The 72,089-nt window shown below is 43.7% G+C and overlaps 3 protein-coding genes across 6 annotated transcripts; 1 reads left to right on the forward strand and 2 right to left on the reverse strand.

The window, feature by feature from the left end:
- Nucleotides 1-755: 755 nt before the first annotated feature.
- Nucleotides 756-28,124, reverse strand: LOC105389705 (transcription factor GATA-4). 4 transcript variants are annotated; one of them, XM_038107970.2, is made up of 8 exons: nucleotides 28,042-28,124; nucleotides 17,105-17,687; nucleotides 7,762-8,053; nucleotides 7,206-7,251; nucleotides 4,538-4,743; nucleotides 3,031-3,195; nucleotides 2,696-2,828; nucleotides 756-2,451 (listed from the first exon to the last, which is right to left on the reverse strand). In XM_038107970.2, exons 1-8 carry the CDS (start codon nucleotides 28,082-28,084, stop codon nucleotides 2,264-2,266), a joined length of 1,656 nt encoding a protein of 551 aa, XP_037963898.2. In that variant the 5' UTR covers nucleotides 28,085-28,124; the 3' UTR covers nucleotides 756-2,263. The 4 variants fall into 4 exon arrangements, with proteins under 4 accessions (XP_037963898.2, XP_037963896.2, XP_037963895.2 ...); XM_038107968.2 differs by lacking the exon at nucleotides 28,042-28,124 and adding an exon at nucleotides 18,590-18,869 and having other exon boundaries at nucleotides 4,577-4,743; XM_038107967.2 differs by lacking the exon at nucleotides 28,042-28,124 and adding an exon at nucleotides 18,590-18,869.
- Nucleotides 28,125-33,969: 5,845 nt separating this feature from the next.
- LOC119691238 (thialysine N-epsilon-acetyltransferase) lies at nucleotides 33,970-38,034 on the forward strand. Its single transcript, XM_038108227.2, has 4 exons — nucleotides 33,970-34,140; nucleotides 35,270-35,321; nucleotides 35,398-35,627; nucleotides 37,280-38,034. The coding sequence occupies exons 1-4, from the start codon at nucleotides 33,970-33,972 to the stop codon at nucleotides 37,448-37,450; spliced, it is 624 nt and encodes a 207-aa protein (XP_037964155.2). The 3' UTR covers nucleotides 37,451-38,034.
- A 1,357-nt stretch (nucleotides 38,035-39,391) lies between these two features.
- LOC119691237 (retinal guanylyl cyclase 2) lies at nucleotides 39,392-51,795 on the reverse strand. The gene is made up of 10 exons (XM_048625944.1): nucleotides 51,591-51,795; nucleotides 44,122-45,221; nucleotides 43,873-44,029; nucleotides 43,101-43,541; nucleotides 42,842-43,013; nucleotides 42,580-42,720; nucleotides 41,724-42,181; nucleotides 41,408-41,585; nucleotides 41,186-41,325; nucleotides 39,392-39,606 (listed from the first exon to the last, which is right to left on the reverse strand). The coding sequence occupies exons 2-10, from the start codon at nucleotides 45,211-45,213 to the stop codon at nucleotides 39,431-39,433; spliced, it is 2,955 nt and encodes a 984-aa protein (XP_048481901.1). The 5' UTR covers nucleotides 45,214-45,221; nucleotides 51,591-51,795; the 3' UTR covers nucleotides 39,392-39,430.
- Between the last annotated feature and the right edge of the window lie 20,294 nt (nucleotides 51,796-72,089).

The raw sequence follows: 72,089 nt of genomic DNA on the forward strand, positions 1-72,089 counted from the left end.
AACCTTTCTACTCCAGCGGTCGTCGGCTCTGCGGGCTACGTGGCCAGCCCATTGCCACTTCAGCTTGCTAATCCTTTTGGCTATGTCGGTAACTTTAGTTCTCCTGCGGATTTCTTCATTACGAATCCTATCTCGCAGGGACACGCCTAACATAGCCCTTTCCATAGCACGCTGAGCAACTCTGAGCTTGTGGATAAGCCCTTTGGTGAAGCAGCACCGGCAAACGGCGTGTCGGTCGCCCCCCAACCCGTTGGTCTGATGATCTGCGGAAGGTAGCGGGAAGCCGCTGGATGCAGATGGCGGGTGACCGTTTGGGGTGGCGATCGTTAGGAGAGGCCTATGTCCAGCAGTGGACTACGGAAGGCTGAGAGAGAGAGAGAGAGAGAGAGAGTATTAGGCCTATATAATTATAATTTTAAATTGCTAATAAAGAAAGCATAAACTATAAGTACTAGGTAATTCAACCTAAATATATTATGTAAAAATAAATATACAATAATAATAATATTAATAACTGAATATCGACAATGTCAGTTGTCAGAGTGTCAGTTATTCTGAAGAGCCATCGCGCATCGTAGGCATAATCGTAGGTAAAAAATAATGTTTCGTTACTAGTTACTACATTGGTTTCGTACCTTTGTTGTTATTAATAAGGATGACGGTCTACTATGAATTTCGGACCAAGTCTAACTTAATGAATGAAAAAATTAAACACACATATTTATAATGAATGAAAAAATATAAAAACAACAACATTAGACTTACTTATCATTTATTAAAAGTGTACTCTGATTGCTAATATGTACAGAACATGGAGGTGGTGGACACACAGTAAACTCTATAACATAAATAGTAACATCACATAGGTATAAATATTTGGCGTAATTTAATTTAGATAGCTTTCCCTAGTGGGGGCCCTGAGCAACACCAGTCCTACAACTAAATCAGATAAGATATAAAATATAACATTTCATGAATAAAAAATACGAAAAAACATTATTATATACCTACAGTTTAAATAACCACACTGTATCTTTGATGCAAAAAAACTTTAGCCACCTAGTTTAGGCATTGATTTAATGAAAATAATTATGAATAGGTCCTAGGAGCTTGCATCTTACTTTAGGATATTGCCTTTATATTGATAAGCGAAAATTCCAGAATATGCGATTCCGCAAGGAAGCAGTTTTTTTTTGTTTTAGCATAGTTTTAAACATCTATATAAACCTGTACTACCTAATTCAAGGATACTGCAGCTAAACAATCATAATATGTACTTCTTTGTCATAAAAAATAGGCATACAATAAATTTATCAGTCATAAAATAATAAACTCAAGCGTTAAACCTGTGTTACAAATAATGACTAAGTACATAACTAGTAAAGACATACAAAGGAATTAAAATGAATGTGTGGAATGTACTGAAGTCATGGAGTAAGTACGAGTAGGTACTTCGATTGTACTCGCTTTAGATCTAATTATTATTTATTCGAGTTGGTAGTGGACGATTGTGCGTCCCAACAATATAAGTAGGTACTTAATATACAGTCTTTAATCATAATTCCTTATATTTTAGGTATAATGTCAGCTTAGATCTTCTTTTTCTACATAATAAAAACTACAATTATTAATAGGAATTTAGCTCTACATTTTCTTTTAATGGAATGCTTTGGATATTAGTCTTTAGTTGATTTTTATGGTAACAATTAAATATATCTAGGTATACTTGTACAATTATACATTTTATATTATGTATCCATAGTTATAGCCTCTCAGGACCATATACATAGGTATATGTATTATTATATCAAATAATTGTACTACACATTTCTAAAGGATGGGCCACTGTTTACTAAGGCACTTATAAGAAAAATAACTTTCCGGTCTAGGGTAAATGCAGTGACATAGTATATTTATGGCAAGATCATTATCACGTTACCCACATTAGTTTTATAAATTATGATAAGGCCCTCTGATTTTGAAGTCGATTTATGTAGTAGGTTCCGCTGGGCGCGGACTGTACTCGTGTATATTTGGTGACCTAGCCTCGACCTCGCCGGGCTCTCTCCGGCTCACTAAGCTCTAACTACTAACACTAACTGAGATTCTATGTATTATGGGCCGGCGCCGCGACTCGCCCTCTTTGTTCCGGCGGCGGCTCGGCTGCACCTCGCATACGTATCGTACTCAAGTATAAGAAGACTGGACAGCGGAGTGCGTGCGGGGCGGGCGGGGCGGCGGGGGCGGGGGGGGCGGGGGGGGCTCAGCTGCCCAGCGACACGACGGTGGGGCGCTCCAGCTCGTGCTCGTAGCGCCGCGCCTCCTCCAGCTTAATTCCCGGCACCACGTAGTAGCTCAGCAGCGGCGCGGCGCGGGCCCCCCCGCCCCCCGCGGCCGTCGCGGCCGTCGCACACCCTGCGCCCGGCGCGCCGCTCAGCCCGCTTGCCTCCACTGCAACAAGCAACACACACTTACTGCTCTGCCTCTTCAATTGTATCATAATGACACTCATTGTATAGGATATACTCGGGACGACATATTGCTTCACACTGTAGGCCAAGCGAAGGCATGTCATGCAGATAGAAAGTAGTTTCAGTAATGTGCTAAGTGTAAGATGGGGCGTCTAGCGGCCAGGGCCAGCGCGCGGGGGCGGCGTGGTGCGCGGGGGGCGCGGGGGGCGCGGGGAGGTACTCACGCAGGCTCTCCATCTTGCCGTGGGGGGGCAGCGCGGGGTGCGCGGGGTGCGCGGGGAGGGGGTGCGCGTGCGAGGAGCTCTTGCCGCCGCCGCGCTCAGACTTCATGCTGTTCTTCGGTTTCCGCTTCCGCGTCTGAAATACACACAGATTCACCATCATTGCCAGGTCTCATATAGGAGAAGGTATGACGAAGTACAACAGTTATCACAGTTATGATTCAGTTCTTACGTGGTTGTTACTTAGAAAAGTATTCCATACATTATGCTGAATCCCTCATAGACCTAAAGTTTTCAAACTCATGTGATAGATAATCCAGTGCGTAGATGGTCCGTACCTGTATGGACTCCTTCTTCATGGTGATGGGTCGCGGGATGTTGTGCAGCTTGAAGTAGAGCCCGCAGGCGTTGCACACGGTCTCGCCGGCGGCGTTGCGGCGCCACAGCGACGTGGTGGACGTCTGGCAGTTGCTGCACGCCATGCCCGGCCGCTTGGCGCCCATCTGCACACACACACACGCACGTCACACACGGCGCTCGCAGACACTCTACCACTATCTCTACATATGCATGAATAGCTTGCTGAGTACAGTTGTTAATGGGACTGTGCAATGCAATAGAGATGGTGGTAGGGCAGGGCAGCACCAGTAGTTTCCACTGGCTAAAAGCTAATCATGCATCACGGGTAACTAAGAAATTGGGGCTTATTAAAAATGATTTTAAGTGCTCTCTCTATTCTATTTGTGGGGGTGTAAGTACCTGCACCTGGCTCTCTCGAATGTAATCTTTGTGCATATCCCCAAGGTCTAAACTGCTTTCCTAAGCTTGGACAATTACAACAACCTACCACGCTGGTCCACTGCGGGTTGGTGGGTTCACTACATACTAAATCTAGATATGCAGGTTTCCTCACGATGTTTTCCTTCACCGTAAGAGCGATGGTATACATTATACTTAAATTCAAAGAACTCATTGGTTCATGTTAGTGCCGGGATTCGAACCCGCATCTCTGGCGTGAGAGGAGGGCGCTTACTCGACAGAGCTACCACCGCTCTCTGGACTAGCAGTGCTCTCCCCCTCTCATCAATAACTCGAAGCAACGGTATCGAGTCTGATCATTAGAGAAGTAGTCGAATCTTCTGTGGTTGCTATGCGTGTAAGCAGCTTTATGTAGGTACTTATTATAATTACTTTATGTGACCTTCAGTCTAATCAAGAAATCTGTTAATTACTCCGTCATTAAGGATTGAACTTCTTTAAGAAAACTTATTGTGACTGTGTAACTGTGTTACTTGAATAAAGGACAAGAAGAGAACCAGAAAATGGGTTCTGCTTTCTTCTCTATTGGTCGGTAAATGTCTATCCGTCGTCGTCCTCTTTAGGGATTATAATTCTAGACTGTAGGTCACACTACTTTCATACAATCTTATCTTAAAAGCCAATTTTAAGCAGCATGCAAATATAAATATTGTTAACATAACTTAATTAGTAGGTGGTAGGTAATATTAGTAGGGTGGTAGTGGGCGCGACGTCGCGTGAGCCGCGTCGGTGGCTGCGAGGAGTGCTCGCGGCCACGCGGCGCCGCGCCAGGTTAGTGGGAGGGGGTGGGGGTGCGGGGCGCGGGGTGGACATACCCCTTTCTTCTGTTTGTAGTCGGGGGGGTGCGGGGGCGGGAGCAGCGCGGGCGGCCGAGGCGGGTTAATCAGGAAGCCCTTGTAGAAATCCGCGCCCGACGGCTGCGCCGCGCCCTCGGCGGCCACTGCAACAACACACGGGGGGGGTGAGGAGGGCTCGGGCGCGGATCTCTGCGGGGAGGGGCGCGGGGGCGGGTACCGAGATGCGTACGTCGGGGGCGGGGGCGGGCGGCGGCGCGCGCACACGTACATTGCGGCGCGTCTGCTTGTGCGGGCGGTTCATGCCGTTCATGCGGTGGTAGAGGCCGCACGCGTTGCACAGGTAGTGCCCGGTGCCGTCGCGGCGCCACAGCGGCGTCTGGATGGCGCCGCAGTTCACGCACTCGCGCCCCTCCGTGAACAGTTCCGCCACCTCCACTGCGACAACACACCGTCAGCCCACAGAGATACGCGGGAGCGCTGGAGACGCGTGTGATGGGGACGTGACGTCACCGCCCGTACTCCACAACAATGGACACACCTTTGATACGGCGTGTCGTCATGGTCATCGGGTTTCATAATGAGTCAACGTGCTGAATTAGGTATCGCTGAGACAAAGACAGTGTGTGTCCTTGACAGTGACAGTGTCCGCGCGCGGCGGCGGCGACTCACGTGCTGAGTCCGCACATTCGCGATAATGTATTCCTAACTACTAGAAGTATCTTATTGTACCCATTTAAATGTAAGTAGTACATACGTCAGCCTATTATTTTGCATAGTACAAAAGTCCCGTCTCAGAGCCGCAGGTCCCGGCGGCGGCGGCGGAAGTGGGTCGTGGAGCAAACAAGGCGCATTACTGAGAACCAGGCGCGATACAGCGCCATTGTTTCTCTACCTTTATTATGATTAAGTTTTGCAAATGCAGCGGGCAGCGAGCGCGCCGCCTGTGACTATTCATATTTTCACCTCATTCTTAGTTCCTGTTTGGAAAATCGATTTTATTTTATTTTCAATAGGAATTAAGAATTTTGTTTTGCTTGCCATCACTCTCAGCATGTTCCCAACGTTGATCTCTATGCGATTAGATATGATATGACATCGACACTAACCAGAGTCACAAAATGTTGCTTGTTGGCTAACGTATCGTATGTAGGATGAATCTGTTTCAGAGAATATCAACATACGATCGCAATAACGATGAATGAATATTAATAATAATGAGCGTGGTCCGAGGCTGGCCGGTGTCGGGTGTCGCCGGGCGGCCGCCATGTGTCCCGTACACATACATTTATTTTTTAATCTGTTTGATATAAACTCTAATTTAGAATTAAAGATGACAATAGCACGAAATTCTTTCCACACTTCAGCTGTTACGCTACATTTAGGAATCAAATCGATGATGACTACATTAAATACCTGCCATGAAATATATCCTGTTTATGAGAATGCCAGATAAAAGTGGGAGCTCAGATGTCTATAGTGGGACTAGTGGGAGACAATAGGTCGGTGACGAGGTGGGTCGCGTGACGTCACCCGCCAGCTATGCACCGCTAATCGCACCAAATACTTTTTGCGATAATATTATACTTAGGTACCCATTATTTTGTCCTAACTCGGTAAAGTACCTTCATAGAAAAATAATAGATAACTTTTTTTGGAATTGTACAAAAATATATAGAGAAAGTGTATTGCATAGAGCTAGTGTGTCCGGCGCCGGATGGCCGTGTGTTTGCGCGGCACGTGCCTTATCCGATACCATTTACGGAATGCGATTTTAATGCGCTTAAAAGGGAACTCCATTTTAAAAGGCGACACGGTTTTTTGTTGTACGTTCCTGAGCAAACAGTCCCGTCGGCCGACACACTCTGTCATTCTAGATATTTATGACACACACTTGAGCTCAAACATTGAAACAAATTCGACATTAAAAATACATAAAAGTTTTGGGTTTTTTCACTGAAGTCGGCTCGAGTGCCACTCCAATATGAGGAGCAATAATTATTTATTGTGTAATTAATAATAACGGAGAGCGCTTCAACTGTTCAGGTTTTTTTCTGGTAACCATTAATCTGTTATCGGCCTAGACATGAGATTCTCACAAAATATTAATATCTATCTATCTATCGGGTTCGTTTGAAGATGCGATGTATAGTGGTGACAGGGGGCACCCCTCCGCGACCTGACTGCTGGCTCCTGGCCCTCCCGCCAACACGCGGCACTGTCGCAGGACTCACACTGACTCACATCAGACACGTTTCTCATCCCCATCACACAACTCCATCAGTAATATAACTTATATCTAAGTAAATATTATAAAATTATTGTTTAGCACTGAGGGAAAATCATAAGTTTATGCGTATAATTCATTCTTTATTCTATAATTCATTCTTTGTAGATGCTCACGACAATTGACAGAGGGTGACACATCATTCGCAGTTCCTTAGTTTCCCCCTGCCCGGACTGCCCCCGCGGCCGCTGCCTCGCTACATCCAGCGGGCAGCGGCTGCGGGGGCGGCCTCTCCTGTACTGGTGTCCGGGCAGAGGCCTGCTAGTACCACCATCCACTCATTGGAAATCAACTATTTTTACGTTGCTTTGCGGATGTATACTTCTATGACATTCATATAAGTTATGTCTGTCAGATTAGCTAAGGGCTAATTAATGTGCGATGGTGGTACGTTCGATAGTTTACGGCTGGGCTGGTATAGAGTAGATTCAAGAATATTTAGGTAAATGTACAGTGAAACCTGGATAAGTAGGACCTGGTTAAGTGGAATACCTCTAAGTATAAGTGTGAGTGGGACAAATTAGTGGATTTCCAGGGTTCTCATTTCTTATCCAGTTTTCAGTGTAATGTAGATGTAGGCTTTGAATACATAAGTACAATTCAGGGGACTCACTTGCAGACAGGCTGGCGGACGCAGACAGCGGCGCGCGCCACGGCTCCTGCAACAACACCACACTGTGAGCCTCACCTCCTATAGCTATACCTCCCAACTCAAACACGCTAGACAATAGGCGAAAATACTCATTAACTTGTTATCTGTAACACGCCTCGCTTGAAAAAGGTTAACTAAGTTATATGTTTGTACTTAAATGTACCAACATACAAGTGTATTTTATATGTAAAGTGAGAATGTATTATGTATAAGTCGTGTTGCGTGGCGAACAGTTCTTTTCGATCACCACATTTACAAGTTATCTGCGTGCCTACTGAATAATTGATCGCAGCTTTTATAGCTGAATCGTGAAAGCGGCAGCTCTGTTTAAATTTTAATTGGGGACGGATTCAAAGTTCGGATTAATTTGGTGTACCAACTCATGCTTGGACGGTACTGCTGCAAAAATAAGGTTATACTGAATGTGAACTACTCCCGATAAATTCGTTACATAAGCACTTAGATGAACATTTTGGAGTGAATTCCTAACTGAACGTGGTATGTGGGGAGTACTGACCTGGTGCGTGTAGTGATGCTGCGGCGGCAGCGCGGAGTAGGCGGCGGGCGCGCGCGAGGCGAAGGGCCCGCTGAAGCGCGTGTTGAAGGCCGGCAGCGCGCCGCCCGCCCCGGCGTCCGCGTAGTCGTCCGCCAGCCCGCCGGCGTAGGGCGAGGCGGCGCGCTCCCCGCCCGCCCCCGCGCCCGCGCCCGCCCCCGCGCCCGCCCACAGCTGCGAGGCCAGCTCCGCGCCGCTGCTGAAGTACGGCGACGCGCCGCCGAACGCGCAGCGCTGCCCGTACGACCCGCCCGACCTGCAACCCACCGGCCCACACTTTATGCACATTCCTCATTAACAGTAGCATACCATGGAATAGGTATTAGAATATCTGGTTTACTTGATGAAGCAAGTGACAGCGATAGGCAGGCTGGGTGAGTAGTAATAATGCACATGACAATGAGGCTTGTAGGCGGCGGCTAATGGCTCGGAACGTCTCGGAAGTGCGCTTATCGCGACCCGCTTCCATTCATTACGCACCGTGCGCTACCGAACCGACTAATGCTCCCTCTGACATCACTACTTTCTACTTAACGTCCTTGTTCCTATCTTTTAAATGTATGTGTCCTGCAAACCTAAACAGTGAGAGTCACAAGTTCAACGCAATAAAGCGCGACACTCATCGGTCCGAGGTAACCCGAGCACCCGGAAGCTGTAACGGGCACTCCAGTGTAACCTGAGGAGTCACCTCGCCCGAGCGATGATGTCCAATATGGAGCCGAACCATATAGTTCACAAACATTCTTGCTCCGTAACTATAAATAGCGATTTGATATCAATTGGTATGCCTAATGAAGATTGCGTAAAAAAATATGTCAGAGTGTAGAGTGGATAGGGAAAAAAGCGTGACATGACGCACCTAGCCGAGGATAAGGAACAGAAGAAGAAGAATGAAGATCTGATAATAAAAATAAGTTAGTCATTATTTTTGTTTCAAGAGCAACTACTTACATATTATGTAGTTGTGTACAAAATATTTTTAAAGTTGAAATGGTCTGTAGAAAGAAACGATACTTCCATGAGGAAGGAAGTTGACATCCGAATGGGCATGAAGTAACGGTAGTGTGAGCGCGGGGCACGGGCCGGCTGCCCGCATGCCACGGGGCGCGGGCTACAAGGAACCGCACTCAGCGCCGCCACGCGCCGTGGCCGGGCTGCGGGCGCACACGGCATCTCCAGACCACCTGAATCTGCATTTGCACCGAAACAGCACAAAGGGGCGCTGAGCGTGGAAATGATCTATCATAACGTCATCGTCATAAGCAACGATCGACGTATAATTGGCCTAACAAAGGGTGCAAATATTATTTGTATGCGGAGCTATAATCCCGTTTGGGGACGTTAAGAGGATTCACAAATAACTCATTCGGGACACTTAAGTCGTCACTCAACATTGGACAAAAAATACTTGAACAAATTTAGGAATGATCCCGAGAGCCCTTAAAATGTGTAAAATGGCGCTTTGGGATCGAGGTTCGAAAAAAAGGCTGAATGTAGCGAGTCGAGGCAGAGCTCGCAGCCAGCGCCGAGCAAACAGCGGGGCCCGGACAAACAGCGGCCCGGGCAAACAGCGCTAGCGCCCCACCTGCCGCGTGGGGGGGGACTGAACCTCACTCCGCTGTTACAGCACAATTACCTTCTCGATTTTTTATGGGGTATAACCCCATAAAAAATATCTAAATCGATTCAATCCCCCCCCCCCCGCTACCTAAGTCTATGCCTTGACCAGCTAGTTTCAAAATATAACTGAGATTTGAATTACATGAGAGAGAGAGAGCACCCTGTAGGTACTCGGAGTGTCGCCCGGAGTGTGTTCCTCAAACACGCGGGATGTTTGGTCGCTCGTTATCACGCACTCGCGATGTTTGTATCGTCTCCTCTCCTCACGAACCCTTGTTATAATAACCTCTTATTGACATAGGATACGAAACGTATTAAACAGGCCTACCTATTATTCTTTATAAATTAATTGAAATGATTAGGGTAAAAGTACTAGTAACTGGCAGTTTAAGCGACTAGCAACACAAAAAAATATATTAAAAATAAAGTATTGGCCTGATTTAAGCACTGGTAGGTATGCTTTACTGGCAATAAGATGACGAACAATTATAGGCATAAATGGTAAAGATATATGATTAATATTCGATTTTAATCAAGTTTATATCCACTACCCCCAAAAAACCTAGTAACTGGCAGTAAAAATTAGTAACTGTCACATGATGTTTCAGTAACTGGCACCTTTTGAAAAATCATGCAATGAGGTCAATAAGTACTCTAAAATCAATAATATATTTGATATTAGGTAATGTATAATTACCTGTCTAGGTTCTGCACCGGTAAGACTCAAAATCACCGTTGTAATGGTCGACTTCTACGACAAAATGACAGTACAAGTATGCGACGAATCGTGGGTCCATATGAATGCAACAAATCGAGAAACCCTTGGATTTGGAAACGGAAATGGAGAAAGCAAATTGTGGACCTTGATGTATTCATTCAGCAGCTTGAGAGAAGTGACCTGGCTAAGTTGAAGACTGCTGACGGTAGTATAGTTGCCTCTAAGCTGAAATTTCTTTCGGAAATTGAAGGTTTCTACGGCTTTCAGCTTCACATGCTCTCGGTAAAGACAGAATTAGTACAGCTCTTCTGAAAGCTATAACTATCCTCGAACAGCTTCAGAAGCTCTTTAACCAATTTCAAAACAAGTCATGTTTTCAAGCTGTTTTATAAGGTCATCACGAACCGTGTTTCTATCAAGTTCTTCAAGGACTATAAGAAAGCCTTTGATTCTATTTAGACCTGGACAGTTCTGGAATTCCCTCGTTGTAACATGCATAGCGGCCTTAATGCAGCAACAGTAGGTATATTATGTCTACCTTGGACAGTCTATTCGACTAGGCAGAAGGAACTTCGAAAACGAAGCTGTAAAGTGCATAAAACAAAATATTACTGGATCGGACTGCATAGGGGAAGATTTGTCAAATTTTCACATAAATGCCTGAAGGCAAAGGTCTTCAGTCAATGCGTCTTACTGGTGATGACGTATGGATCATAGACGTGGACACTGACGGTTAGACTGGTCCACCGATTCAAAATCGATCAGCGGGCATTGGAAAGATTGGTGGTTCTTTGAAGGACCATATCAGAAATAAGGTAATCCGTAAGAGAACTTGAGTAACCGATATAGCTCTTAAATTCTGTATGCTCAAGTGGCATTAGGCCGGCCATAGCTGCCGAAGAACCGATGACCAGTGGGGCAAACGCGCTCTAGAGTGGAGACCACGAACATGCAAGGGTAGCGGCAGATACCTTCGGGCCAGCTGGACCAACGACCTTATAAAGCTGACCGGTAGTGGCTGGATGAGGAAGGTCGAGAACAGAGTGCAGTGTCACTGCTGGTGAGAAGTCCAGCAGTGGACAATTACTGTAGATTGCCTTGATTTTAGTCATTTTTCTGAAAAGAAACATGAAAGAAATGTTTACCGCACCAGTAAGTGCCAGTTATTGGTGCGTAAAAAAATGTATGCAGATTAGTAACTGGCAGCCCCGTGCCAGTTATTGAAACAAAGCTGCCTAGACACTGGGGGTTTTTACAGTGCACTTTAAATCGTATTTTCTGTCGATAGAAGGTATAAAATAGCTTAAAATAAAAAAACCCAAAATATTAGTAACTGGCAGGGGGGTGCCAGTTACTAAGTGAAGATATAAATTACATTTCAGTAACTAGCACCCTCAAATATAACTCAAAAGCAACTAAAATCACAGTGAATCGGGCCATTACGATATTGTTTAGACCTTCCCCTTCTTCCTTGTTATTGTCACACAATCAAAAATTTATTTATTTTCGCGAAAACAGGCCATACAAATTTTGGTGTCTCCTTAACAAAAATTTAACGCACGTGCATTTTTTTGGCGATCTTCGCCGCTTTGACTGAGATAATTTCCAGCGCCGGAAAATACCCACCTAGCGACGTAAAATTAAACTATAATATCAATGAATAATTGGAGATTGCTGTAAACACATCAAAGATGGTCTTACTATATCCAAAAGCTTAATATATTTAGTTTTATAGTCAACGTGCCAGTTACTGACACATGCCAGTTATACCACGATTTACCCTACTTATGTATTTTTTCAATCACACTTTGATTTGATTAATGGCTGGACGAACCACAAATATATGAATCTTGGCAGTGGTAAGTAATGAACATTGCAACGGATATAGCAGGGTATTACAAAGAAGTGCCTACATCATAAAAAATATTCAATATAAGAGAGTTGGCGACTAAACAAGACTGTTCTAAGCAGAACAAAGTGTTTTTGCTGATGAGAGTGTTCCTAGCGACTGGGCGGAGGTTCCCACGCGACCTCCACTACTTCTGTATCGACAACTTTTATGACTAGATCTATTGCAAAACGTAACGAATGGCAGTTTAAATTCATAAACAAACTTATTTTTCTCTATGTCATATTTAAACGATGATATTAACGTTACATAGGTCTAAAAGTTTTGAATTTGATTGCACTTTGCACATCCTTCATCATTTCCTTATTTAGGAAAAAACCTTTGTAATGTGCCTACGTCGGGCTTATTTGCACATCCAATAGAGTCGGTTGCCTCGGCTGGATCCACGGTTGTTTGCGTCGTCGGGTCGCTCTTGACTGCGTGTCATAAATATTATAAACTCCAAAGCCATTTCGTTTCCCTGTTTCAGTTTAGTGTCGCGTTTGCCACATTACTGTGGCCGGAGCCGACAGTTTCTAGGTTAACGCAGTCGTTGTACCCTGCGCGGGCGCAGGAAGTAGGCGCGCACACACGCGCACACGCACACGCGCACACACGCACACACACGCACACGCGCTCACTCCCCGCTGTGCTACACGCGAGCGGCCGAACAACACAATAATATCACGCACGATCAACCATTACAATTTTCCATGCGGTTTTATAGGACTTAGAACAGACTGTTTTCATTATTATGATGAAACTAAAAGTTTCATAATGCCATTCGCTAAGGGCCTCGACGATGCGCCAAACAAAACATTTAATCATTGAACATGATAGAAAAATTTCTTTTTCTGTGATTGTCACATAATAATAAAGCCAAACAACTAAAATTTTATTGAATCATTGCATTAGACATGACAAAAGCGATAACAAAGGCACACATCATGGAAAAGTGTGTTTCGTGCACTTTCACGTAGGTATTGCTGCTGTGGAATGCCCTTCATAAACATATTACACGACTTCTGCTTTCTCTCTGAAACGTGAACTGTTGGCGTGAGACAATCGACGAAAGGGCACGTACAAGAGTCGTTGGCATCAACAAGCGAGTGCTGAGCCAGCGCCCATTGACGACGTGCGCGCCTGACGCAGCACTCAGCCATTCACCCACTGCTGCCCACCATTATATAACACTATCAATTAGATCACTACAAAACTTGATACGTCTCATTAGCGAACAAACCGTTATCGAATCCGTTATATTGGTGATTGATAACCGATTACTGACTAGCTACGACATAACTGACATGTTGTTAAACTATTAAAAACAAATACAAATGAAATTAATCTAGACATACATCATGTACGTAAAGAAATCATAGGTACTTATCACCTATGCGTTGCACAGGTCAGAGCCGAACGCCAAGTTTATATGAATAACAATATGTCGACCGAGATAATTCTCAATGTCAGAAAAAATACAGAGTTGTGATAAACAAGCACATTGTTATTATTAGCCGGGCTCATAAAGAGCAGCAGCGGCGGATACATTATACCTACACGAGGCAATTACAAGTAGAGTTATAACGAGCAAGCGAACAACATGGCCGCACATACACGACCACGTACCGCCTGGTGCCCAGAGTGCCTACTGCGGCCGCGAGCACAGCGCGGAGTGGCACTAATTGCTAGCCGAGCCGCCGCGATAACGCCGCGCGACGCCATACACTGCATTATTGCCAAATTTACCAAAATGTATACCGATATCTTGTACCCGTAGCCAGCCAGGCTACTGTCGCCACTCTATGTAACGGTTTGTTCAACCCATCCTCACTTCGAGCCTCGTCAGACTGGTTAACGAATTAAATAGCAATTACTTTATCACCGAATCGATCAAGTCAGCCGCAGTTCCGTTGTGATCAGATACCTTCGGTGTATTATGTACAATCTCTCTTGGGAGTTATCAATTAATGCTCTTACAGTATAGGCCCTTCTTTAACCAATAGTGCCAATAGCAGTCCACAGCTTGATGTAGGCATCTTCCAAATCACACTACTGGATGCTGTCTATAGCTTTCCGCATCCAATCTTTACCAGTCACCTTTTGCAATTTAATGCAGGGGCCAAAAAAACTAAATTCAGAGTATGTAGTAACTTGCTACAATACAATGGCAAAAAAAGAGTAGAGGTTTATAAACTAGAAGAAGGCAGGAAACGGCATTCTAAGAATAAGACGACAAGACTTGGACTAGATCACGACACGATGAAGTGCTCCTGACTAGTCCTGACGAAGGGCTGAGAATACTATGTTACGAAATTTCTGAAGAAAATCCGTTGCAATAATAGATAGGTATGCTCGATAGATTGCTTCATCATAACGCCGGAAAATATTAATTAAATTCCATTAGTGATGAATGCAATAGTGTCCAGAGATAAGAGGCATGATGCAAAAGGGCTGGATGTCACGTGTGTGATGTGCCTGTCGTGATGGTTGCGCGGTGCGGTGTCGCAAGCGGCGGCGCGGCGGCGGCGGCGGGCACGTCGGCCGCGTGACCGCTGCACCCACCACCAGTACAACCCTTCATGCTACTACTGATACCGACACCTAGAGCTTACATAGCCAATGTGGAATCTGCTTGTGGTACCTATGTATCAGTTTCGATAGAAACGAAAAAGCTCTGCCATGTCTAATGCAGTAATATCAATGCTTCTGTTGCATGCTTCCCATTCCAAATAAGGGATACGAAAAGCGTACATAAACATGGAACCACACAATGCATTTCGTGTAGGTAATTAGTGTGTTTGTCAGTCATTAGCAGACTATCAATAAGTCCGGGCGATCGTTAGTTGATGTTGTTTTGACAAGAACCAATAGTGGCAGTAATGATTTGTTTGATGAAGCCCGGAGGACCTTTTCCTTCAATAATTAGGCGTTTAGTACCTACATAAATAACAGTAAACAAAGCGATGGTCATTTAACTTTTATATAAATAAACGCTTTTGTGAATATAACAAGGAAAATTGACGTTATTATTTATAAGGTAAGTATGTTAACAGTACCTATATTAATTCTTACTATAGATGAATTTTATAGCAGTATATTCACAACTGGCCACAAGGCATTCCCATCGGTAATTATTTCGGCTGCAGATTTTGAGACGATAGGATAGGATTATCAAACAATGATTCTTCAAACTCCGAGTTTATCTCTTTCCATAGCGATTTTAATTTGGTGGACCAGCACGACTTCAGCGTCCACATCTCTGCAAATTATATCCTCCCCGGCGCCGGCTTCGGCGGGACCAACTGATACAAATATTATATCATGAATATTGAAGGGCCAAAGTTAATTGATTATTATTTTCCTCTTGGCCTTCTCTAAATTATTGTATAAATTTGCCTCATTGCTGTAACTTAGTAAGTGTCACGTAAAGTGTAATGCATGTAGCAAGGTGGACGAGGAGCTGGCGGCATGACGCAGCCAGCGGCTAATGCGCCAGCTCGTTAGGCGCTCTGCGGCCGATCGACGCCACATGCATCGTACAGGATTCATACATGACTTGTACCTGGGTAATTATTGCGTTTAGAACTAAAGATAGCCTTTGTTTTGCTTTGCATAGCTAAAGAATCTAAAGATGGTTGTTTTGTAGTAAAGTTTTTCCCATTTAAGTCTGATTCTAGGTTCCCGTTTGGTTTCGGAAATACATACTGATCGGTAGTGGCAGATTGGAATGGGTTGCGGAATAAAATTTGCAAATTTTGCAGAAAAACTTTTAGACGAATTACAAGTTGTGTGACGCCTTCAAAAAAGCTTACGGAGAAACTCTTATGAATCTACCAGCAGAGAGCCCGAATCGGGTTCCGCTCATCTGGCATAATCTTTATTGACCAAAACTCATTTCGCATAACTCGTATGGTCTAAACTTTTTTGGCCGAACCATCACTTTGCCAAGACTTATGTGGCATAAGGCTCGTTTCGTCTAAAACTCTTTAGGCACAATCTTTAAACACCTAAGTTTCGTTTGCTCAAATTTATGTTCGTCTATACCTATGTATAATCTTGTTTCTCCTAATGTTATCTTAATAAAAAATATATTAAGTATGTAGTAAATGTACAAATTGTGGTATTTTTCTCCTACATCCCGAAAATCACGATATTGTATGATCAATAAATCGAAAGTTAACGACCAATATAATTATTACAAACCCCATGTGATCGAAACCTAAAAATAGGTGCGACGACGAGCAAAGCGAGGAGGAGCGTGTTAGGTGCACATGTTCATCAAAACCAAAGCGGAGCGCAGCGAAGCGGAGCGGAGCGTTTTCCAAACAGCGGAAACAATACAAGGCACCAGTTTGCGCTATGTAGGGAGACGCTCCGTCAAAGTTAAAGCCAAACGAATATTATTACTTTGTATAAACCTATGCCATAGCATTATTAGGCTATTCAAGATTTGGCCATACCATTATTAGGCTAAACAATGTTATGCGAAATAACTTTTTACTAAACGAGATTTATGCCATACGATTTTCGGCGTAACGAGACTTTGACCAAACGTTACTATGCAATACGAGATTAGGCAAAAAAATCTTATGCCAAAAAAGGTAGAACCGCCCGAATCACTAGCGCTTGACGGATCGAGCCGAACTTTGGTACGCCCTAGGTACCAAATATTGTATGACAAAGTATTCCATTCTTCTTCTTCTTGCGCGTCAGTGTCTCGAAAGCTGGCTAAACTTTTCCAGACCAAAAAGTTGCAACTTTGATGGCATTCTGGTAGGCCGGGAGTAATATCCAAATTTTGAAAACTTTACGGGTCACGGGGTCAAGCAAGAGGTCCAACAAACTATGTATGAATGGCATGACCTCTCCTCTTTATGAATTTGCACGTAGGAATCAAGATTTGATAGCACGGGAACAGCTTGGGTATCTATCTATGTAAGTTGGTACTCCGTTTTTTACAAATGTACTTAATCTAGTGAATATGTAGAATGAGATTTCAGAAAGTATGTAGATCATGCACAGGTAGTTACCATAAACAAGTAGGAAAAAAAGATAAGAAAATGTAGAGCAGTACTCACGAGTCTACGTGGTGGTCGTCGTGGCGGTAGGGCGGCGGGTAGGGCTCGTACAGCGCGCGGTAGTCATCGCGGCGCTCCGGCGACGCCTGCTGGTGCTCCGAGTGGTGCTCCGAGTGGTGCTCGGAGTGGGGGTCGCCGCGCGCCTCCAGCTGCTCCAGGTGCTCGCCATGTGCCTCCATGTGGTCGCTGTGGTGCTCCAGGTGCTCAGCGTGGTGGTCGAGGTGTTCAGAGTGATGGTCGAGATGTTCAGAGTGGTGATCGAGATGTTCAGAGTGGTGGTCGAGATGTTCAGTGTGATGGTCGAGGTGGTCGGAGTGATGGTCGAGCCGGTCGGCGTGGTGGTCGAGGTGGTCGGCGTGGTGGTCGAGGTGCGGGTGGCGCGCGCGGGGCTCGGGGCTGCGCCGGTAGTCGGGCGGCGGCGGCTTGAGCACGTCCTCGAAGTGCACGTAGGTCTGCATGTCGCGCGCGAGTGCGGGCCGCAGCTCCTCGTAGCAGCGCGCGGGCGAGAGCGGGGCGGGCGCGGGGGGCGCCGGGGGCGGGGCGTACAGCGACAGGGGGCGCTCGCTGCCGCTCTCCGCGCCCTCTGTGAACACACACACACACGTGAGACGGCGCACACAGACAAGGGCCGCGCCGCTATTGGTCGCCCGCGCAGATAGCGCTGCGGCTCCCATCCACCGATACATCGCCGCGATTTACATAACGACATAAAATATATGATGCGGTGGGAATGTTCAATAGTGAGAGTACGATAGATAGCGATATGCGTAGTGACAGTAACTAGTGAGTGAACCAAAATACATATTATTGGTTTACAAGAGATAGGTAGCTTATAAAAAACCCAACTAACCTGAACTACAGTACTAAAATAACTTACATAGGTAGACAGACAGACGGGTAGACAAGACATGACAAAACTACAAGAGTTCCTATTGTAGATTTACGGAACCCTTAAAAGGACACAGGTTCATGCGGATGTAAAAGTTAGAATCAGATTAATCAATGAAACAAAACGAACTCTGAAGTTTAAACACTAGTCAGAACTTATATTTATAAAAAGACCTCTGGAAAATGATTGGACCTTAGAAAAGTAAATTAGATGCATGACGCTAATGCAAACTCTAATAAAGTCGATGTATCACAAAGAATCTTAAGTTTTTCTGTGCTAAATTTGAAATTGATTGATTGAAAATTTGTATGCAGTACCTATAACGTGTTCATCTTACATCTAGAAGTGGAACTATCAGTTCAGTACAATATTGGACGTCATGTTACAATTGAGATGAAAAACAAACTCATACATAAGTTTGAAGAAACAAAAATACAGTAGTAGTAAAGTAGTTAGTTATTTAAACGCAATTAGTAGTTCTAAATGAGGAAATGTTATTTGCAATTGGAAACAAGCAGTGTTTGTAAACAGAAGTGAGCCCTGCTGCGGCGCCGGCGGCGGTGGCGATGGAGCCGGCGGGGCGAGGGGTGACTCACCCTTGATGTAGTGGTGGTGGCCGAGCTGCGAGAGGAAGGCGTCCAGGGCGGCCTGGTCGGGGCGCGGCCAGGCGGCGGGCCAGTCGTGCAGCATGCTGCGTGCGCGCGCGCCGGCGGTCGGAGCGAGACTGCCGGCGCCGCTCCCGCCGCCGCCCCGCGCCCACACACCAGCTCCTGATTGGTCCACCACCACCATTTCCTATCCTTTTATTGCACTTATTTTCTGAATTGGGTGGACTCCTTTGTTTTGGATATGAAGACAAAATTATAATGCTACGGACAGTCCCTGCGACGACCCACCCACGAAAATGACACAACGTTATTACAATATTACTTATTTATACCGTTTATACCATATCTTCAATCTTCCAATTTAGATTTATGATGTGTTTATCTTTGTTTGCACGCTTGTTTCTTCTAACTCAATAAGTATCTTTAGCTCAAACCATACATTGAATATTCTTTATTAAAGAGGCAAATGACCATAATTTACAGGTAGAGGTAGTACCGTATCGTATGACCTAAGTATAGCAAGACAACACCAAATACAAAATCAAGTACTTAGGTATAAGTAAGTATACCTATAAGCATAAGCAGTTATACTACTACTTATCTAACCTACTACGGGATAAGTATGGGTAGTTCCGAAACAAAAACGTATGAATGAAAGTGAGGATGGAGTGGAGGAGATCCCGGCGGGATGCGGGAGTGGGTCAACGCGCCGCAATCAGCCGGTGCCGATAGCGCGTACCTGGTGAAGCAGCGGCGGCGGCGGCGGCGGCGGCGGCCAGCTGATCGCGCACGTGCTGCAGATAACCGCTATCACCGCGCTATCGCCGCCGACCTACGCCACGCCGCCGCCGCCGCCGCCGCCGCCGCCGGAGGAGGACAGTGGAGGGCCGGCCAGGCGGCGGCCGGATAGGTACACATGCTGATGGTACAGACAGATTATTATCAAACTTACAATGTTCTCCATAACCTTTGGCAGCGATGACGAACTTCATGCCCTAAACCGACACTGCTCGGGCCCTACGTCATAATCATCTCCTAGCGAGCTGATTAGTACCTACTGACTTTCAGATAATCAAATGCTACTTTCAGTTTCGGTAACCTGAAGCGCTGGAAGCTGGGAGCCATAGCAGACATTATTTCTTTTGGCTGATTACCTAGATAACACTCCATTCCATTGACTTAAAATATTATTATAATAATTATGCTCCATTCAATTTTATGTTATGACGTATTGGTATAAAAAAGGTATAAAACAAAATCGGACTTAAGCATTGTGCAAACTATTGTTCGATGGATAAAATACATCCTTACGACCCCCACTGTAATCTGATCTGATATGATGAAGGATCGTGAGTCGTGACGTTACAGCTCTGTACAGAGTATTAGAAAAAGATGTTTATCTTATTACATGAGCTTAGAGTTGTGGGTATGAGTCATGTAGCCAACGACAGATTGTAGACATTTGGAAGAGCAGGGACAGGATTGGAAGGACGTGGATGTGGATATTGCGGACGGTGTGCGCTGTAGAATGTTTATGTCTGACTTCTCCTCCTAGAGACAGGAGGGCTACCGACAATTCAAAATTATGAAACATTTCTGAAGCGATTCAGAATAATTTTAAAGGCAATTTCAAAGTAATTTTAAAGGCAATCTTTTTTTGGGTTTGTTTTCAAAATTAGTTTGGGACCAGGGTCCATGCGCGATGGCATATCCTACACATATATTTTATTAGGTACTTATAGTAGTAGAACAGGTAAGTAAGGTGAAGTTAGTTAATTCGTCATATTTCCTAAACTTCAATAATAAACAAAAATAGACTATGAGTCATCACCATCATGCAATGCGGAAGTGCCGTGCGCTCGCTGGCTAATCCTTCCACCACATGCGAGATGCGAGTCGTAACGTAACGCTATGCGAAGATAGAAACTCATATTATGCGTGCTCAATGACGTGGCTTGTGACAATGGGATAATTTGATAAATCCATGAGAAGAAAAGATTTTTCTTACAATACCTACTGGTTTTTTGTAAATTATGTTTTGTTTGGCATGGGCATTGGGCACATTGGGCATGGGCAGGCAGGCTGCGCCGCGCCGCCGTCGCGTCGTCGCGTCGTCGCGATGGCGGCCGCGGGTGAATGGTTTATTGCCTCCCGGGAACCTATAAATTTTATCGTATTAGCGGTAAAAGTGCAGTAAATCGTGTCGCGCCTACTACTTTTTCATGGTTCCCGGTATCGCGGTTTGTTCTCCAACACATGAGGCCATGAGGTCAAAAAAACTGAACAGAGTCTGAAAAAAACTGTACGAAGCAGTGAGTAGTGTTGTGACAGGCGATGCCCCGCGGCGCGCTAACGACCCGGAGTCCCGGACACGGGCTCCCTCGTGGCCGGGACCAGATTGTTTAAGTAACAAATATTTTAAAGAGTTCTATTATTTTTTTCATTGTTAAAATAAGGAAAACAAACTTATTTATGTTTCTAAGATTTGTCTAAAATACGCAGCGTTGAACAAAAAAATATTATGAGCTGTCAATTCTACAAGATGACAGCTTTATTTAACATTTATATTTCGCTTATCTCAGCAGCGCGGCTCCGGCGTGTCTGTTGAACGCAAATATTCACAAAAACAGTGGTTCTTAAATAAAGAATAACTTTTTGTCAATAATTTTCATGAATTAAGTGGAACTTGTATTTAAGGAGTCGGTTACTTATTCTTGTCGGGGCTATTTTTTATTTTAATGAAATAAGTAGTTAATGAATGTGTTTTCGGTAGTTCAGGTGGTGGGAACTGGTGCGGGCGCTAACGAAGTGTTCGCGGAAGCGCGTGGGAGCGCCCCGGGCCGCGGGGGGGGGGGGGGGGGGGGATCACACTCCGGGTGCTCGCATTCATGAGCATGACCTGCACAGGCTACATCCCGACACGTCATTTTACCTGCTTTGTTTAACAGAACCTTTAATTATCAGTTAAGCACTTAACCAACTACCTATGCCTACATCGGTATGCATTGTAATCGCAGCACAATTTTATTATTGAGAATACACGAAGTGGGTTAGACCTATATCATAGTAGACTAAGTAGACGCATTAGAAATATGTAGGTAAGTAAGTACACATAATTCCAATATGTTACACTACATTTTAGTAGGTGGGTACGGGGCAGGATGTGGGTTTCCTTCCTCGGCCACAGCGCTCGCAGTCACAGTAAGTCGCACAGCAGCCACTTCATATCATGTACCTAGCTAATGTTAAATGCAGTAAAATTGAGTTCGGTTGGAAAGTTTACAGTGAGTAGTCCTAATACCTACCTTCAAAAATATTTTCAGTTTCATTTCTATTAAGTACCTACTTACGGAGTAACCGATTAGGTTATGCCCCCTAGAACTTATGATCGTTTACTACTGTTAGAATGTATAATAATAATTTAATAACATTATTATTCTAATTTTGATGGGGTAGGTGGCATACGACCAAGGCTTTCCTCTGAACATCACTATGAAGTATTTAAGTATTTCTTTTTTAATCATTTTTAGAGCGTGATTTTTAAGTTCTTAGTCGGATTTTAGTTTTTAAACTTACTTTTTATGTAAGTAAGTAGGTAATTATCAAAATCTTAATACGTTTCATAATAGGTACATCTAGGAACTTACCAAATGTATTATAGATAAAGTATACTTTTTAACCGACTTCGAACAAAGGATTAGGTTCTCAATTCGTCTGTACTTATTAATGTTTTGGTATGTTGTAATTCATTCACCAATGTTTTTTTTTGACATTAAGTAGTACTACACTCACGGGCAATGAAAAGGTTCCACTGAGAAAAACACCAAATTACTCTTTAACGGAAAAGGCTAGCTCAATGATACCTTCTGCAACATTGAAGTAAGTACATTTAACAGAGCATCAGGATATTACCAACAAAATACGGTAATATTTTGTACAAATTTTAAATTAAATCATTGATCAAGTTGAGGACGTTTGGGGTCGTCATTTTGTGAGTGGAACTACTTTATTGCCCGTGAGTGTATTATTTTAACGGTTTTACCTCAGGGTCTATTGTTATTCGTAGCTCGGGGAATCATTTTAATTTCTAAATTTAATCTACCCCTCCTCCTCCCCTCCCCATGGATAAGGGGTAAAAATTTTGTATGAATTTCCTTTTGATATACTTAAACCGATTGTAATTAACTGTAAATCCTAATCATTATACATAGTTGTTAAAACAAAACAATATGATGGAGACCTGGAGCTATCACATGATGGACACGGAAGGCAATCGAGGGACTACCTCAACTTAAGTCTTAAATGAATCGTATAGATGAGTAGAACTTATTGGTATTATCTGCAATTTGTATTTTTTTTTCTTTGTCAATTTTATTATTGCATATTATCAACTAAAATCAGTAAAATAAAAAAATATTTTCATTAGCATTTCTAAAAAAAAAAGTGTTATACCCTCCTGACCCCGAGAGGTATAAATTTAAACACTGTTATTAATTTTTTTTTAAATTAAAAAAAATAACTTCTGAACTGTTTTGTCACTTTGTCAAAGAACAAATTGTTTAAGGGATAGGTACTTTATAAAACTTTAAAGGAATAACAGGGATACTCCATAAAACTTTTAATATAGGTATTTTTAACTATACTTATATTATATTTTTTTTCAATGTCCTACTCATAGCACGCCAGGTGTCAGGAGGATACGGGAGCACAGACATAATGAGCCTCTATACAGGGTGTTAAGTAGAATTAATTTTTCAACAAATATCATTAAATTAAACCACAGTCTATATTAAAATAAATGATTTTATTTAATTTTCTTTTCCGTGAAATTATCAAAATACGATCTTAACTGTTTATTTATACTTATGTACTTATAAGTAGTTCATATTCAGTGGGTGATTACGTGATATCGCTTTGAAATGCATTTCAGATTTATCGGCACTATCAAAGATCAATTCATTCACAAAGCGAATATACAAGCTAATGCTATCTTATACTTACTCATGTTTGGACCGGCAAACTTAAAGGTATTTTACAAACATCACAATATACTTTGCAGTTGTCAGGGATTTAACAACAGATAAAAGGTAATACCTACAGATTGTTGACAAGTGGTATTTAGGCCGAAAGGGGATGATAAAGGAAATTGAAATCCAATTAAATAATGTTTCTTAACCCTTGGTGTGTGAATACGTCTCGCACTTTGCCGGTTTTATTATTAAATTTATAATATCCACAATAAATGCTCATGGAGAGCGAGCGTCACTCTCAGGAGTGGCGTCCCGAGAGGGCGAGTGGGCGCGGGTGCAGACAGGGCCCGGCTACACGTAGCAGCAGGGTAGGAATTATATAAAATATAGTTCCCGCACCAGCTGGAGAAGGAAAGAAAACACTCAGGCTACCATTATATCATCAGGCAGAACCCGTGAGGGACCCTAGACAGTAGATACCCTGTCTCTGCGGCACGGACGCACCGCTGCAGCAGCCGCACCGCGAGGCCGGTGTGGGTGTTCCCTGCACACTGGTGCACACCCTCTGAACCCTATTGAATGTAAAGCAAAAGAAAAGAATCAAAATAACCGGACTCCCTTATGGACACGACGGCCTCTGGTATAAAACAACGAACGAGATGTGGGAACATCAGGACTATGACTTGGTAAAGGACTATGAATGGATAAAGTCACGATGATTGAGTTCATGGGGGACTACGACATTACAAGACGCCTGGATGACCGGCTTCGTAAAATATTCCCCAAACTATGGAACTACACTGACTTCTGGTTAGCGACAAGGAGGATTAAAGGCGAGTTAGGGATTGAACAACTGAAAGCCATGGTGCATGGTGCACGGACAAGAAGAGGTCCAGTGTTACAAATAGTTACGTTCGATCCTAAAAACGCAGCTACAGACGAAGTCAAATGGAAATTCTTTGGCTTACTTAAAGCCTATTAATAATATTATCAGATGAACATTAATAATAAAATATAACAGATTTTGACAAAGTTAAAATAAAACTGTAAAATACTGGAGATAAGAGTAGCTGGCGGGGCAGCGAGGGGCGGGGGGCGCGGGGGCAGCTCGTTAAATAAATACAGATAGTAATATTTTTGAGCGGGTGTCGGAGGTCGCCTGTTATCAGTGTCCCCCGCGCCCCCGCGCCCCTACACCCGCCCGCTCCGCTCGTCCTCGTAACTAAAAGGGGTCTTTAAATCATGTATTACAATAGGTACCTACTAACCGCCTACCAGCCTAAGATGATTTAAACAAATTAAGTAAGTACGTAGGTAAGTACTTACCTGCATACTGTGAGGTAGGACATTAGTTGTAACTAGTAATTATTTAGACCATATTTATACACGGATATGCTATGATAGTTATGTAATAACCTAAACTTAAGGCACTTGGACATGTTTCCACATCCACATCCAAACAAAAAATAAAACTTAGAAAACCCCCTGACATAAAAAAATACTTAGTCAAAAAACAGTTTGCAAATCATGAGTATCGTCGACTCAAGTCGATAAATGTAATAGCAGTATGTAATTGTGTATGACATCTTGATCAGCGCCCCTGTCGGTAACGTTATATAGAAACTAATAAAATGCATACCAATTCCAGTAACTTGCCTATCCAATCACTATCGACACACTTGTGATAGGCACACAGTAATTAATTAGGCGCTATGAGTAACGATAATCTAAGGCATCAAGATGTAATTTCGGTTCTACCTTTTTTGGCATAAGATTTATTTGCCTAATCTCGTATTGCATAGTAACGTTTGGTCAAAGTCTCGTTACGCCGAAAATCGTATGGCATAAATCTCGTTTAGTAAAAAGTTATTTCGCATAACATTGTTTAGCCTAATAATGGTATGGCCAAATCTTGAATAGCCTAATAATGCTATGGCATAGGTTTATACAAAGTAATAATATTCGTTTGGCTTTAACTTTGACGGAGCGTCTCCCTACATAGCGCAAACTGGTGCCTTAATTGTATTGTTTCCTCTGTTTGGAAAACGCTCCGCTCCGCTTCGCTGCGCTCCGCTTTGGTTTTGATGAACATGTGCACCTAACACGCTCCTCCTCGCTTTGCTCGTCGTCGCACCTATTTTTAGGTTTCGATCTCATGGGGTTTGTAATAATTATATTGGTCGTTAACTTTCGATTTTTTGATCATACAATATCGTGATTATCGGGATGTAGGAGAAAAATACCACAATTTGTACATTCACTACATACTTAATATATTATTTATTAAGATAACATTAGGAGAAACAAGATTATACATAGGTATAGACGAACATAAATTTGAGCAAACGAAACTTAGGTGTTTAAAGATTGTGCCTAAAGAGTTTTAGACGAAACGAGCCTTATGCCACATAAGTCTTGGCAAAGTGATGGTTCGGCCAAAAAAGTTTAGACCATACGAGCTATGCGAAATGAGTTTTGGTCAATAAAGATTATGCGAGATGTGCGGAACCCTGTAATTTCAAATATGTTTATTTCCCAATGGTCGGTCGTCTCGTCAGGAGACAAATGACGGCAGAAGAATTTTGTTGCTAAGTATACGCAACTGCATCTGTTAACTGTTTTCTTAAGCGGCGATTAGACTAGACTACATGTAGTGCACTACAAATTGGCGTCCTACCTAGGATGCAGGACGGTCGGGTTGGGAGTTGGGACCCGTCATCTCCGATATGTGTGTCCTACATGCCTAACTATGATTACACTACATGTAGTCTAGTCTAATCGCCGCATTATTTTGCGTCCACCAACAGAAGATTAAGTATTTTTTTTAGTTTTTATATTAAGTAGGTACTTCTATTTTATCCTTTGTAACTGCCCACGGAAATTTATAACAACCCTGTTTCCAGCAGTTGATCAGAACAACGAGCTGATTCACCTCTTTTGATATTCGGTCACGGAACCCTATAAAAGTAGCATTAAAATTGATGATACATATTGGTGTGAAAGGTCCGCTCCGATAGTTGTGTATTCGTTAGAGAACTGAAGAAACCATCACAATTATAACGCTGTATTTATTAGTGAAGAGGCCACTGCTCACGACTACCGGGGATCGACACCGAGGGAGTCAGAGGGAGCTCCATATCGCATCTACTGAGGGTACAGTATAGTTCAGGCCACTTCAGGCTACAGCAGTATACGGTATACTCCTGAAGCCTGAAGACACAAAATGTCGTGTAATCTTCGTGGCGGTGGAAGATGCGACATGTGGCGCAGAACCCTTGACAGATCGATTCATAGGCGATAGTATAGTCTAGGCAGGTAGGTATACCTAATACGGTTTGTGTACGTGGCGTGGATAGATGCAGCATTCTGTCACTGTGTAGACGAGCGAGACAGGGAGTGATCGGAGAGAGACGCGGCGGTCGCCGGGTCGCGCGATAAGGCTGGCCCCTGCCCCGCGCCCCGCGCCCCGGCCGCAAACATACAATGTTTGAGATCATTAGATGGACCTTGATCATTTTGGAGAAAAAATATACCGGAGCAGCAATTGAGCTACAGTTACTTCATGGAGAAACGGTAAAGGCTCGACCTGCAGGCCTGACCGCTGCATGGCGCCTGGACGTGCCTGCGGGAGCGCCGGCCGAGTTACACGCGGCGGCGGCGGCGGCGGCGGCGGCGGTCAACACTCGCTAACAATAACAAGGAAGCAGCGGCCCGGCAGCGCGCTGCTGGCACTCGGGGCCGCCAGCCCGCGCTCCGCAGCCGCCGACGACTCATTCCAATGCACGGGTTATAAAAAATAATATGCAATGCAAACTAACAGCGATAAGAGCTGAACGTCAACCTCGTGGCACCACACCGGCGGAGTCCGTGCGGCTAGCGACCTTCCGCCCCGGGCCGAGGGTCGAGAGCCGCCTGCGCCGCGCCGCCGCTTGCGTCCCTCCGCCGGCGCAGCACCGCGTCACTGTGCCGCTACAACTACAACTCTACATTGTAGAGTCTACAACCACCTCGCCGCCTGCAGCTGCAGTCACCAGCTCGCGTCGTGGAGCTCGTGGACCTCGCGCCCGCAACCATCGAACCCCAAACATCGCTCACCAAGCAAGTCAAAAATATAAACAACATTATGCCTACCCGGATACATTCCACAATTTTAACTATCCTAGCTGAATCTACCATCATGCCACTATTGATTGACTCTACTCAATTCGATTTATTACCATACCGACCTATTCAACTTTATTAGGTACATATAAGCTTATCATTTTTGTTTATAAATCCAAAAATTAATGAATTAAATGAAAAATATATGAAAATAATATTAGGAAAATATGAACGTCCTTATATATTTTTTGAGAGACACTCATAAAACGGATTACTTATTAGGTTATTGTTTGTTAGTGATGAAATATGAATGGGCGTTAATATGAGCATGCGATGAGTGATGGTTTGGTGATGCTGCAGTATGCTCACCGAGCTGGGCGGCGGGCCGCGGGCCGTGCGCGCCGGCCTCCATGTGTCGGCGCCGAGTGCGCGCGCGCCGCCGTCGACCCGCGCCCCCCCCGCCCCCGCGCCGCCCTGTCCCGCACTCTCCACGCACTCATATCTAGATCATTATTATACATAATACATCAAACAAGTAACCTCACAAATTATAACAGCAACCATCGTAGTCTTCCTAATACTTAAAATCTGGTAACCAGTGGGTTTTTTTCTACCTTCGAAAAACTGCATTGTTCTTCTTATAATTTAAGTGCTGGGGCTAGCAGACAATAACCTGCTGCTGTCTGCAGCCTACTCTGGCCGCCCTACCCTGGAACAGGCCTGGTGGGGTGGTGATAAGACGAAAACGACTTCTTCGACGCATCTAGAGTGGGTCGAAGAAGTTGGAGGCCAAGTTACCGAAAGCCTTCTAAACCTTCCGATCGCTGAAACATCGCTTGAATCGCTTAAATGCATGAATTCGTTTTCGTACCACCACCAGGGCAGGCCCAGGTGCAAGGCGGCCAGAGCAGCGCAGAGTAAGGTTTTTGTCTGCTAGCCAGCTGATGGTAGTTACATGAGAGAGGCTGAAGACTGCGAAGACAAAGGAGAACCCCTTATCGGATTTGAACAAAGGAGTAAAGGCTGAATTTGGTAGTTTGTCTAAATTTTTCTACTCTAGCAAGCTAACACAGTGTCATTTGACCTCTTACTAATTGGGGCAAGAGTGAAAAAAGCACCTTCGCAAAAGTGGTTCTGAAAAGGCTAGAATCACTTGCTGATCGAGTATAACCAGAAACACAATGCGGTTTTAGAGGTGGCAGATCTACAACGGATATGATATTCACCTTACGACAGATATAGGAAAAATGCAGAGAACAACGTATGTCCCTCTTTACAGCATTCGTTGCCCTACGGAAGGCCTTTGATACAGTCAGTCGCGAAGGACTCTACCGTGTACTTGAACACATTGGCTGTCCACCTACTCTCTTAGCCATAATTAAATCCTTCCACGATGGCATGTGTGGTACAGTCGTATTTGACGGTGAAGAATCGCCCTTTTTAGGGTTCCGTAGCCAAAATGGCAAAAACGGAACCCTTATAGTTTCGTCATGTCCGTCTGTCCGTCTGTCCGTCTGTCCGTCTGTCACAGCCGATTTACTCGGAAACTATAAGTACTACAGTGATGAAATTTGATGGGAATATGTGTTGTATGAACCGCTACAAAAATATGACACTAAATAGTAAAAAAAAGAATTGGGGGTGGGGCCCCCCATACATGTAACTGAGGGATGAATTTTTTTTTTGATGTACATACCCGTGTGGGGTATCAATGGAAAGGTCTTTTAAAATGATATAAAGTTTTCTAAAAAACATTTTTCTTAAAGTGAACGGTTTTTGAGATATCAGCTCTCAAAGTCGTAAAAAGTATGTCCCCCCCCCCTCTATTTTTATAACTACAAGGTATAAAATTCTAAAAAAAATAGAGGTGATGCATGCTAATTAACTCTTTCAACGATTTTTGGTTTGATCAAAGTATCTCTTATAGTTTTTGAGATAGGTTGATTTAAGCTACGGAACCCTTTGTGCGCGAGCCCGACTCGCACTTGGCCGGTTTTTATTATGTTAATCGGGGAGTAAGACAAGGGTGCGTTCTGTATGGCATCTTCGTTTCTGTTTTTCTCTTGGCAGCCTTTAAAAACTGTGACGTCGGAGTTCACTTGCATACAAGGAAAGATGGGCGACTTTTCAAGATGAACCTGTTGAGCTCGAAAAGGAACAAGTTTGATTTGTTGGTCAGGAAGCTCCTGTATGCGGATGATGGTGAACTGGTCGCAAATACGGAAGATAGCCTTCAAGAATTAGGTAATAACCAAATTTAATAGCGCATGCAAGCTTTTTGGTATGACAGTGAACAGTAGGGAGACCGTCGTTCTGGTTCAGGGAACGGATTATATGCCTCAGATAATGCTTGCTTGGTGAGGACACCCTTCAAATCGTGGACGACTTTTTCTATGTCGGTTCCTAGTTAAGTAAAACTCTTTATTTTAGGATCACACACAAGTTTTTTATTTGAAGTATAGGAAGTCTTATATGGTGGTTGCATGTGTCACACCAGCGCCATCTAGTGAGAATCGCTGTTAACAATTTCTTTAAACAGTTCCACTACCACCAACAAATTGTGCAATAATAAAGAGATTAACACAAGAATAGGCAGAGCTGCGACCAAATTCGGAAAGCTTCAAGCTCGTATATGGAGAAATAACATGCTGAATATCTCTACCAAGGTCTTAGTCTACAAAACATGCGTCCTGAGTATTCTCTTGTATGCATCTGAAACGTGGACAACCTACTCGATGCACGAACGCCGCCTAAATGCTTTCCACATGCGATGCCTTTGCGCAATACTGGATGTCACTTGGAAAGACCGGATGTCCAACGAAAGAGTTCTCGACATAACTTGCACCTGTAGTATCACTGCTACACTGAAACAACGAAGGTTGCGATGGCTGGGCCATGTTTTACGAATGGACCTAGATAGACTTCCTCGCGCGGTGATGTTGGGCCAAATCGCAGACGCCAAAAGACAGTAGGTCGCCCGATGCTCCGTTTTAAGGATTCCTGCAAACGTGACATGTTATCCTTTGGCATTAACCCGAACACCTGGGAAACGGCAGCCATCGCAAGAGCGGAATGGCGAGGTGTGATGGAGTAGCTCACCACGACGAAGCCTGGCTCGATGGCTTGAGGCAGAAAAGACTTCGTGCAGTTCAAGAACAGTCTGCAGACTCACGCTACACTTGCGATCTCTGGACACAAGGTGTCGAGCTGCAATAGGACTCTACAGCCATAGAAAAATCTGATCAACATGTCGTGGCCAATGATGAACTGGGGCAAACATCTCTACTTGAATTTTGGGCAGCGACTTTGGTTGAGATATACTTATGGCTATGTCCAGCAGTGAGATTGGATGATCACGTGAAACCTACAAGGCCGATTAAGGCGTAATTTCGCCATGGATTAGATTCGTCCTTGTAATGTAGTAGTCGTACCAGCAGGTCTCACAGTCCGGAGACGGCGCGGCGGCGAATACGTGCCGGCGGAGGCGCGCGCGGCACGTCCCATATACATGATATAGGTACATAAAAGTGTGGCTAATTAATCGCATAATTAAGTATATAAATTTTATTATTAGGTAATACCTCTAATGACACCTTTAATTATTTTTTCTTATTTCCCAAACTTTCTTTCATAACAATCCCTAGCTCCCGTTCCCTTGCCTTCCATTTCCATCCTTCCCGCTCCCTCCACTTACCTTGCTCACAAGGGCTCCTTACCTCAAAAGGATTACAGGTTAACTTTTTTGTCCATCAGTTTGTCTATCAAGCTGCTATCAAGTCTTTGTGGCTGGGTTACGTGTGAAGATATCGAGTTGAAATATAAAGCATGTACAGGGTGTTGCAAAAGTGGTATACTATGCCGAAAGGGGATGCCTCAGGTAGTCATTCTGAACCACTTTTGTACTACGACTTATTATTGTACCTTATGAGTTTCAAGAAGTATTGTATCAAAGACTCTGTAACGAGTTTAGTTTGACGATTCAGTCTCACTGCTCCATCTAGTTGCGGAGTGAGTAACTTCGAGGCCGAGCGCCCGGCCACAGCCGCGGGTCGCACGCGGCGGCGGCGGCGCGGGCGGGGAGTGCGCGCGCTCGCCGTGTAGTGCGAGAGGGCGCTGCTAGGCGGCGCTGATGCCGAAAACCTACACTATCGTAGTTTTGAAAATATTCTTTTGACACTTGTGTTGTGCTGTTTTCTAATGCTCTGCTACATATCTTTTTACCAGTGACTTTCCTATCCCTTAATTTTTTCACACAACCCGATCAAATCCAGCACCTCGCATCTCTATGTGATAAACAGATTCATAAAAAACTAAAACATCTAGATCCCAATAAGGGTGCTGGGCCCGATTTATTACCATCACATTTTATACGTGACTGTGCAGAGGAACTCTCGATTCCTTTGCATATTATTTACAATAAATCACTTCACTCTGGTATTTTTCCAGATTTCTGTAAACGTGCATACATTATACCAATATTGAAAAGTGGTGACGCCAGTATTTGCAGTAATTATAGGCCCATAAGTATTTTGTCGTGTTTGGCAGAGTTATTCGAGAGCCTCATATTTGACTATATTTACGCGCATGTGAAACCACTGTTATCGGACAAACAACACGGATCGTAAGGAATAAATCCACTGTGACTAACCTACTCGAATACGTCACCTATATACACGAGTCTTTTTTAATAATAAACAGTCAGTTCACAGTGTACAATGTGTATATACTGATTTCAAGAAGGCGTTAGATAAAGTTGATCACACTATTTTAATCTTTAAGCTAAAATCACAATTCGGGATTCATGGAAGCCCTCTTAGATGGATCTCATCTTATCTCTCTAATAGATCTCAACTCGTAGCGATTAAAGGACATCATTTTGCTCCATTAAACATAACATCAGGCGTACCGCAGGGCAGTAATCTGGGCCCTCTATTTTTTGTTTTGTTTATTAACGACCTAACACAGAAATTTAAATCCCAATGCATACTATATGCTGACGATCTCAAAATGTTTAATAGAATTGTTACCATTACCGACTGCCAAAACATTCAAACTGACTTGAATTCACTGTCTTATTGGTGTTCAGTTAACAAAAACAGTTAAATGTTGCAAAATGCTTTGTTATGAGATTTTCAGCGAGACGAGATGACTTAAAAGTTTTTGACTTTGTATTTAACATAGGCGGTCAAGAGCTTGAAGATGTAAACTCTATACGAGACTTAGGGTGTCTTGCACAACAAATTTAAGCAAAATTAAATCTATGACCTCTTGCTCTGACATTATACTGTCAGAGCAAGAGACAAACTATTTAATTTTATTTAACTTTGTTGTGCAAGACGCCCTTAGAGTCATTCTTGATAACGAATTAAATTTCAGAAAGCATTACGAGTACCTTATCTCGTCATGCAACAAGCTTCTTGGTTTTTTATCTCGTTTCAGTACTAATTTCAGAGATCCCCGGTCCTTGATCACTCTATTTAATAGTTTTATTCGCAGTAAGTTAGAATATTGCTCTGTAGTTTGGAATCCGTATTATAGTATCCATACTAAATCGTTAGAAAATATTCAGGCTAGATTTTTAAGAATTATATCTTACCGATTTAAACTAAAGTACATTTGTAACTCTTACCAATCAAGACTTCAACACTTTAAAATAACCTCCCTCGAATATCGCCGAATCTCAACTTGCCTATTTACTCTACATAAGATATTAGGTACATGGACAAATAAACACGACTCTTTTAGAACAATTAAAAATTAGTATTCCTCGCAGTACACAACGCAGACAAGTAAAAAACCTCAAAACCTTCGAATTACCGGTTTGTCGAACTCAGAGGGCATTTCATGAACCTTTCCTTAATAATATGTGTCGTCTATATATAATGAGAAAATAAATCATGGGCCACTAGATATATTTGCAAACCTCCACACCTTTAAAAAACAACTATTTACATTAAATTTAAAAGATAAGTATATAACGTATTTATTTATATTTTTTTTCTTTACAACTTAAAGTATAGACTGTTTATAATATACAGGGTGTTGAAAAAAGGGTATACTAAGCCGAAAGGGGGTGACTCAGCATCAGCACCCCCTTTCGGCTTAGTATACCCTTTTTGCAACATTCTGTATAGCTATGCGAACTTGGGCAGGTTACCTACCGTCGTAGGTATCGCGGACTCGTCCGATCACTGACGTCATTCATATAAAATGAACTAGCTGGGAGTGCTGCCGACTGCCGATATCATTCGCCAGTCTCGGCGAGCGAGCGGTGAGAGACGGCCGTCCCAGCGCGCTATGACGGATCCCAGCGCAGTGTCGGCGGCGGGGGCGGGGGCACAGGGGGCGGCGGGGGCGGGGGCACAGGGGGCGGCAGCGGGGGGATGGGGGGAGGCAGCGGGCGCGGGGGACGTGCGCGTGCGCAGCGCGCGCCGGGAGGACATGCCGCGCGTACACGAAATGATACATGTGAGTCATTTCATTTATAGCTAAACTGGTCATGGTCACAACACAAATGTTATTGGGAACAATCGAAAAACATTTTCAATCGCCAAATATTCTGATCTTTCTATTCTCTATCACTAAGGAGCATTAGGAGCACAATATACATGAAGCGGAGTGGAGCGTCTTCCCACATAGCGCCAATAATAATAAAATTAAACACGTTATTTAATAAACAGGGTGTTGCAAAAAGGGTTACTAGATAGATTAAATAGATGGGTTAGATAGCGAGAATATTTTTTTACTATCTAACCTTACATTAATTTATAATGATACAAAATGTGGCCCTGGCCCGAGGTGCACGCCGAGAGCGGACAGCAGTGGAGCGGAGTCGAGCCGGACTTTTTGGCTGAGCCTTGCCTACATTTTATACAGAAATTCTGATAATAATGTGCAAATAGTACTTGAACATTATTTACAATTAGTTCGTAAGGTGAGATACATAGATTTGCTGATAGTGAGCAGTGACTCAGTGACTAGCTGAATGGCGGTGGCGCCAACTGGCGGCCACGTCGGGAGTCACGTGCATTAGTGACATCTGCTAGTGAACAAATGAACCTCAACGCTAACGAATGCTCAAGAATTTAATCAACTATTGATCTCAGACCGTGTTTTTCTTTTACCTAAATAAAGAAATATCACAAATATTTGAAAACTCATCATGATTAACGAATGAAAATCAGCACTCTTGGCTCTGACCTGAATTATATCATTATTTTACGTACCTCGTCGGTAGTGTCGCGAATTTCCAAAACTCGTAGAACAAAAGTTGAGTCACCCCCTTTCGGCTCAGTATATCCTTTTTGAAACACCCTGTATATCACGTAAGTATAAAACAAAACGATACACATGGAACTTGACATATTATTGTGTGGTCTTAGGCCGTGCCCGCACCGCGAATATTTTTCTGCTAATTCCGCGCAGAAAAATATTCGCAATTCTGTAACACATCGAATACTATAGGAGTATCCGCACTTGCGGAAAAAAAATCCCAAAAAAATCAACAGGCGAATTTTGATCACGGAATATAATTCACGCGAATTTATTCCGTGCGGAAAAATATTCCTGAGAGTAATGTGTCGTGGCGTGTCCGCAGGAGCTGGCGGCGTTCGAGGGCTTCCCGCAGGGGCCCGCCATCGCGCTCGACGGTGAGCACCAACGAACCTTCACTACCTATTGAGATACTCTTTGTTGGATTTTAGTGTAACGAGCGCTTGATTCCAGATTTGTTGCGAGACGGGTTCGACTCGTCGCCGCCGTGGTTCTTCACGCTGGTGGCGGAGCGCGGGGGCGGCGCGGGGGGCGCAGGGGGCGGGGAGCTGGTGGGCTACGCGCTGTGCAACCGCGCCTACTCGAGCTGGACGGCGCGCGCCTTCTACGTGGAGGACCTGTACGTGGTGCCGAGCCTGCGCCGCGCCGGCGTGGGCCGCCGCCTGCTGCGCCACCTCGCGCAGGTCACACCTACACCACCGACCTCGCAAACCACAATGCTATATAATCGATAAATAATGCTAGGGATACACGGCAACACCAGACACATGACACTCAGTGTAAGTATACATCGAAAAGACACGAATGACTGCGTGTGTCCACTAGGGTTTCGTTCCCGTGTTCCCGGGAATTCCCGTTCCCGGGAATTCCCGGGAAATATGCCATTCCCGAAACCGGGAAAAAAAATATTATTCCCGGGAATTCCCGGGTATTATTTTTCATCGATTCTATGCTATATTTTCATCTTTATTTATCTGTTTCTCTTACCTAAAACAAAAAAAATATCGGCTTTTACATATGTGACCAAAGAGTATGTAAAAGCTAACGGTAGTGTGACGCCTGTCATATTTTTACCCGACTGCCGAAGGAGGAGGGTAATGTTTTTCGATTGTATGTATGTTTGTCTGTTTCTTTGTTCCCTCCTGTAGCCTAAACGGCTTGATAGATTTTGATGTATGCGGTATCGTTACAAGCGTATTGATGGCGCGATGACGTTACATTAAAATGTACACCCTCTAGAGGACATAACGTGATGATCAAAAAAATATAATATTTTTGCAACTATGCCGTGTGGGGTATCAAATGAATGGGCTTGATTTGCACATTACAAAAATATGCATATTGTAGGTATTTAAATAACAACACCAAAATTATTGAAATAAAAAATGTTCATGAACTAAAACCCGACTACTGACGTAAAATTTGATAAAATAAAAACAACTAAAAAGTTACAAATAAAAAATATAATTATAAACAAACAAAAAACCCGACTGCACGCTAAAAAGGTGAAAACAAGTCCCAATGTTAATGGAAAGTATCGCAGGCGGGGACTCCGGGGACCAACTTGACCGCCACACAAGGCCGTTTTCTAAGTAACATTCAGCTAAATGGTGAAACCTCTGGTGGTCCCCGCCCACGATACTTTCCATTAACATTGGGTCTTGTTTTCACCTTTTTAGCGTGCAGTCGGGGTTTTGTTTGTTTATAATTATATTTTTTTCATGTCCCGGTTTTGTGTCCGCGTTTTTATTTTTATAAAATTACTAACGCAGAGAAAAAACTAAAATAAGAAGTAGGTTGAGCGATAAATCGCTGAATTAATAAATTTTTCTAAAACATTGCCTCGAGTGTAATTAATTTTGAATAATATTATTTTCAAACTGTAAATCATAATACCTTTGGTTTAATTTACAATTAAGAAAAACAAATTATTTTGCTTGTAAAACAAATCATTATAATTTTGGTTGTTAATTTATCTGACTGTTGCTTTTTTCTACCTATACGAGTACATAATAAAAGTAAAAGTTATAAAAGTATATTTGATTTCATTGTTAGTGTTATAATACCCGAAAATAGCAAAAACTAGCATTTAAAATAAATTCCCGTTTCCCGGGAATTCCCGGGAAATCTTGAAAAAAAATCCCGTTTCCCGGGAACAGTTAAAGGTCGGGAAAAACGAAACCCTAGTGTCCACTATTGCAATACTGAGGTGCAGAATATGTATAGGTGCATATAGGTAGTTAGTGTGTAGGTTTACATTGAGTGTGTCTGGGGTCGCCTTGTATTCGTAGCATAATAATAATGTATCTAAAAGCGTATTGTCCTGTGTGTGTAGATGGCGGTGGCGGAGGGCGTGTCGCGCGTGGACTGGCACGTGGCGGAGGGCAACGCGGCGGCGCGCGCGTTCTACCGCGGGCTGGGCGCGCGCGACCTGCGCACCAGCGAGGGCCGCGCCGCGCTGCGCCTCGACCAACCGCACATACACGCGCTCGCACGCACGCACTGAGACACACACACGCACACACACACGCGCACGCGCACACACAGACACACACAACACGCACTTCGAAACTCTGCGTGTGTTGCACATGAGGTTGAGGAATGAAAAAGTTCAATTTACAAAATCTCCACACCAAATGACACCGCTATATTTTCCAAAACATTTAAGCCGTATCCGCACCGCGAATATTTTTCCGCGTGGAATTAATTCGCGCGAATTATATTCCGCGATCGAAGTTTGACTGTTGATTTTTTCTGCGATTTTTTTCCGCAAGTGTGGATACTCCTATAGTATTCGATGTGTTTATGTTTAGGTAATATTCTCTTGTGTTAAAATGTACTTACTTACATTTTCCCGTTTGGGAGTAATTCAGTGCTATTGTCACTGTAAATTTTTTATTGCTCGTGACTCGTGAGTGTATAATCTATGTACATATATAAATGTTACTCCCTAGTTTAGGAAAAATCGTGGAAAATGTAAGTATGTTAAACATTGGAAACATATATTTTTTATTGCATTTACTCTTAGTCCTGCTTTTACTTTAATACCTACTTTGACGAAAATATAGTACTTAATAGATAAGACTGTAATTTTATTGTTTTCTTTACAACGGAAAGACAACGTTACAACACAGATTTTCGCACTGTGTGCTAGATACCTAACTTTCAGGAAAAGCTATAGCTAAAGCAAGAGAAACAAGTGCCAACACCTAAATCTGACACCTTCCCCATCTCTGTATTAGGGAATGTTTTGTTACTGAGCGTTGTCGGACTCAAAGTGGAAGTAATACAGTAGCTACTTACCAAATGTATAATAGGACAAATGGAAGGTATTTAGATCCCATTATCATTTAATACAGAGCTAATCAGACTAGTTAGACTAAGCTTGAGGCGAATACTTTGAATTTGTAAAATTTTATCTTTTAGTTCAGTTTTCATAATTTTATTTACAATTAGGTTAGGCTTCATTAGTTATATGTTAATTTATATTATAACCTTGAATAAAGGATTGCCCGAGCTAATCATCATTATCAGCTGATTCAACCAGGTCATGCGTTTGAAGATTTTCAAATGCATGACCACTTCAAGATTACAAACCGGTGTCAAACCATGGTTGTCATGGTTTCAATACCATTGAAGTAGGTTGTTACAAATTTGGAATCGATAGGACGAATGGATGATAGTTATATATCCCTCACCAGCAGAGCTATTAAAGAGCTGATGATGTTCAAACGGCTAAACAGGTCACGGTTACAAGGTCGGGACGGGAGTTAATAAGAAATATTTTTGAGACAAAATAAATATATTTTATAAAGATTTTATTGCTATAATTTTTCGAAAATACACATAAGTTAATCACCCGAGTTAAATCACGATCGAAGTTGTAAGTGCATTTGTAAAAAAAATAGTATCACACAATACAACATTTATCTAAGTAAGTACTTACTACTTTTTATAATCTACTTCATAAGTTACTTAAATGATCTCTACAGTACTGACGGTCTAAGTCTAGTGAAGAAGGTAAGATAAGGGTTACCGGAAGCGACCGGTCCGGGCCGGTCCGGTGCCGGTCCGGGCCGGCGCGTCGACGCACGGGAAGTGCTCACATCCACTTACTGAGACTAGACAGTGCCAAGAGAACGTCGACTACGAAAATTATTGTCATCAAGTGAAGATAGACGAGTGTTTAGGGAGCCTCGGAGCGAGTGCGGTAGCGGGGCGGGGGCGCGCGCGGGGGCGGCGCCTGCAGCAGCGCCAGCGGGGGCTCGGCGGGGGGCGCGGGGGGCGCGAGGGGCGCCGCCGCCGCCGCCGCCAGCGCGTCGCCGCGCTCCAGCGACCACTGCCGCCGCAGCACGCGCGCGCCGCCCGCACATCTGACCCACAAACAACATTATTATATCTTGAGAATATTTATTTTTGACAGAACATGCACGGAGCTTGAAAAATTGGGTCACTTCATGTTAATCATTTCAGAGGGTTTCCAATATTACGTTACTATTTTGACAAGGAAGTAGTCTATCAGTGGCTGTAGAGGTGGGTAGACAGCGTCATGGTACCTGTATCGGCTATAGGGGGCGCTGTGGTCTGCGGGGGCGGGGGCGGCGGGGGCGCGCGGGGGCGGGCTGCAGTCCGCCGACACGGTGCCGCCGCGCTGCCAGCCCGCTGCAGGAACAACTTCATGTTACATTATGAAATATTTATGAATACTTAAATATGTATAATTTCGTGCGATATTGATATTAGGTATTTATGTCTTTGTATTTTTTATGAAATAAAGTATTTAATCACAAGATTCGCCATAGGATACTATAATATTATACACTGAACCCTTTATTCTGGACTGTGTGATGGTCGATAGTGCGGCGGCTTAGCGGAGCACTGCAGTGCCCCCCGAATCTATTTAAGTTTATATATGTTACTGTAAAAGCCCGAACAACGGTAAATCCTAGGATTTACCAGTAAATCTTAGGATTTACCAACATGAGTTGGTAAATGTAAGGATTTGTGAAAATGGGTCATTTTTTTCCGGCTTTTACCATTAGAATTTGGTAAATGCTAGGTTTTACCACTGACACCTAGTAAAAGTTGGTTTTGGGAATAAAACAAAGATTAATTATTACCTACCTATTCATTTATTTCAATCAAAAACTTAAATTAGAATTCTTTCAGAATTTATATTATTTTTTATGAACAGTCATTTTAAAACCTTTAAATCACATCATCATATTTTTTCACTGAACGATAATTTAAACACGGAAACTGGAAGTAAAATAATTTTCACATATTATTATTGTTGACGTCGAGTAAAGTAGATTGCAATAATAAATATTTCTTAAGTTCGGTTAGTTATAAGTTATCATCATCATCACGACTCATTACGTCCCCACTGCTGGGGCACGGGTCTCCTTCCAATGAAGGAAGGGTTTCGATCTAGTCCACCACGCTGGCCTAGTCCGGGTTGGTGGACCCCAACACAAGCAAGCTTGTGCTGAGCGAGTTGTCGGGTAAGTGGGCAACCCGACTGTCAGACGTTTTCAAGCCGCCCGAAGGCCTCTGACTAGGCTTAACGACTGCTGCCAAAGCAGCAACCGGGACCCACGGCTTAACGTGCCGTCCGAAGCACGAAAGCATCCAGAAAAGAACCACTTGAAATCGGTCACCCATCCAATGGCTGACCATGCTGGTTGTTGCTAAACCTCAGTGATCAGTTACGATCACTGAAGCCCGCTCGACTACGGACGCTTTGTTCGACTACGGAGGTTATAAGTTATAACCTTGCTTTTTCAACATTTACCGTGCCTTAATGTAAATCCTAAGATTTACCAAGTGAATAGTGGTAAAAGTGCGAATCGCAAAATCTTTCGGGCTTTTACCATTAAGAGTTGGTAAATCTTAGGTTTTACGCGTAAATCTTAGGATTTACCGTTGTTCGGGCTTTTACAGTAACATATAGATCTAGACTTATGGAGATGCTGGAGGTGTTGGAGCATCCCCATGCAAAGGGAGGATCCTCCGACCAGGCCGGGTGGTGTGGCCTGGCGGGCAGCTGCCCAACGGTTAACGTTGGGGATTTCTATACATTGCAGAGTAGGTGAGAAACTTCGAATGCGCGATGTAGGATTCCATAATAATTTGCGTAGTTCCCATACATCTTCACTGTATTGAGTTCCGAGCGCCATCTGTTGATCATCATCTGAACTAGTGGCTAGGAGTCCGCCACAGACTAATACAGCGCACTTACCGAGGCGGTCAGCACGTGGCGCGCCGTCCCCGAGCTCGGCGACGGGCTCGTCCGCCGCCTCGCCCGCGCCCCCGCCCCCGCCCTCCTCGCCCGCCGCCGCCTCGCCCTCCTGCTCCGCCTCCTCAAGTACTTCTCCACTTCTAAAAACATACAAAATATGCTTATAAGTGAACTTGTAGACACGATGTAACATGTGTCGGTATAGTGATGGTAGGTACTGACTGGAGCGGCGGCGGCGTGGGCAGCGGCTTGTCGAAGCCGTCCTTGCCCAGCAGCCAGTAGGTGAGCATGTTGCCCTTGCCCTTGACGGGCACGAGCCCGCGCGCGCGCAGCCGGTAGCCGCCGGCCGCCCGCAGGCGCTCCGCCGTCGCCGCCGACACCTGGATGCGCCACGCCGCGCCTGACAACCACACACATTCATCATCAGTTACCGCACGTTTCAACAAACTTCAAACGAATTATGGTGGTGCACGAAAGGAGCCTCTCCGAATGACGAACGACTAACTGGCTGGCTAATCCTTTAATGAAATACACTGACCGGTGGACTCCATGCGGCTGGCGGTGTTGACGGTGTCGCCGAACAGGCAGTAGCGCGGCATGGTGCGGCCCACGACGCCGGCGCACACGGGCCCCGAGTGCAGGCCGATGCGCAGGTGCAGCGGGCGGCCCGGGCGGTGGCGGATGCGGAAGCGGCCCGCCTCGTGCAGCAGCTGCAGCGCCATGCTGGCCACGCGCGCCGCGTGGTCCGCGCAGCGCGCCGGCGCGCCGCCCACCACCATGTACGCGTCGCCGATGGTCTCCACCTTGTACACCTGGTACTGCTCGATGGCGGCGTCGAAGCACGTGTACAGCTCGTTGAGCAGCGCCACCACCTGCACGGGCGAGCTGCCGGCCGCCAGCGCCGTGAAGCCCACGATGTCGCTGAAGTACACGGACACGTCCGCGAACTCCTCGGGCGGCACCGCCTCGCCCAGCAGCAGCCGCTCCGCCACCGAGCTGCACACAACACGCACGCTACAGCCAACAATCTACTTAGCGATCTATTATTATAATTTATAGTTAGTTGGGGTAGACGAGTTCTCGAGTGGAGACCAAGAACAGGCAAACGCAGCGTGGGACGCCCTCCTGCCCGCTGGACTGACGACCTTAGGCGGGTGGCGGGTAGTGGTTGGATGAGGAAGGCCGAGGACCGAGTGTTGTGGCGCTCCTTGGGAGAGGCCTATGTCCAGCAGTGGATGATTATTGGCTGATGATGAATGATGAAAATGATGAATGATAGTTAGTTCAGAAGATTTCAATGAAACGTGACGGTAAGCTTGCTTTATAAAAAGCTAGTTAACTCTGTGAGTACAGGTGGGTAGGTGATGGTGGGTAGGTGGGTGGGGGGGGGGTACCTGGGCAGCATGCGGTTCAGCAGCTGCTCGGTCTTCCTCTTCTCCTGGTCCAGCTGCTCCGTGCGGTCGCGCACCAGCTCCTCCAGGTTGCCGCTGTACTTCTCCAGCATCTCGAACATCGACTCCACTATGTTTATTTTGCTGAAACGAATACGTTAGGAAATATAATAAACAAGAAAGTTTATCGATAATTGATTGTACCTACTGTACACACTGTAGCTTCATCTAAGTATTGTAAGTAAGTGCCGAAGGAGTAGTTTACCGTCCGCGGTTGAGGTGGCGGAACATCTCGTAGATCTGGTCGAAGGTGGGGCGCAGGTCGGGCGCCTCGGCCCAGCAGCGCCGCATGACGCCCACGGCCTCCGGCGGCGCCGCCGACATCGACACCGACGGCCGGATCAGCGGCGGCGGCCGCATCAGCTTCTCCACCAGCTCTGCGGGCACACCACACTCTCATACGACATACAACTCAACATCAACACAACTTGTAACGACGACTAAACGTGTGTGTGTGGACTCACCCTCGGGCTTGAGGTGCGGCATCATGCAGTAGGGCTCGCCGCGCAGGATGACCTCCTGCATGATGATGGCGAAGCTGTACACGTCGGCGGGCGGCTGCGGCGGCGCGAGCGGCGCGCGCAGGCGCTCCGGGGCCGACCACAGCAGCGCGCGCGCCGCCCGCGGGCCCTCGCGCAGCCCCTGCGCGCGCAGGAAGGCGCCCACGCCGTGGTCCGTGACGCGCAGCACCCAGCGCGCGTCCACCACGCAGTTGCGCGACGACAGGCGGCCGTGCACGCGCAGAGGCGACGCGTGCAGCGCGCGCATGCCGCGCACCAGGTCCGTCAGCAGCGACAGGCGGAACGTCCAGTCCAGCCGGATGTCGTCCGCCATCAGCACGTCCTCCAGCGAGCCGCGCCCGCCCAGCGCGAACACCAGCGCAGGCCGCACGCGCGGCAGGCAGCCTGCGCCACCCACACACATCATGTACACTAAGCAATCAGTTATGTCCTTATAATGATAGAAACGAGGGTAGGTAATGGTTATAAGAGCGCCATACGAATGCAAATTTTTAGAACTTCCCTTCTCAAAGACGCTAAAATATTTAATAAGTATGAGGACCAGGAGGCTAGTCACCATCATTCGTTTTTGACTTCGAGTTTCATAGGCTCAAATCAGACGGACTGCACCACTTCGTGCAGTCGTGATAAGTGAATTCAATATGAAGTGTACAATGGATCGGCTGTGTGAGGCGAGTGAGAGAGGCGAGTGGACGCGGTCGTCAACAGTCGTCACCTATGAAGGGGTTGATGTTCTCGTGGTGCACCAGCTGCATGGTGAGCAGCAGGTCGGCCGCGCGGCGCCGCAGCTCCAGCTCGCCCCCGCCCCCGCCCCCGCCCCCGCCGCCGCCCCCGTAGCCGCCCGGCAGCAGCTTCAGGAACACCGGCTCGCCCTGCAACACACATGCGCCACTTACGTAGTATCATTTTGGTTTATGTTGCAGCTTTAAAGCAAAAAAGCTCAAAATAATATGTTATACTGTACCTTGTACCGCGTGCGGTGGTCGATGGGCAAGCGGGTGACGCTGCAGGCGGAGGAGGGCTGCGAGGGACGCTTGATCACGTCCAGGCGCGGCGCGGGGGGCTCCGGGGGTGCGGGGGGCGCGGGGGGCGGGCCGCCGAACTCGTGCAGCTGCTGCAGCCAGCACGACAGCATGCTCTCCATGCCCTCGCCCACGCGGCGCGCGCCCTCCTCCGCCGGGAACTGGAACTGCTCCGGCTGCAGCACGGGCGAGCCGCGCGGCCGCGCCCCCGCGCCCCCCGCGCGCATGCGCCGCAGCCCCGCGCCGCCCAGCAGCACCAGCGCCGCGCCCAGCGCCAGCGCCACCGCCAGCATCCAGCGCGCCTGCAGCTCGCCCGCCGCCGCCGCGCGCGCCCGCGCTGCCGCCGCCCACCGCGCCGCGCCCGCCCAGCCGTCCGCGCACTGCACCGCCGCGCCGCGCACCACCACGTCCGCCACGCGCACCGCCCCGCCCCCCGCGCCGCTCCCAGCGACCAGCTGCACGCGCTCGCCGCCCCCGCGCAGCGCCGCCCGCAACTCGGCGCCCACGCGGGGCCGTCCCACGCCCCCCGCGCCCCCCGCACCCGCCCCGCCGCGGTCTGCGAGCACCAGCACGCTCTGGGGGACCACTGCCTCGAACACCATCAGTAAATTCATTATGTCCTCGTCGAATTCCAAAGTCTCGTTTGCTGTTCCGTTGTTTGAGGAGTCAGGGCTATGAAGGGTAAATGTTTTGTCTGCCGTTTCTGGGTTGTTTTTTTCTGTCAATGAAGCGTCTTCCTCTTCATCAAATATACTGTAATTACTCACTGAAGACTTCGGTGTCACTTGACGTATGTTTGCATATGAATTTTTGTCCTTTTCCAGATGAATTGTATTGACAAGGTTGTAGAGGTCGACGTCGTCGTCGTCGGCGCGTCCCTCGGCGAGCGGCACGAGCGCCAGCAGCAGCGCGGCGCGGGAGGAGCCGGCCAGCCGCGCCGCCCCCCGCGCGCCCCACACTGCGCCCCGCAGCGCGTGCGCCGCGCGCGCCGCCGCCTCCGCCTCGCGCGAGTCGCCCACGCCGCAGTCCGCCATCACCACCACTGCAACACATTGTCAAACTAAACACTCAACATCACTTTGACTAATAATCGATATAAGACCCTTTGCATCGAAATATCCTTCCACCCAAAGGTTGCCTGGAAAAAATCGCTTTAAGCGATAAGGCCGCCATTTGTACATATGTGTTAGATTAAGTTTTTTGTAATTATTGTCCATGTTTAAGGGTGGCTTGCATAACAAAGTTAATCAAAATGAAATTTATGACCTCTTGCTCTGACATTATACTGTCAGAGCAAGAGACAAACTATTTAATTTTGATTAACTTTGTTATGATGATGATTGTTATGCAAGTCACCCTTAGTGTACAAATAAAGAATATCTATTATCCTAATCCTAATCCTAACTAATATTATAAATGCGAAAGTAATTGTGTCTGTCTGTCTGTCTGTTACTCTTTCACGCCAAAACTACTGAACGGATTTGAATGAAATTTGGTATACATACGGTCTAGACCTTGGGAAAGAACAAAGGCTACTTTTTATTTCGGAATTCCCACGGGAAAACTTTTTAAGGCGAAGCGAAGCGCGCGGGAACAGCTAGTATTCTATAAGACAACAAGTATAAATAAATCGCCGCGAATAAAAAAATTGTGTGATGATTAGATAATTCGTTGGCGTATGTGTATCGTTTTTAACCGACTTCGAAAAAAGGAGGAGGTTCTCAATTCGTCTGTATCTGTATGTATGTTTTTTTTTATGTATGTTCACCGTTTACTCAGCCTTGTATGGAAGGATTTTGATTTTTTTTTTATGTATTGGATTGATGTCAGGGGTGGTCCCATTTTTTTTCAAAATTTTATTCCACCCCCAAGGGTCGGTAAAGGTGTAAAAACAGGGGTATACATTTTCATTTTGGGGACTTACTAGCCGCATTTTACCTGAAATAAAATGCATATTAAAATACTTACCTAACTAGAAGCTTTATATTTAGAGAGCATTTCCGTTTCCCGTTGAATTTCCTACCAGTTTTCCTACGTTTGAAGCCCGTGTTTCCGGCACAGTGGCGCCACCTGGCGTTGGCGCGCCATTTTTAGTTTACTAGGAAGGGGGGAGCCATACCTTTGTCATTGGCTCAATAATTGCACCAAGCAGGATTAAAACGAAAGCTTCTAGTTAGGTAAGTATTTTAATATGCATTTTATTTCAGGTAAAATGCGGCTATTAAAACACTTGACCGTAACTAGAAGCTTTATATTGAGACCTGTTTGTTATCGCCTGGTGACGCCACTGAAAGCAATATTAAAAAGGATGTATTATAATTACATTGTAGAAATATTGCTCTAACGCCAATGTGATAAGTGATAAGTCTTAAAGAAAAAACTGAAATTATTGAAAATCATTATACCTAATTTTTACTAAGAACATAACATTGTTATTATATCATTTGTGACAATGAACTAAACTAAGTACTTCAAAGTTATACACCACACATAGGTAAATAGTTTAGTATAGAAATTAATAATATATACAACCATTCATTACAATTAGGTACATTATTTTATATAGATTATTAATCAACTGGATTAAAAAAATGTGAAACATTATTAACGTTATAATCAGCAGTATTTTCATTTGCACTCATCTCTTGACGCCTATAAAAACGTTCAAAGGTATTTGCGGAACGCCAGTTCCCTCGTGCCAGTATGTCATCTATGGAATGGTTATTTAGCCAGCTCTTGGAGGCTACGGCTGAGCGAACGCTTCCTGGAGTAGCTGTGATACCAGCTTCTTTACATAATGTTTTGACCCAACCTGCTATAACTGTTCGCGAGGCAGCCTTGGCTATACTTCGCACTGTTATGAATAGGTTAAAACAATTGGCCGATTCTCTCCTATCTTTTAATGATAATATTGTTTTATCTATCCAATATAAGGGATCCAATTTAACATTATCAGGGTTTCTAATAAATTTAAAACCGGACTGCCTGTAGTCACCACTGTCAGTCTTAGATCCGAATTCCGGCCAGAAGATTATACTATCATCGGATTTTATACAATGGTTAGGATCAACTCTAAGCAACGTCAAATCATGTATACGACGTCCAGTGCAAAGTAACAATAACATGGCTGTGTGGCGTGATACTTGAAAGACATTATTTAAATCTATTGTGCAAGAAGCAAGAAACGTTGTTAATTTACTGACATCCCATACTGGTGGCTTAGATGTTCTAGGATTTTTTAGTGAGATTGACTTTAGAATGTGTTTTACCAGGTCATGTGTGCTTAGATGACTGGACGTTTCTACGTTACAAAGTGTGGAAACAACAGATTTGTGTAAAAGAATCGTATTGTATGACAAATTTTCTTTTAAATATAAATCAGCTAAAAATTGTGCTAGTTGTGATCCAGTAGGACTTTTAGTGTTAACATTATTTGAGGTACACCAATTTTGCCAACGTTTCCAAGCCACTTCGTAAGTCTTTAGAGTTGATGTGCGCCAGGAATTTTTGAGGAGTGAGAGCTGACTCTACCGCCGTGGACCACCCCCACATTTCCAAACTTCGAGAGTGATGTTGTCTATCTGAGGAGGTGGAAGGTCCGTTGATGTGTTCACTAAGTGTTTCCTCAGATTCTTCAGCGTTAGCGGTGCTGTTAGTGCTCTGGCCCTGAGGTCCGCTCGCCAAAATACTTTCTCCCATCGAAGGAGGACGACTAAATATATCCCTGTTGATTGATTTAAGTGGGCTAACACTTTGGGGGTATCAGGAAGGGGGGTGGAAACACCCAAGCTAGCTGATAATTCCATGGGGTACTGAACGCGTTGTGAAACATTGCTTGCTGATCTTTCAAGTCTCGGGAAACATAGTTGTGCACCACGTGCGCTGTTTCTGAGGCAAACAAGTCTATCACAGGATTCCCCCTCTTCGAAAACACCATCTCTACACATGCTGGTAGAAGGTGCCACTCGGGCGGTCGCCGATTGCGCGATAAGTGGTCGGCTTGACTGTTGTACCGTCCCGGTATGTGCTGAACACTCAGATGAATTTGATATCGATCTACTAAATTCAAGATTTGATGAGTTATTTTCATCAATTATATTGATTTGGTGCCCCCTTCCTTTCGTAACTGTGCAACTGCTGTCCTGTTGTCGCACTGTACTAGGATTGAGGTTTGTTTTAAGGAGACTGCGTGTCTCTGTAGAGCATACAGAATAGCAAGCATTTCCTTCTGGTTGCAATGTAACTTTGCTTCTGCATGTGACCACGCTCCTGATATGGCAAGATCGTTCAATTGCGCTCCCCACGCTAGGTCCGACGCATCTGTTGCTATGAAATTTACTGGAGGAGGGTAATGCAAGGGAGTCGAGAGGTTGCAATTGTGAGACCACCAATTCAGCTCGGCTATTATTGCCTCCGGTAGTTGGTATTGTGTCACACAAGGGTAGTCTGGTTGCGCAATCATGAACATCAATAGCTGACGATAGTTTAGTCGTCCTCGAGGTACAACAAAGCTTGCAAAGTTGAAGAGGCCTGTCAAACTTTGCATTTCCTTCAAGGTTAGCTTGCGTTGTTCTAGGGCGTATTTCACTTTTTCTTTTATGACAGTAGTCTTTTCTAGTGGGAGACTTTTTAGGTTGTCCCAAGGTCGCCACAGTACTCCCAGGTAAACTAAGCTCTTTTGAGGTTCGAGGATTGATTTCTCGAAATTCACTAGCCACCCCAGATACTGTAATACTTGAACTGTTATTTTGACTTGGTTTTTCAACTGGGACCGATCCTGGCTGACTATTAAATAGTCGTCGAGATATACTAGGACCCTCATGTTCCACCTTTCTCGCAGGATTTGGGCCACCCAATTTGTGAGTATTACGAAGGTCTTTGGAGCTGTGCTTAAGCCGAAGGGTAGGCAAGTCATTTCTAGTATTTCTTGATCCTAAACTAGTCTAAGGAAGCGTCTGTCTCGGCTACCTTCAGATGGAAATAAGCTTGGGATAAATCTATTTTGCACATCCAGTCCTGCGATTGTAGGAAGTCTGGTATGCGAGCCATGCTTATTAGATAAAATGGTTCTGTTTTTATGTATTGGTTTAGCGCTTTCAGGTTGAATATGGGCCGGAAGGTACCATCGGTCTTTGGAACCAGAAACAGTGGAGAAATGAAACTGGGAGTCATTTGTGCTGCTACTTCTAAGATACCTTGAGCTTTCATTTTGAGAATGATTGCTGACATTTCTTTGGATACAGGTGTATGAAGGTGACTCTTTATCACAATTGGATGTGCAAGCGGTGGTTTTTCGAAGAATGGTATCCGATAAACTCGAATTAGTTTTAAAATTGGTTCTGGTGCTCCCATTTTCGACCACTGTTTCTGGAAAGACGCTAACTGACCTCCCCGGAACTTGGTCGAGTCATTGTTTGAATTTCTTCTGGTTACCTCGATAACTCTTTGAAGAGTTTGATCTTCCTCGATTACCTCCACGGTCGGGCCGCGAGCCTCGGTTGTGGGTACCTCTCCCACTGGCTGAATGATATTGATCGACTTGAAAATTGAAGGGCTGGCCTCTGGGAGGGTACGTGGTGTTTGTGTGGTACGCACCCCGCGAGGGTGGACCGTTGCAGGCATGTGGGTACATGGGTAATAAGCCTGTGTTATTCACATTCTGGTTTCCACGCGATGGACCCGATCTTCGAGTGCCTTGCCCCCGCGAGGGGCGGCGACCGCTCTGGTTAGGTCTTGTTTGTGAAAAATTTACTCCCTTTGGATTCCAGAAAGCCTTTCGAACACCACCAGCTTTCTCAAGGGCTGCAGTGAAAGGTTCCGAATCAAAAATGTTGGTAGGTGAGGGAGGTATTCTATTCAAGGACACTTTCACTAAGGGATCACGCACTTGGCTTATAATATTTTCTCGGCGCATCTCTATACTTTCGGCTCGGTGGCCACACACTAGTTGTAAAAGATCGCTAGAAACTTTATAAAAGTCACCTTTTAAGAATAGCTCCTCAACCTTTGTACCCAATAGGTCTAAATTTGCATCGTTACTTTTGGCCCACGAGAGAAGGGTACGAATGCTTTCCTGAAGCAGTAAATCTGTCGGTTTGGATACAAATTTAAAAATCATCCAATCTGTACCAACCTTATTAGGTGTGGAATAGGCAAAGATGAGTAATGTCCGGGTTACATTCCAATTCACTCAGTTTTATCTCATTTTCACTTGTATATTACGAGTAAATCAGTATAATTTACAATAATGGTTGGGAAATGAGGATAAAAATTATAACCCGGGTATTGCCCATCTACATTAGATCAAGTTACTTTTCTAGACACGACTCGAATCGTATCAAATCTGTTCAAACATAAAATTTTATAGATTTATTAAAAATTGTGGGTAGTTGGCAGCAAGGCCATAATGGAAAAAATATTTTACTCACAGATTATTCCTTATGCACCAATATTTTTTACTCACATACACTATATAATAATAATTGGAGCTCACAACACTGTAACTTGATCGAATTTTTTTAGCAACAGGCAGCGTTCTTGCAGACACTGCGCACGATGTTGCACGAACGGGAAACTTAATGCCAATGACAAAGGTATGGCTCCTCCCTTCCTAGTAAACTAAAAATGGCGCGCCAACGCCAGGTGGCGCCACTGTGCCGGAAACACGGGCTTCAAACGTAGGAAAACTGGTAGGAAATTCAACGGGAAACGGAAATGCTCTCTCAATATAAAGTGTTTTAATAACTTATTAACCGATTCTAATGAAATTTAGAACGTAAATATAGTTCTTATAACAAACAAATATGATGGTGATCTTGAGCTGATCTGATGATGGAAACGGAAGGCAGTCAAGGGAACTCCTCAACGGTACCTATATAGCAACTACCTCGTGTTTAGGCTTGAATGATTTGTATTGACAAGTAAGACTTATTGGTATCATTCGCATCTTACTTTTGATTGATAATTATTGCACTACTATTAAACTAAAAATCATAAAATAAAATAATAATTAAAAAAATATATAAAAAGTAAGAAATATTTTTTTACACAGAATGTAAGTACACTGAACTACATCAACTACTTATTTGAAATACTGCCTAGTTTACAAAAGTTAAAATGTACTTACACTCAGGTGGACTTTTAATGCAAAGAGCATTTTCTACCACAAATCCTGCAGGAGGTACAATACAGGGAGCGGAATGTTGTAGGGGAGCAAAATAAATATGTAGGTAGGTAAATAACTATTATGATTTCAGCAAAATAAATAACCCAGTAAGTACTAGAATTAACTTTTAAACGCGACAGCTACTTTATTGTACAAATCTGACATCCTCTTTTGGCTGACAGTTTTGTTGAAATAAGTGTGTATCATGAATACTATCAAGATCACTACTATTCTGATTGAACTGACCGTCTGGACGTAGTGACAGGTAGTCCTCAATGTACCAGATGACGTCGAGGCCACGGGTGACGAGTGCGCGAGCCAGCAGCGCCGACGCGCCGCCACAGCCGGAGTGCACCACGACAGCGCGCTGCCAGCCCGCCGCCACCGCTGCCGCGGCCGCCGCCGCCGCCCGGGCCGCCGCGCGCGCGCAGCCGCCGCCCCGCAGCGCGCCGCCCGCCGCCGCCAGCGCGCCCAGCGCCGCGCAGCGCCCCGCGCCCAGCGCGCCCGCCGCCAGCACCGCGCCGCCCGCGCCCAGCGCCGCCGCCGTGCGCCGCAGCACCGCCGTGCGCCAGCCAAAGCCGCATGTCTCTGTTTAGCAGCACAGATATTATGATTAACTAATACCTACCACCTATCCATATTTTTGATAAAAACTTGAGATAATTTTAAAAAGTCAAATAAAAAAACGAAAATATCTCTTAGAACAGGTTAAGTTTCGAAAGGAAAAGTTTTTTTGCCACATACGATACGAGTATAGGTATGTACGAAGTGTTACCTACTCACCTTCGTAGCTTAAAACGTGAGTTATGTTGAGATTCGTGATTGCTGAATATTGATCGAGGCTGCGGTTAAAATACAGATGAGGAGTCCGCGCGTAGCACGCGGCGCGCAGCACGAGCAGCGTGGGCGCGGGGGGCGCGGGGGGCGCGGGGGGCGCCGCCGGGGCGGGGGGTGCGGCCGCCAGCGCGCGCGCGAGCAGCAGCAGGGAAGCGAGCGCGAGCATTGTCGTGACGTCACTACATGGGGCGCGCAGGGGGCGGGGGCGCTCAGCCAGCGCCGGCTCTGCTTGGGGCGGCTTGCAATTTCATCAACAAGCTTTGCTCTCCCATACCTTGTGCTTAATGCTAAATTCTGAAAAATACACCCATATACCTACGCTGATATAACAACACAAAGAAATACATTCGTGATCAATGAAAAAGTTCCAGTGAAATAGCACCAAATATAAAAAAAAACACGCACTCACGCCTTGTACTAATGTACTCCCATGCGGGGTAGGCAGAGGTGCATTGCTGCACCCACTTTTCGCCAGAGTGTTATGTTAGTCGGAGTTAGTCCCAATGTAATAAGAGGCGGGCCTATTGCCATTTTACGGGCACATCCAAGACCCGAGAACAAATATCTGTGTTTAAACAAATATCTGCCCCAGCCGGGAATCGAACCCGGGACCATCGGCTCAGTAGTCAGGGTCACTAACCACTACGCCATTTGGTCGTCACAAACTGACACCAAATTACTCCTAAACAAAAAAATACTAGCATAATAATGCCATCTGCAACATAAAAGTAGGTACTTAAGTTCATTTAACAGCGCATCAATCAGAATACTACCGATTAAAAACCGGCCAAGAGCGTGTCGGACACACATATGAAAGGGTTCCGTAGCCACAAGATGGGCCGACGACCGCTTGACACAAAAAAAACCATACATTACCATTTAGTTAGGGCAACTGCACGTCATAAGTTGGTCGAGTTACTGTTTTATAAAAATACCCAATGTATGCACAGAACTATTTCTATGATACAGAGTCCGCTATAGTTTTCGTTAAAAATGCTTACTTTGAGTTCACACCACATTTTTTTCAGAATTATTGTAAACCTTTGTATGTAAGTACCTTACACGATGGGGTAAGTTGATTTTTTATTTTCGAATGTACTTTTCGCTGTATGCACAGAACTATTTCTATGATACAGAGTCCGCTATAGTTTTCGTTAAAAATGCTTATTTTGAAGTTTACACCACATTTTTTTCAGAATGATTGTAAACCTTTGTATGTAAGTACCTTACACGATGAGGTAAGTTGATTTTTTATTTTCATCACACATAAGCAAATTTTTTGATTATTAGTAACTCTCCACCAATTTTCGTCGCAATCGGTGCCGACACGGCGGAGAACGAGCCAGAACGTACAGACAGACAGACAGACGGACAGACATGACGAAACTATATAAAGGCTCAGTCGGAAAACGTACCATTCGCAAAATGAACCCTATGAAAATACCTAACATCGCATAATGCACCTTTCTCAAAATGCACCCGTCGCATCGTTTACAAAATTCCACCACCAAAATTACTTAACTTTTTTAGGACATTTAATTTAGAATTTAATAAAAATATTCAAGTTTTTTGTTGATTATTCTTATGAGGAGTCTTTTCCGTAATTGTTATTCCGTTTTGTTATTGTCACTGGAGCTCTGTCATCGCTCGCGAAGTACTATCGTATTGAATAAGTTGTTGCGTATAATCTGATCGATCTATATTTGTAATTAATGTGATAATAATATTAATTGATATTTCCGTTTAGGCCGTGGTCATAGTATTCTCATTTGCAATCGCATTGTCACAGGTACCTATGTTTTCGTAATAATTTCGAAACTTTTATATTTACAATATTTTTGAATTATACATAGTACTTTTAAATGTTTGTTGCGTGTTGCACAAGCTTGACCCTAGGAGCAGGCGAAGCGCAGTCCGACAGACTCAGATGTCGTGAGGTCAGTTGCACACTCAGACACTCAACATTGCTTCAACGGTGCCTATATGCAATACGGAATACATTAAAAAGATGTGCTGATTGATACTTGTTGCAATCTGCCTAATAAATAATAAAAATATGAGATAATTATGTTCAGTTGTTGTTTACGTACGAATCATTAGTAGGTACTTATTGACTGAAAAACATTTTACAATATAATTATAACGGAGAGCAGAAGTAAGTGGAGACCGAGTGGGACAGTGCGGGGGCGGCGGGGCTGACCTGCTGCGGGCCGGTGCGCGCGGCGGGGGCTCGCGGCCGACTGCCGCCCCCGCCCCGCGCCCCCGCGCCCCCGCGCCGCCGCCCCCGCGCCTGCGCGCCCCGTCGGCCCGGGCGGCAGACTCACTGGCTGTAAACATTGAGCCGACCCGATTTGTTTTTCTGCCAGCACTTTGACGTGCCTTCAGACGTTAATAACCACCACGCATTAGTGATCCGCTTCGATGAATCTCTACGGACGGATTACTTAATACAACCTTGTCTTCATGGTTCTGAAACTTAAATTGAAAAATAGCGGAACCCGTATAGGATCACTTTGTCATACGGCTGTCTGTAATACCTTTTAACTCTGAAAAGCATGAATATAATTATCGAGTTGAAATTTTAATCAATTACCAGCAGGGCATGCAATACCGGAATTATTTTATTTTTGAGTTCCAGTATTAGACTTCCTTTGTAGGGTTCCATAGTCGACTAGGTTAGTTAGTTCAAAGTTAAATGTTTTTATTCATCGTAAAAATATAAAATTTTCTGATGAACGTAAATTTTTACAAACTACTCTCTAGGAACCCTTAGAGACCCCGCAGACTGCAGACTTTTAGTCGGCCAATAGTTTGGTCGGGCTCTTAATCAGTATGGAGATGTATGGTAGTGTAGAACTTAACTAACTTAACTATAATTTGTGGATGTGCAAATAAACTGTGTTTAATAATTTACCAAGGGAGTTATTATTTCAACAACACACCACATACCACACGCACATTCAACGATTATGTATCGGCCGATAAAAAAGTTGGATGGGATTCTAAAACTATTTAGTTTGAAGGTAGGCCGATTATTTAATCGGCCAACTATCGGCCGATGGCTAGATCAGTATGGCGCTGGTCCGCGCGCGTACACTACCCGATTGTTAGTCGGCCGACTCGGCCGATAGTTATAATGAGGCATTTTCATGACACTTTAAAAGTTCCAAAATAGTCTTAAAAAAATAAGTTAACACTCAATTTTATCCTAATCCTAATCCTAACTAAGAAGCGTCCGTAGTCGAGCAGGCCTCAGTGATCGTAACTGATCGCTTAGGTTAAGCAACAACTGACACGGTCAGCCATTGGATGGGTGACCAATTTCAAGTGGTGCTTTTCTGGACGCTTCCGTGCTTCGGACGGCACGTTAAGCCGTGGGTCCCGGTTGCTGCTTCGACAGCAGTCGTTAAGCCTAGTCAGAGGCCTTCGGGCGGCTTGAAAACATCTGACAGTCGGGTTGCCCACTTACCCGACAACTCTCTCAGCACAAGCTTGCTTGTGTTGGGGTCCACCAACCCGCACTTGGCCAGCGTGGTGGACTAGGCCTTAACCCTTCCTTCATTGGAAGGAGACCCGTGCCCCAGCAGTGGGGACGTAATGGGTCGTGGTCGTGATGTGAATCCTAACTATATAATATTATAAATGCGAAAGTAACTGTGTCTGTCTGTCTGTTACTCTTTCCGTCGTTTGAGTCCGAACTAATCAGTCGCCTCCTGTTACTCGAGTCAAAGTGCGCGTACAGACACCGTGAACTTTCTAGTGTCTCGTCGGAGAAACCAGTTCGCATTGCAAACGCGCGTGGTCTGTACATACACGAACCGTCTGGCTGCGACAGAGTAAGTTACTGCCACAACAAACAGTACCTATCTGATAGAAAATGTTGAGGACTCCTTCAAAGGCTGAAATGGAGCATGCTTCATCGGTGCCGAATTTAACAGATGTATCAGTTGTATCGGCGAAGCAAGGCGAGATTTTTCATAAAAGAAAAAGGCGTGATTCAAGAGAAGAAATGACACAGGAACTACAGATATTTAAAACGGAGATATTGGGCATGTTAAACTCATGGAAAGAAGAACAAGCTCCTATAATAAAAAATATCCAGAAAGACTTATCGGAGGTAAAGGCACAAAACGTATCAATAATTAAAAAATACGAGGATTTAGAGAAATCGATCAAATTCTTCTCAGCCGAATACGATGACCTGAAAATAAAAGTTGAAAAATTGGAGAAAAGGTAATATTCTGCTAATTGAGAATCTGGAATCAAAGTTTGAAGAAGTTCAGAGACACATCGGCTGCAAGAAAATTGAAATTAGAAATCTTCCCGAGATACCGACCGAAAACCTAATGCAAATTACTGAGAAACTGCATGGAGAGATAGGATGTGAATATGGTCCCACAACTATTTGCAATGTTTTTCGTGTTCCTGCCAGAGGTGGTAAGATACGGCCAATAATTGCAGAGTTTGCATCTAGTAAACAACGCGACAACTTCATTAAATGTTGGAAAAAGGCGATGGGTGGAAGCAAGCCAATTGCGTCATCGCTGTCAGGACACAACAAAATATATGTATCTGAATACCTAACACCGCTGGCTAAAAAACTGTTCTTCCATGGCAGGGAACTAACTAAACAAAAAATCTTCAAGTTCTGCTGGACAAACCACGGCCGAGTCTTTCTACGTAAAGAAGAAGGATCACCGTATATTTGCCTGAAAAGTGAATTGCAACTTCGAGAGATTACCGAAACCCAAGAATGACTAGCTAAGTTAATTCTACTTTTATATTACTCTTTCCAAATACAGTATTATCTATTGCTTTCATGTATCTTCATATTACTATCTTATCATGCTAAAACACATCTCATTGCAACAAACACAGCGCAAACACACAACACAATACTAATAACACACTACACAACACTATATACCTACATATTAATACTACACTCCTATAAAATACATACCTACATCACAACTAAACTACTCTGTAATACAAAACAGCAGAACTGCTCGACCTTACGCTGGTGTCTATGATTACACCTCGCAGAGTGGAGACCGCTACTTACCAAAACACGTCCGCCTTTGTTTGCCAGCTAAATCAGCTGGTAAAATTGTGTCTACCCCCATGCTGCAATATTGGAATAAATTTATCTATAGTGAATAATTTACTTGAAATAAGTACCGAACTTGACGACAACATTTCATTGAGCCACTATGTGAATTCCGTCGATGAGGTGAAACAATTTACGTGTAATAATTCACAAAAAATAAATATATTTATGCAAAATATACGTAGTGTAAGATGTTCACGCAATTTCGATTCACTGTTACTCGTTCTATCACGACTTAACTTTACCCCAGACCTAATAGTTCTTACGGAATGTTGGTTGGTAGAAGATATGATCCCTATACAGCTAGATGGATATAAGTTTAATTGCTCGAAAAAATACTTAAACCAAAATGATGGCATTATAATATACTCTAAGATACAGCTGAATATTACGATACAGGAACCGGATTTTTTAGATGCCAGTTGTTTAATGGTGAACATTGAGAACATAATTACATTAATATCTATATACAGATCTCCATCTATGTACAATATTGATAATTTTTTAACTTCATTGGATAGTGTTATCTCAAATACAAAGTCAACACACACTATAATTCTGGGTGACATTAATATTGATATTAAGCCATTCAATAAAGACAGTCGTTCTGACTCCTACCTAAATTTAATAACTATGCATGGATTCTACCCTACACATACTTATCCAACACACGAAAACAATTGCATCGACCACACTCTGATTAAATCACAATGTAAACCCGAAACAATTGTTTGTTCATTAAAAATTACTGATCATGACAGTGTTATACTAACGTTGGATTGTAGGCTACAAAATAATGTAAGAAATATGAAAAAATATATGAAGCGAGTTGATTACGATAAATTGTATGCTATTCTCAGTGGCGAAGAATGGACTAATGTAGTATGCGAGGATAACATAGATATTGCAACTATTAATTTTATACAAAAAATAACTGACACCGTCGATAGCTGTACTGTTACTGTGAATATCCCGCATAGGAAACAGTTCCAACAACCGTGGATTACACCCAATCTCCTCAGATGTATTTGAAAACGAGATAGATTGCACCAAAAATGTAAAAAAAGACCTAAAGACAATGCTCTAAAGCAAACTTATTATAACTACCGTAATTACTGCAACAACTTACTACAAAATCTAAAAAACACTTATAATAGCGAAAAACTTGTATCAAACAGTAGTAATCCAAAAAAACAATGGAGTATCATAAAAAATATATGTCATATCACTGAGAATAAAAGTAGCAGTAATAAGCTGCTGTACCTTAACAAAGAGTCTAAAAAAGATTCATTAAACTTAATAAATAATTACTTTACCTCTGTAGCCTTCTGTAGGACGTAATCTGGCCAACTCCCTACTACAAAAAAATCATCAAACGGAGCAGCGTTTAGCAGAAGTTTGTAAAGGTGAGGCCGTTTTGCAGTCATTCTTTTTAAGACCGACCAACTCATATGAAATTGCGAAACTTATAGATAACCTTAAAACTGATAGTTCCTCGGGGTGGGATAACATAACGCCTGAAATACTAAAACACTAATTTTAAAACCACTTGAGTATATCTTCAACCTCAGTATTAAAAATGGCAGCGTCCCGATGGCCCTAAAAAAGTCTTGCATATGTCCCATACACAAAGGCGGCGATCCTGAGGAAGTATCTAACTATAGACCCATCTCTTTACTGAGTGTCATAGCCAAACTCCTAGAAAAGATAATTAATTCACGTTTAGTCAGTTACTTGGAAAAAAATCAAATTTTGCCTGACAATCAGTACGGTTTTCGAGCTGGAAGATCCACGGAGGACGCCGTGAACTACTTGGTAAACCACATAGCTGAGAGCATGGATAAAAAACAGAAGTGCATTGGCGTCTTTCTTGATTTAGCCAAGGCGTTCGATACTGTTTCAATACCAATACTTTTAAGTAAATTAAATCATATAGGTGTAAGAGGTTTACCATGGGCATGGTTCAAAAGTTACCTCTCAGACAGAAGACAGTATGTTAAAATTTTCGAGGATGTAACAAAAAGTGAATGCTCAGCTATTAATTTTGGTGTCCCCCAGGGCAGTGTCCTGGGGCCAACACTATTTTTAATTTACATTAGCACCCTTGGAAAACTCCATCTGGAGAACACTAAAATATTTACATTTGCTGACGATACAGCTATTGTCTTTAATGGCAATACTTGGAAAGATGCGTACCAGAAAGCTGAAAAAGGGATGGCAGAGGTAGCTGACTGGCTAAATAGCAACTTATTAACCCTAAATGTTGGTAAAACAAAATTTCTTGGTTTTCATATCACAAAAAAAACAGAACCAATACAAGACCATCTAACCATACATACCTGTGGTAAATACGCTAATCCCCCCAACATCAACCCGGATGCCTGTGATTGTACGTCCATCGAACGGACAGACAAAATAAAATATCTTGGAGTGATGTTGGACCAAAAATTGTCTTGGAAACCCCATATTGAGGTACTCTCAAAAAGGGTGCGTAGCGTACACTGATGTATACCTTTAGGTGTCTTCGGAAGGTTGCCACACGAGACTTACTAAAATCAATATACCTTGCCCTATGTCAGTCAGTTGTGTCTTATTGCATAATAGCATGGGGCGGGGCCCCAAAAACCACCCTTATATCACTAGAAAGAGCACAAAGAGCTGTAATCAAAGTGATGTATTGCAAAAGATTCCGTTTTCCAACAACACAACTCTATGAAGAGACGAAACTTTTAACAGTAAGGCAACAATTTCTCAAATCTCTTATATTATACTTTCATCGGAAATCTCTTCAAACTATTTACTCTAAAGAAAATGCAAGATTGAAGAAGTGGCTAACACCTAAAACAAATACAGAATTTTACAAGCGTTTCTACAACTTTCTGGCTCCTTTTGTCTATACTAAAGTGGAGCAATCTCATTGCATATTTAAAAAAACACGCTTTGTGTGTAAAAAAATTATTAACTCCTGGTTACTCACACTTAATTACGACGACACTGAAAAAGTCATTAAAGTAAATAAATAAATAATTTGCTGTTTTCAACAATATGTAAGTATATAATATGCCCACTTAGTGATACCTTAATTATGGTCCCTCGATCCCAAGACTTACTCGCAGGGCTAAGTGGGCTCTAATGTGAAAACATACACACACACACACACACACAATCACACACACACACACACACACACACACACACACACACACACACACACACACACACACACACACACACACACACACACACACACACACACACGCACACACACACAAACATACACACACCTGACACACATACACACAGCTCACACAAATACACACAGCTCACACACAACACTCACTATCAAACATGATTTGGTTTTTATTTTTTTAACTTTTTATATTCTACTTTCATAAAATGTACCTACAAAGTTAAATGTTCAATAACTGTTTTTTTTTTTAATTTATTAATTAAGTATGTACCTACCAGATGTAATCTCATCAGATCTAAAGTATATCCCTAATTAGCAAGTAAGCATTTAACTTTTGTAATTTATATATGCTTCTAATAGGCACTTTTAAATTAGATAAATAATCAACGACGGGTCCTGGTCCTCATAGCACAGGGAATCCTAGTTTGAGGACCAAGGTTTCAACAATATGTATGTGTCTTTGTTGGTTTTCAAATAAACGAATTTTTATTTATTTATTTATTTATTTATTACTCTTTCACGCCAAAACTACTGAACGGATTTGAATGAAATTTGGTATACATATGGTCTAGACCCTGAGAAAGAACATAGGCTACTTTTTATCCCGGAATTCCCACGGGAAAACTTTTTAATGCGAAGCGAAGCTCGCGGGAACAGCTAGTGCATAATATAACAGCCATGAAGTAGTACATCCATTGGGTTTTGTACTGGCTGAAAGAACTCGAATCCATGCCAGCCATTAAAAAAATGCACTGCTGTTGAGTATGCCAGTATCATGCCAGTATGCAGTTTTAGCGCCATCTATAATTTTCTGTGGTTGTTGTCTATGCTTGAAAATCTCCCATTGCTCCCGAGTTTTGGCGCGGGACCGTCATTATGCGACCGCACACTTCAAAATATGTTCACTAATTGAGCGATTCAGTCAGAGCAATCGGCCGACTGCTGTGAACAGTCTGCGCACTCACTACCAACTCAACTATTTAGTTGGTCCAGTGTGCGCGCTAGCAACTTTTACATCCGGTGTAGGTGATGTCAATGTCAATGTCAATGTCAATGTCAATGTCAATGTCAATGTCAATGTCAATGTCAATGTCAATGTCAATGTCAATGTCAATGTCAATGTCAATGTCAATGTCAATGTCAATGTCAATGTCAATGTCAATGTCAATGTCAATGTCAATGTCAATGTCAATGTCAATGTCAATGTCAATGTCAATGTCAATGTCAATGTCAATGTCAATGTCAATGTCAATGTCAATGTCAATGTCAATGTCAATGTCAATGTCAATGTCAATGTCAATGTCAATGTCAATGTCAATGTCAATGTCAATGTCAATGTCAATGTCAATGTCAATGTCAATATCAATGTCAATGTCAATGTCAATGTCAATGTCAATGTCAATGTCAATGTCAATGTCAATGTCAATGTCAATGTCAATGTCAAAGACAAAGACAAAGTCAAAGTAAAAGCCAAAGTCAAAGACGAAGACAAAGTCAAAGTCAAAGTCAAAGTCAAAGTCAAAGTCAAAGTAAAAGTTAAAGTCAAAGACAAAAACAAAGTCAAAGTAAGGTAGTTAGGTTAGGTAAGGTTAGGTTAGGTTAGGTTAGGTTAGGTTAGGTTAGGTTAGGTTAGGTTAGGTTAGGTTAGGTTTTTTTTTTTTTTTTTTTTTCCGTAGGGAGGGGAAATCCTAATGGACACCTGACAGCCCGTACTGTCAGGTAGTGTCGGACTCTCACCGACTAAAACCCCTCCCTTTCCAGTCACCCCTGACATAATCAGGGACTTTGTACAGCTATAGTCTTAATTTATCTTAATTCTACTTAAATACTACGTCGGGTAATCGAGCTACATTTTTCAGTACCTTTTTGCTTTTCTTTTTATATTATTTAGTAATATATATATATTTTTTTTTCTTTTACTGTTTTCATTATTTTTTATTATTGTTTTTTTTTTGCCTTTTGTTTTTTATCTTTCTTACTTTAACTTATATACTATTAATTATTATTTACATCTTATTTCTAATATTATGCCAACACTTAATATTATTTCATATTATTATCTAATTCTAATAGTACTTAATTTATGTTTAGGTTTCTTATCAACTACTTATACAGTTTTTAAACTAATGGTTATTTTATCCTATCTATGCAGAATATATGGCTTAGCATATATTTGCATAATAGCTTACTTATTTCTAGCTATAACTTTATTTGCTATATTTATACAATATTCTAAGAAAGCCTGACGTACTTCCTTGTTCATTATTATATGTTTGGCGTTTTCTGCACTCAGAGTTACACCTGCCCTTTGCTCTAGTTCGTATCTCGAGAACCCGTACACGGGACAGTCAAATAGCAGATGCGGTATGCTTTCTACCTGTTGTGGGTCACAGGTACATGATGGGCTCTCCTTGCACTTGAATCTATTCAAGTACTCAGAGAATCCACCATGTCCTGTCATAACCTGGGTTAGTACATTGTTAATTTCAATTTTACGGACTGTCCTGTATGCATCTATTGCGTCTGGGAAGAATATCTTGGTGATCGATGCAGTTGTACCTGACTTGTACCTCCGGTTCCATTCGGCAAGCGAGTCCATGCGGATTTTTCGCTTGACGAATGAGACCGGGCACTGTTCGTAGTGGGGTTTGCGTTTCAGGGTTTTGGCAGCCTCTTTGGCTAACTTGTCAGCTGCTTCGTTTCCCTCCAGCCCTGCATGTGCTTTAATCCAGAATAAGTTCACTGTCTTATTCTGAGATTTGCAACGGCTCAGGTTGCTTCTTGCTTCAGTTGCTAGAGGGTGACGAGTATTGTGGTTGACAATAGTCTCCAGAGCTGACCTCGAGTCACTGAATATGCCGAAGCTCGTCTCCTGACGGTCCAAAATCACCCTCGTAGCCTTGCATATGGCCAGTAGTTCGGCCTGGTAGACCGTGCAGTAGGGAGACAGTTTCAATTTGATGGCCTTGAATTGGGCTTCGTTATTCCATAAGGATAACGCTGCTCCAACCTTGCCATCAATTTTGCTGCCGTCCGTATAAATTTTTACTGCTTGGCAGTTGTGGGCCTCCACCTGTTGCTGGTCCACCAGGTTAATGAACTCCAGTTCCATATGTTCAGCTGGATGGGGAGTCTCCGCATACGCAGTGACTAGTTCGACGTCCCCTTCACCGTGACTCTGCTCTGGGTCTGTGCCTCTCCTAGCCTCGTAAAGAGCTGCTGCTTCCTGTATGCGAATATCTAGGGGCAGTATGCCAGCCAGTAGGAGTGCGGAGTTTAGGGACACGGTCCGGTATGCTTTTGTCAGCTTTTGTGCAAACCCTCTTTGTACTGCATTCAGGTGCTTCTGTATTCCCAGTTTCTTAGTCGCCGGTGCCCAAGCGCTTGCGGCATACATAATAATCGGCTCTACAGTAGCCGTGTAAATTAGTCGTATGACTTCCGGATGAAGGCCCCAGCTGACTTTGGCTGCTCTAGACAGCTGTTTATAGATGTTGAGGGCTTTTTTGCAGACCTCTGCCACATGACTATTGAACGTCAGTTTGTCGTCTATGGTTAGCCCAAGTATTTTGATCTCCTTGGAGAATTCTATATCCACACCCCCCATGCTCAGTGCTGGGGTGTCGTATTTAAGCTTATTTGTGATGATCATTGCCTTAGTCTTTTGTGCTGCAAAGTTCAGCTTATTATCCTGGCCCCATCTCTGCACATGGGCGAGGGCAGCATTTGCTTGACGCTGTATATCTAACGCTCTGTCTGCGTCAAACACCAAAACGACGTCGTCTGCGAAGGCCTGGCAGTAGTCGCCCCGACGGTCCAGTCCTTTTAGCAGTGGGTCCAGAAGAAGGTTCCACAGGGTCGGACCACCAATCGATCCTTGCACACATCCCTTATTTGTGCTCTTGGAGTATTCCTGACCGCCATACCTAACTTTGACCATCCTGTCGTTTAGGTAACTGTACATAATCCTTTTTATGTTTGGCGGGCATTTCTCCTCAGACAGCCGAAATCTGATTGCGGGCCACCAGGCATTGTCAAAGGCTCCCTCTATATCCAGCGACACCATCACCACTAGCTTTTTCTCCTTGAGCTTTCCGCGTATATAGTTCACCAGGTCATAGAGGGAGTCCTCAGTGCTTTTTTGGGGCATAAAACCGTACTGTCTTGGACTCGTTTTCGGGATAAGGTGCCATTTTAAACGACCGACGATGATTTTTTCTAAAATTTTTCCCATCACTGGCAACAATCCAATGGGCCTATAAGACTTGGGATTCTGGTAGTCATCTTTCCCTGGTTTGCGAAGGGCTACTACTGTGGCGATTTTCCAGATCTTAGGGAATAATCCCAAGGTGAGACACTTGTTGGCCAGTGATAGGAAAAATTTAGGGTTCCTCAGGATGATTTCACTGCATATGTCAGCAGTCAGGCCGTCCTCTCCTGGTGCTTTCTTTGGGTTGAAGCTTTTTACCGCAGCAATCAGTTCAACCATAGTGAAGGGTGGGTCTAGTACTTGTCCCTCGATTGCTTCCTCCTGGCTTGCTAATAGTCTTATCCGCTGGTGCTCTGCGCTGTCAGTAGCTTCCAGATCAGCAGGGTAAAAAGTCTCAGCCAGAACCTGTGCAGAGTCTTTCAGATCAATGTCTTTCCCGTTTTGTACAAGAGGAACATCTTCGTGTCTTTTGGTGGTCCGTCCTATAACCCTGTATATTCCCTCCCAGAGACCTTCCTTGTCCTGTTTCCCGCAGAAGTCTTTCCAACTGTCGATTTGTGCCTTTTTCGCTTCGGTTTCATATGTTTCCTTGGCTTGCAGGTATTCTTCCACTACTTTAGCTTTACGTACTGGAGCTGCACACTTAATCCTCCGTTTTTTAGTAACTGTGTCTTTTTTGAGTTTATCAAGTTGCTCGGACCACCACGGCATTTTAAATTTATTGTTCTGTTTGATTTTCGGTAGTTCATCCTGGCAACATTTTATTATTAAGCTATTAAAATTTTCAATAAGGTGTTCTAGATCTAATACGGTGTTGATGTTTGCTAAAGATTCTAAATTAATGTGGTTATCCGTTTTTAATTTCTCCAGTTTTTCGTAAAATTGTTCCCAATTAACGTCTTTGGTTTTGTATATTCTAGTCGTTCTTTTTACACTCTCTCCTTTTGATTTTTTAAGATTAATTTTGAAAGTAATACCGTTGTGGTCCGAGCTGGTGATATCCTCGTCGACAATCCAGTCTTCCACTAGATTCAAAAGATCTACTGTGCATACAGTTATGTCTACGTGGCTCCTGTATGTTTTGTTCCCTCTGACAGTGCTAAAGGTCGGAGTGTCGCCGTTGTTCAACACCTGCAAACCAAGTTCTTCTAGGGTTCCGGAAACCTCTTCCCCTCGGAGGTCAACGACGTGGCTTCCCCACCAGGTGCTCTTTGCGTTACTGTCCCCTCCGAATATGAGTCTTGCTGGTCCAAGCTCCCTTGCTATCACTTTGATCTGCTCCAGGTATGGTTCAATTTGTTGATCGGGTTCGAAGTAAAATGAGGCAACAACGATCTCCCAGGCGCTAGTCTTGATCTTGACTACAACGATGTTGTTAGTAGTCAGTTTTGGGTACGGTAACACATCAAGGTCATGGTCAAATACGACGATTGCCGCCTTTACCACGCCTTCCCCTTTGTCAGCTGCCTGAAATATCCTCGCCCCCCCATAGTTCCTCATTGTCCTTTCCCCCCCTACATAAGGCTCCTGGACCAGAGCAAAAGCCACGCATCTTTCGTTCCCTGCTTTCATCAGTTCGAGGGTTGCAAGTTTCTTCCTCTGCAAGTTTGCTTGGACCACCAAGTACCCCTTTTTGTCGTTGTTTGCGGATTTCTCTGCAGTCACCACCTTAGCAATAAGCGACCGTGGCTCTCGCTAACTCATCCCACCTCTTTCGGATAGGGCAGTCTTGGCTAAATGCGTTGTGGTTGCTTGATGCTTGTTTAGCTTTAGTGCAATTGCAGCACCGTGGCTGCTCTCCGAGTACCCTATCAGGACAGTCAGCCCACATGTGTGGCCCACCACAGTGGCTGCATTTCGCCACTTCATCCTTGCAGAACCGCCTACCGTGGCCGTAGCCTAGACAGAGCGAGCACTGCACGAGTGGTGACTGGTCGGCTAACGTTATCCTCTGGAGATCGACGTGAATTATTTGTGCTCTCGTTAGACGTTGCCAGACTTGTGGGGACACCTGCATAATGACGTTGTCAGCGTGGGGGTTTCTAGCACGTTTCCTATACTTGACCTGAACTCTTATTTCATCGGAACTCAGGCCATCCAAAAGCTTTTTGTTTTGGATAGTAACGGCCTTGACCACGTCCTCATCCGAGTTGATCTTTAGTACTCCTTTGAGTACGACTAATGGGTCCTTGTGGATTGCCTCCTCACAGCGCAGGCTAGAACCTTCTTTCAGTCTGCTTGCGACCCTCAGTAACTCGTCTTTTGTGGTGCAGCTGATAATTACTTTTTGGTCCTTCGCTTTCCTTATCTTGTCGATTTGGAGACCTGAGGTTTTCGCGTCTACTGCAGTTCTTATTTTTTCTAGCACCTGCCCGCTAGATTCTGTCACATCAGAGGACGAGATTATGATGGAGTGCACTCGCTCTGGCTGTGGAAGTTTCGGTCGACTAGCCATTTCTGCGTAGCTTAGTCTTTGTGACTGGTCGCTCTCTACCATTTTTCTAAGTCTCTGCCAGTTGGTTCTTGGTCTCATCAATGATCAGATCTTGGGCCTTTTCCATCTTAACGCACACCGCTGGGAGGGTCTCATTTGTTTGAGTTTCAAGCATCCTTGTTTGCTTGTCAAGACTTTTCTTGATGTCCTCCAGCATCTTGGCGTTTTCTCTTATTTGAGCGGATTGAGCATCTATCCTTTTAAAGAGGTCGGTGTCAGGGGGGCCGGGTTTTTCTGCTTGCACCGCCGGCGGTGGTGGGTTGGCTTGGGGCTGGCCCTTTGCGGCTCCAGCTTCCTTTACCAATTGATAGAGCCTATCAACTGCCTGCGTTACACCCTCCTTTATTTCGGTTTTGAGGTTGCGTGAGTTGCTAAGATTTAGCTTAGCCTTAGTAACGCAAGCTCTTGCCTCAGACAACCTATCTTGGTATTTAAGGGGGCTAGATCGTGGAATATCCGAGTTTCCAGTCTCCCATTCACCGACGCTTCGCCTAACGTTGGTGGACGTAGTCGCAGTAGGCTTTGAAGGACCAGCCTTCTCCGTCTTCTTTACGGGAGACCGTTGGGTATCCTGTTTGTCATTTCCTTTGGCGGGAGGAGTCCTAATACCCATCATAGTTATTTGGGTACGGGTGCGTCAAAGTAGATAATACGTTCAAATGGAATTATTGAAGATTCAATAGGGAACCTTGTCTCTACACAATAGTGTATATAACTTAATCTAAACTATGGCAGAGTTCAATAAAACTCTGAGTCTACTAATAAAAACTAGAGTAAAAATAAAATATGAGTAGAACTAAGTAATAAATACTGGCTCTACGTCAATATATCAGGGCTCAATAAAGCTCTGTGTCAAAAGACGTCACTAAAATAAAATAATTTAAAAGTAAAGACAACAAAAAGTAATGTAGAGAAAATAAAATGATCTCTAAATCAAAGAATAGCAGTAAATTAGGCTCAATGGAGCTCTATATCATAAAAAGAGGGCGTCAAATTGCTATTTCTTAAAAATAAAATTTTGCTCTATGTAGAGACTGTCTCTATATCTCGGAAGGTAGTCCTGAGCAAGCCTTTAATGCTACTGAAAACCGCGTTCTGATTGGATGACGGGTTCCCGAGATACAGATGTTTTAGAAAATCCAAAATGGCCGACAAAATGGCCGCCGAAAATTTAAAAAAGCGATAACTTCTGATCCAGATGCCCCAGAGCGCTGCGGTTTGGACCAAAGAGTAAAGGCCAGCTGTGTCAATCTGAATCCTATCGAAACTCTACAAAAAACTTTGGACTCTATGTAGAGTCAACAAGTAGTTTATCTTGTAGAGCTTCTGAAGACAACAATTACCCAGAAAACCGCACGTCAGAGGGAATATCCAGTCACAAGTTACTTAGGTCTAAAGTTTTCCAAGATGGCGTCCAAGATGGCGGACAATAAGCTAACTTTGGATCCACTGATCCGAAACAACCCGAGATTGGGCTCAATCTGTCGGGCTTGATGAGCCCCGTTCAGTACAAATTTCAAAATAATTTTAAAATGTATAAAATACTTAATTATATACAAAAAACAACAATAAAATACAAAAAATATATAAAATACACAAAAAATATACAAAATTTAATTTGAAAATTTGTAGCGTCAACAAGTAAATTACAACAAACTTTGTCAAGTATAAATTGAGTTCCCACACTTAATATTGGGGGACCACGTAAATACCTAAAATTTTAAAAATTTAATATCTCAAAAAGTAGAGAGCGGATTTTAATATTTTTTTTGCCTAAATATAAAGTTATTTGTGGTCTACTCAATAAAGATCTTAAAAGTATATGTCGTAGATCACTTCGGCGAGTTATTAATTTTTGAAAAAACTGAATTTTTTCAAATGTCTGTGGCTCTATCAAATGTCAAAATTTTTGAAAATAAAAAACAGTGTTGCAACTTGCCGGTTTTACTGCTTGATTTTGGAGTGTCAGGTTTGGCCGGACTTGTCGGGATCAATGACCTCGTGGCCACGTGGAAGTTGTTTTTTTGGCGTTTGTACTTCGACGGTTGGCGCCAAAAATCTGGAAGTTGGCAGGATTGTAGAGGTCACCGATGCGGTCCAGGGCGTGTGCCAATGTAGCTCTTTTTTGCCCGCACAATTTGATACTATTTTTATGAAAATCGCACTATTTTTACCTATTTTCGCGATTTTTTTGGTGCGGAGCGTTACAAAAATGATGCGTCCCGGACGGCGGCAAGAATGCAACTGGTTAGGTTAGGTTAGGTTAGGTTAGGTTAGGTTAGGTTAGGTTAGGTGAGGTTAGGTTAGGTTAGGTTAGGTTAGGTTAGGTGAGGTTAGGTTAGGTTAGGTTAGGTTAGGTTAGGTTAGGTTAGGTTAGGTTAGGTTAGGTTAGGTTAGGTTAGGTTAGGTTAGGTTAGGTTAGGTTAGGTTAGGTTAGGTTAGGTTAGGTTAGGTTAGGTTAGGTTAGGTTAGGTTAGGTTAGGTTAGGTTAGGTTAGGTTAGGTTAGGTTAGGTTAGGTTAGGTTAGGTTAGGTTAGGTTAGGTTAGGTTAGGTTAGGTTAGGTTAGGTTAGGTTAGGTTAGGTTAGGTTAGGTTAGGTTAGGTTAGGTTAGGTTAGGTTAGGTTAGGTTAGGTTAGGTTAGGTTAGGTTAGGTTAGGTTAGGTTAGGTTAGGTTAGGTTAGGTTAGGTTAGGTTAGGTTAGGTTAGGTTAGGTTAGGTTAGGTTAGGTTAGGTTAGGTTAGGTTAGGTTAGGTTAGGTTAGGTTAGGTTAGGTTAGGTTAGGTTAGGTTAGGTTAGGTTAGGTTAGGTTAGGTTAGGTTAGGTTAGGTTAGGTTAGGTTAGGTTAGGTTAGGTTAGGTTAGGTTAGGTTAGGTTAGGTTAGGTTAGGTTAGGTTAGGTTAGGTTAGGTTAGGTTAGGTTAGGTTAGGTTAGGTTAGGTTAGGTTAGGTTAGGTTAGGTTAGGTTAGGTTAGGTTAGGTTAGGTTAGGTTAGGTTAGGTTAGGTTAGGTTAGGTTAGGTTAGGTTAGGTTAGGTTAGGTTAGGTTAGGTTAGGTTAGGTTAGGTTAGGTTAGGTTAGGTTAGGTTAGGTTAGGTTAGGTTAGGTTAGGTTAGGTTAGGTTAGGTTAGGTTAGGTTAGGTTAGGTTAGGTTAGGTTAGGTTAGGTTAGGTTAGGTTAGGTTAGGTTAGGTTAGGTTAGGTTAGGTTAGGTTAGGTTAGGTTAGGTTAGGTTAGGTTAGGTTAGGTTAGGTTAGGTTAGGTTAGGTTAGGTTAGGTTAGGTTAGGTTAGGTTAGGTTAGGTTAGGTTAGGTTAGGTTAGGTTAGGTTAGGTTAGGTTAGGTTAGGTTAGGTTAGGTTAGGTTAGGTTAGGTTAGGTTAGGTTAGGTTAGGTTAGGTTAGGTTAGGTTAGGTTAGGTTAGGTTAGGTTAGGTTAGGTTAGGTTAGGTTAGGTTAGGTTAGGTTAGGTTAGGTTAGGTTAGGTTAGGTTAGGTTAGGTTAGGTTAGGTTAGGTTAGGTTAGGTTAGGTTAGGTTAGGTTTTTTTTTTTTTTTTTTTTTTTTTTTTTTTTCGTAGGGAGGGGAAATCCTAATGGACACCTGACAGCCCGTACTGTCAGGTAGTGTCGGACTCTCACCGACTAAAACCCCTCCCTTTCCAGTCACCCCTGACATTATCAGGGACTTTGTACATCAGAAAATTAATAATCTAATCTTAACTTAAACTTATCTTCTATCACGGGAGACCGTAATCGGTCAGAATATTTTGTTTTTCTTTTCTGTTTTACTTTTGTTTACATTTAATATTTTCTTTTTATAACTATATATATTTTTTGTTTGTATATTTTTTAATGTTTTTTTTTTTTTTTTTTTTTTTTTTTTTTTTTTTTTTTTTTTAATTGATTTTTTAACTTATTTCTAACTTAAAATTACTTAACTTTTTCTACAGTACTGTTTTCTCATATCTTATATTACATTTATATAGTTTAGGACACAGTTGTATATATACTACATTTATATATACGTGTTATCCTTATTCTAACTTACTTATTCCTATTTGCTACTCTTATTGCTAATTTCTTACAATACTGTAAAAACTTTTCTCTGACATCATTATTACTTATTAAACGACTAAGATTTTTCTTACTGACTTCTATATTTAACTCTATTTCTATGTTAATCCTATCGACGCCATAGACGGGACACTCGGTTATTATGTGCAGAATACTCTCGTTCACGCTGGGGTCACAGATGCAGGACGGGCTGTCCTTGCACTTGAAGCGGTTCAAGTATTCTGAGAACCCGCCATGTCCCGTCATAACCTGCGTCACCACATGGTCTGTTGTCATCTTTCTGACCGTTCTGTACGCCTGTATCGCGTCTGGAAAGAATGCCTTTGTGGTGGATGCGGTTTCACCTTGTATGTATCGCCGGTTCCATTCGCCAAGCGATTCCAAACGGATCTGTCGCTTGGCGAATGAGACCGGACATTGGTCATAGTCTGGTTTCTTCTTTGATTTTAGCGCTGCTTCTTTTGCCAGATGGTCCGCTCGTTCATTTCCTGCCAATCCTGCGTGTGCTTTGATCCAGAACAAGGAAATTTCCTTGTCTTGGAGTTTGCAGGTCCTTATATTTTGGCGTACCTCTAGTGCCAGGGGGTGCCGCGTATTGTTGTTCGTGACCGTCTCTAGGGCGGACCGCGAGTCACTGTACACACCGAAACTGGTTTCCTTTCTCTTCAACACTACCCTTGTAGCTTCGCATATGGCCAGCAGTTCCGCCTGGTAGACCGTGCAGTGCGGCGACAGCTTTAGTTTGACGGACTTGATCTCGGCTCCATTGCTCCAGAGAGACAATGCAGCTCCGACCTTGCCGTCAATCTTGCTGCCGTCGGTGTAAATACGTACTGCT

The sequence above is a fragment of the Plutella xylostella genome, chromosome 15 (genome assembly GCF_932276165.1).
Source record: "Plutella xylostella chromosome 15, ilPluXylo3.1, whole genome shotgun sequence".
Classification (NCBI taxonomy): domain Eukaryota; kingdom Metazoa; phylum Arthropoda; class Insecta; order Lepidoptera; family Plutellidae; genus Plutella; species Plutella xylostella.

Bases quoted from the DNA above. Each gene is read 5' to 3' on its own strand.
- LOC105389705 (XM_038107967.2), bottom strand. From the start codon at position 18,785: ATGGTGGTGGTGGACCAATCAGGAGCTGGTGTGTGGGCGCGGGGCGGC. The intron at 4,744-7,205 runs GTGAGTCCCCTG...GTGTTGTCGCAG, and splicing joins GTCCGCCAGCCTGTCTGCAA to TGGAGGTGGCGGAACTGTTC. The intron at 2,829-3,030 runs GTACGGACCATC...TGTGTATTTCAG, and splicing joins TGAAGAAGGAGTCCATACAG to ACGCGGAAGCGGAAACCGAA.
- LOC119691238 (XM_038108227.2), top strand. From the start codon at position 33,970: ATGACGGATCCCAGCGCAGTGTCGGCGGCGGGGGCGGGGGCACAGGGG. The intron at 35,322-35,397 runs GTGAGCACCAAC...GCTTGATTCCAG, and splicing joins GCCCGCCATCGCGCTCGACG to ATTTGTTGCGAGACGGGTTC. The intron at 35,628-37,279 runs GTCACACCTACA...CTGTGTGTGTAG, and splicing joins TGCTGCGCCACCTCGCGCAG to ATGGCGGTGGCGGAGGGCGT.
- LOC119691237 (XM_048625944.1), bottom strand. From the start codon at position 45,213: ATGGCGGACTGCGGCGTGGGCGACTCGCGCGAGGCGGAGGCGGCGGCG. The intron at 43,542-43,872 runs GTGACGACTGTT...TGGGTGGCGCAG, and splicing joins GAACATCAACCCCTTCATAG to GCTGCCTGCCGCGCGTGCGG. The intron at 41,586-41,723 runs GTCAGTGTATTT...TGTGGTTGTCAG, and splicing joins CAGCCGCATGGAGTCCACCG to GCGCGGCGTGGCGCATCCAG.